A 71,670-nucleotide genomic window follows, 5' to 3' on the forward strand; every position below is an offset into this window, starting at 1 on the left:
GACTCATTACAAAGTAAGAATGATTTCCAGGCTGATTAATATTGGCTTGAGGATTTAGGCACTTGGATTTTGGCTTGCCCAAAGTGACATACCTCTGCCCAAAATGGCAGAGAATCTCTGGAGCAGAACTGGAGTGTCCCAAGCTAACAATTTTGTTGCCCAAAAGACCAAGTCATTTTCATGCTGTCTCCTGTGTGCACCAAACTTTTCACCAGGAGATTTTTAATTATATTTTTGTTTCTAAGTCTACATACATGAAGGGGTTAGATCTGAAGGAGAAAAAAAGAAAGGAAATTTTCTGTGTTAGAGCTGGTGAGTTCAGATTTCTGATGGACTTTGTAGCTGTGGAAACAGTTGCAAAACCAAAAAATTCTCCCAGAAGTCTCTCGCCCAAGAAAACTCTGCCTCTTCCACAGACTAACTTTCTCACCTTGACAAAAACTAGCATTTCAGGTGAAGGACTGAACTTGCCTGGCAGGCTGTCTGTGATGGAGTTACAGTCAGTGGTGTTATCTGCAGTGTCCAGACGTCTTTGACCATGCTTGTGCCACTCCCCAGGAAGCCAGTGAAGACTGCGCATGGTAAGTAGGAGGTACTGGTGGAGAAACCTGCTGGTACTGTTTTATTTCTTGTGGCAGATAGCAAAGCTCTGTGTAGCTGAAGTGGGACCACCTCCCACAAGATCAGGCAGCCAGAAGAAATGTTAAATGCTTATACTGGGCACATTTTTAATGGCTCTGGGACTACTCCGAGCCAACAGCACCAGATATGGTGGATTGCCCAAGGACTGAGAAGTTACACCACTGGGATTGGAAAGGGGGCCCACAGAAAGCATAGCAGGGGTGATTTTTTTTATTTCATCACTAATACCAATTTCACAGTATCATCAAAAAACAGAAGCCAGACTGTGCATGTGTGGTTCTCAAGTTGGGAATGATCTTTGGTATCCACAGGGGTGACCTTATTAGAGCAACATTAGAACTGATAGAACTTACAGCAAGGGCCAACCAGGCCTCAAATAGGAAATGCTGCAAAGTAGCTGCCATTGAGCTGAAACACAATAATCAGGTGGATACAGGGACCAGGGTCTCAGTGCCCTGTGGCAGGCACTGATGTGACCAGGCTTGCCTGTTGTATTTCTCTGGGGAATGTTTTTTCCCTCCCCAGAGACCCCTGGAGTCTGTAACCATGTAGTTTAATCCTTCCTCCCCTTTCTGACCCTATTGGCTGAGTTCCAACTATCTCTTCCTTAGCAGGAGCCTAGATAAGGCCCTGTTCTTCCTCATTCATTCTCTTTCCCCCCTGGAAACCATCAAGAATAAACATCTTGGACTACATCTGGGGGTTAGAGCCTCTTTTGGAATCTTTTGCCTTGTCCCTGAAATATTCCTCCAAAGTCCTCTAAGATCTGAGCTAGCCTAGGAACTCCGGGGGGCTGCAGGGGGAGTATTTCACTTGCCCAATAGGCTCCTACTGGGCACATCCCAGGTAGGAGCAGCTTAAGCCTTAGCTTCAGCTCTTCAGTCACTTCCCCTACTTCTTCCAGTTTTAACACCATATCCTCTTCCCATGTTTCAGATCTTATCCAAATTTATCCTGTCCTTTCCCTGTATTACTTTTACCTCTTTCTTTAGTCTTCTGTCTTTGCTCTTTTGTCTCTTTATCTTATTTTCTTTTCCTTTTTTTGAGTCAGTTTCTGTCTCAGACTCTCTCTTCGAAGCCTGTAATCTCTCTACTACTCAATAAATCTATTCTTTTCTGCTCCTTTCAGGTTACACTTTAATTATAAATTTGGCTTTCACCAAAATTCTTAATTTCTCTTTTTTGCATCCTCAGGTCACATTTTTTAAATTTTTAATCATCACGTTCTACCCAGTTCCAAATGTCACCTTCTTCTCTACCGTCATGGTATCTGTTCATCTGATGACACCTCACTCACAACCTGCACTGCTACTCCATCCCCTCAGGTCTTAAAGTAAAGGAAACAGCATACCATGATAAATTTCTGCAAAAAACTTCAAAGTTGTTATCAAATCCTCTGCAGTTTACTTCTGTATCTTTTCTGCATCAGGAAAATTTTATCCGTTGCCTATATTTTCTAACCTGCTGGTAAGCAAGAACTCTTATTGCTCGAGAAGTCTAAGACAAAGGCAATTTTGCCATGGAACTGGTCAGGAATCCTATCCATTTTCTATCTAGAATTGAAGGAGTTTGATTACCACAGGTATTTTCTGCTAGAAATGTTCTGGAATAGTCATTCTGTCGCAAAATTAACAGTAGATATAGAATGGAGAAATAAGGATATTATTCTCACCAGATTGTATAAACTTGGGAAAACAAAACTTTGAAGCATAAAGGTGCTTGCAAGAAATTATCTATGAACAAATTCCAAGTCTGCAGCTTTTCAATTGCATATTTTTCCATGGAGGATAAGAAAAACACCTGTTCATACACCTGGTGTTTTCGAGTCCGTCCTCAGAGATGCCATGTAAAGTGATTCTTATACTTCAGTCTATCTACTGGTAGCAACATGACATGAATGTGAACCCAGGGTCTCTATATGAGAGCTGGAACAGAGCAACGCACGATACAACCAATATGGTTAAAACATACGTTCTCCTCTTTATTCTCGAAATGGCTGGTTTTATACAGTGCAAAATAGTTTACAGTTCCAGGTGTCTTCTAATTGGCATTCAGCATGAGAAAGAACGCAAACAATCTTAGCTTAAGGCAGCTACCGTGATTCAACACTAACTGTCCTATCTAAAGCATGCACACACCTTAACTTAAATTCTAACTGCGCCACAGGTTTATCTACTTCTACACGGGCCCAAATCTGAGGCCTAGCAGGCCCAAATCTGAGGCCCAGTTTGGGATAGCTCAAACTTCATTCCATAACACATCCTGCTACATGAACGCATGAAAATATTGAAAGAAACCAAGTATTTGATGCCTTATCCTGATAGAATCTTGAGTGCAATCCTTGCTTTCTAAAAATCATTCAATAGATCAGATGTATTTGATGGTCTCCCACAAAACTCTTTAGGAATATGCTTTTTCAAGTCTTGTGGGTGAAAAATGTTTATCTACCTATGTCTTATTCAACCACAAAACCTTACCCTTTCTCTGCTCTGTCTCTCTGATATCAAATAATTACCTTGGGCTGCCACATATCTTCTCTAAAACTGGAAATAAGGAGAAAAATAACTCATCCTTCCTAGATTTCTTGCAATTTGATGAAATTCTTAGATGTGTAAGGAAGCCCTTGTTGAATTTTTTGTGAGAGAAAACTCCAGCAGAGTGTAATTTCTGCATTTCTCTCAGATCAAAGCCTGATCAAGAATGCAAATTCATATTTCTTTTTGAAAAGAGAAATGCTACTTTTGTGCATTCAGACTGCTTGTTAGAAATACAAGGACTAGGTTTGTCCAGATGGAAGATACACCTGCTTAAAGGGGAATGTGAATTTTATGTTTATTTATGTTGCATAAAAATGGCACAATTAGCAACATGAATATGAGTGATGCTTTTCTGTCTTAAATATATAGAAGGTAAAGTGAAAACTATATAGAAGATGAAAGTGTAATTGGATAATTGTTTCATAGTGACCATAAGGATGTTTTTTATCTTGAACTGCACCTCAGGAATAACTGCAGAAGGTGCTTACAGTATGAGGATAAAGAAAATGCTAGACTATCAAGAAGGTAGTTGCCTATTTGCACACCAAAAATCAGTCACAAGTTACAAATAACAGTTCTCTGCTTGTAAATGTCTATCTTCTCTTTCATTTCTATGCAACAGCAAGCAGAGTGTGCATAGGGAATAACAAGACTGAAATTTGAGGAAGAGTGGGGAGAGGCTAGTATTAGGTTGGGATGCATACCCAGGTCTTCTGCTGTTTGCCCGATGGATTTCTCAGGGTAGGTCCTTCCGCAGAGAGGAAGATTGGACTCAATGGCACAAACTTTGTTCCCTGCTCAAGAAGCCTGTACACACACTGTTACAGCAAATCCACCAGACTTGACATAAGCTGGTGAGGACTTGGACTAGCAACACAGAAATGATAGGCTCCATTGTCTATTCATGGCCTCATAAACTATTAACTCCCACTTGAATTGTTCCATTAGATTCCCACCGCAAAATCTTCAGCTTTCTTTTGGTCTTTTCCCTTCGCTTTATCCAATTGTTTGTGCAGGATAGCATTTTAGACATGTAGTATTTTAGGCTGGAAGGTCTCTTCCACTGGAAATTTAAATAGATTGTACCGCAGGAAAATATCTCACAGCAAGCAGGTGTTGCATGCTACAGGGAGTGCAGTGTTTGTCTGAGTCCAAATTATTACTAAAGATTTGTATGAACATTAAGTAACAGAAAAAATATTTAGGAAAATGTTGGAGTCTATGTTTCTATGGATCTTCTACAGAGAGTGAGAAGTGCAGGGATTGAATTAAAACGTAAAGTGCAGGGATTGAATTAAGATCTTTAGAAAAATTAGAATATATAAAGCTACATGCACATAAAGTAGAAATCTAAGCTTCAGTTTTAAGCTTCACATGCTCTAAGTGCTTAATTGTTAGTGTAGAAGTACAGAGCTTCAGGCCTAGTGATAGAGTTTAGACATAACAAAAATAGAGTACTGTTTATAATTTTTAGGATGAATTTTGCACAAATAAGATAAAGTTTTTTACGTATGTTGAGATAGAGTTTTTTACATAACAAGATAGAATTTTTACACACAATAAGATAGAATTTTTACGTTAGCAAGATGGAGTTTTTGCACTGATAGATATGCTATATGCATAGGTTTTTGATACTGCTTTTCGTAGTTTTTCATAGTTTTTACGAATTTAGAGAACTGCACCTAGATTGGGTAGTGTGTAGATAAAGATATGAATATGCATTTGTAACTTATGGATAAAAAGCTAATAGATAAAAAATATGGATAAAAAGCAGAGAGAGTGTCAACTCACTGGAACTACTAAATCATGGGGACACTAAAAACATTGCTTGTAGATCTCTGGTGTTGACTCAGTCAGTAGAAACTCATGAAGAGACTTACACAGACATAAAGCAGTCAACATCAGAGTCATTTCTTACGCTTTTAGATTGCCTAATAGATGTCATAGATACACAATGCAAGGATGACCCGGTATGTCTTTATATGAAAAATTTCTGTCCGGCATCTCTTCTGGGCTTCTTCAGTCCAGTTGCAGGGAAAACAGTCACCACCAAAGAGAACAACACCTAACTTGTAGTTTGATTCATACAGAAATACATTACAATATGAAGCACAATCACAATGGGGAGTAGAATAGAAATGGATTTTTAATTAATTTGTTATATATGTATGTTTAAGTTATATTTTAGTAATCTGTCAATATTAAGATAAACTCCTGTATGGTTAAGTATAGGTTAAGTATTGCTCAGTTAAATTATGTTTTGTTAAATTCGGTTAAGTTTAGGCTCTGTTAAGTTTAAGTTACTTTTAAGTTTTGGTAAGTTTAAGTTTTATAAAATTTAGATAATATTAAGTCTATATTCTATTAAGGTTTTTATCGCATATGAGTTTTGTTAAGATTTATTCATATTGAGTTTAAGTATTGTTTGATTTTAAGAAAATATGCTCATCTTATTTGTAAATTTAAATTAGTTCTAGAGATAAGATACTTCACGGGATCAGCAGTGATGAAACATTGGGGAACACCTATTAGTGGATGAAAGAAGATGGATTTTTCTATATCCTTGATTTCATGAAAGGTTTTATCAATAGCTGCAATTTCACAAATCCACGTTAGGGTTGTTGTTGGTTGTGAGCTGTTTTGGTGAAGTTCCTTTTTTGTAAATTGTACGTTATAGTTTAGAAAGGTGTCATTTCAAGTTTCTAAGATGATTAGTGTTGATATATTAATTATTTAATGTGAATTTGCTAACTTTGCTTATTTGCAGTAGATTTTTAATGTGCTTTAGTATCCTTCTTCTAAAGACACGTCATTTCAAGCTCTTTCCTTTATTTTTAATTGTTTAAGTATTTCATAACTGCTACTATTAAGATCTTTGTTTTAGGAATGTGTTAAAGGACCTCACTCCAGTTTAGAGCCTGAGCCCTGGCCAAGCCCTGACTCTATCTAGATGGATGTTCTGCCAAAAGCTCAGATGGTTTCTGCTTCAAAAAATAAATTCAAGCCATTTTGACTTGACAATTTGACCCTGTAAAATGACAGCTGAACCAATTTTCAGAGTGGACCCGAGCATCTTGCCTGGGAAAGGTGGTCTCAGTCCTCACTGAAAAAAGGTTCGAAAAGCTGTCTGCAGACTCTGAGATGATGGCACAATATTTTAGTAATTAATAATCATTTGATTATGTTACTATTGAAAAGTCATCAATTATGCCTGTTCTTAATTGTTGTACCTGAATTTTCCTGATTTCTGTCAGTTCTTAACAAAGTTATGCATTTGTTTAGAGTACATGTGCACTTATGTAATATTTGCATCAATCATAAATATTGCCCAGTCTACCAGCTGGTGCAACTCCCTGTATCTACAGGAGCTGTCAATTCATGAGAATTGAGAAGTACAAAATATCCATCAGTCAGTGGATGTTCTTTAAGTGCAATTTTACACCAGTACAAACAGGGAAAATGTTTTTTTAGTTTAGAAATCCAGAAACAGGACAAATTGAAGGTACACATCCTCAACCTGGGGCAAAGGGCTTGCTTGTGTGTCTGCAGATTTGGAGCCCAGGTGAATTCTACCAAAGAATGTGACAGAGACATCAAGCACAGAAACACGCTGACCACTCCAAGAACAGAGGAGCAAGCACACAGACGTGAACTGCGCAGAGATTCCAATTTGCACCTGTTATCCTGTGCTTCAGTCAAAAAGACTTTGGACTTTGGGGATTTTAATGTGGGAATCTGTAGTAATGTAGAATTTCTGTTAGTAGATGTAGGGAACAATTGTATATTATCCTTTTGCCCTTTCGCTTTGCTTGCTTTTAGTAGCACAGATTTACCAGTTAGCCAAACCTAAAACGAATATAGATGATTAATAAGGCTGTTGAGAAATTCTACATGAGTCAACAAGGAGGGGGAGATGCTGGAGTCCATGTTTCCATGGATCCTCCACAGAGAGTGAGAAGTGCAGGGATTGAATTAAAACCTTTAGAAAAATTAGAATATATAAAGCTACACACACACATAAAGTAGAAATCTAAGCCTCAGTTTTAAGCTTCACATGCTCTAAGTGCTTAATTGTTAGTGTAGAAGTACAGAGCTTCAGGCCTAGTGATAGAGTTTAGACATAACAAAAATAGAGTACTGTTTATAATTTTTGGTATGAATTTTGCACAAATAAGATAAAGCTGTTTACGTACGTTGAGATAAAGTTTTTCACATAACAAGATAGAATTTTTACGCACAATAAGATAGAACTTTTACGCTAGCAAGATAGAGTTTTTGCACTGATAGATATGCTATATGCGTAGGTTTTTGATACTGCTTTTCGTAGTTTTTTGTAGTTTTACGAACTTAGAAAATTGTACCTAGATTGAGTAGTGTGTAGATAAAGATATGAATATGCATTTGTAACTTATGGATAAAAAGCCTCTAAGTTGGAAGTGGAGGTATCGATTGATCAACTCGATCTATCGATCCAACCTCCACCTTCTGCAGCCTCGGGAACGAGCCCTGCCAGGGAGCCGAATGGGATTCTAAAGGGACCATCTATTGTAGTCTTTCTCGTTCGGGATCAGGGCCCTGCGGTCCCGTCCCTTCCCTTTCCCCCTTGCGGCGCTTGCCCCGGAACTCTGTTCGGGGCTGCCAGGGACTCTGCGAAGGTTCGGGACCCCAGGACCCCTTCCTGTCCCTGCGATCCCTGCGGCCAGGAACTCTGTGTGGGTTCTGAACCTCGGGACCCTTTTCTTGCATTGTGCCCCCTCGGCCGGGAACCCTGTCCGAGATTCGGGATCTCAGGACCCCCTTCCTGCCAATGCGACCCTGCGGCCAGGAACCCTGCTTGAGGTCTGGAATTGAAGGTTGTTTTATCCTAAGGCTGGAATGTTATGTTTAACTCCATGTTAAGACTACTGTTTATTCTGGTATCTTATTTCTAAGACTTTATGCTTATAACCGATTGTAAGACTGTAAGACTGCTCATTTAGAACTCTCGCACCTTCAGATACATGCTTTCATGTAATAAACAACTTCGTGTAAGACCTTAAAATGTTCTTGGACCTTTAAGATCTATTAACCTGTAGAAACGGCCTTGGCAGGAAAATATTTCTTAGTTTTTATAACATTGATTCTTTAGTAGGCAACTTTCTTGGTTTATGAAGCAATTTAGCAAGTGCTGTGTTGTAAATTACAAAGTACAGTGCATAACACTCAGGGTAAGGGCAGTTTTGTTATTATGACTACCCAAGATCTGATAAACTACTATATCTGACTTTATAAACACTTTATTTAATATCACACTATCCCAAACACAAGAATGTTGTATAAAAGCAACTTGAGCAATTCAACATCCACTTTTTGCCATAAAAAAGAAATATTCTTTTGATTAGTTTCTATGAAGCATAATATCTGTAAAATAAACAAGATAATCCTTGTGTAAACAGCATAGGGTACATAGAGCACAAAAATGGATAGAGGCACAAAGAACATTCTTGGCTCTAAGGCCTGAAAGCAAATTTCCGCTTCATTTAATCTAGTTTAATAATAGTTTTAATTGTAGTATTTTTAAGTCACTGCAAAAAACTTTTCTAACCTTTTTTTTTTTTAATCTAGGTTTGTTTTGGGTTTTTTAAATTGAATCGATCCTCCTAGGTAGCATCCCCATGACTGCAATGAATCTGTGTGTTCATGTGCTACTTGAGACTTATCTTTAGATTTCAACGGTGGAGTTTTGCCTGACAACTCTTTTTCTGTTCTTCATATATCAAGGAAACAATATGTGGATCACCTGTCCTCAGAGTAAGTGTCTAGCTTATACTCCACTGTCAACACTTCTTAGTCCAAACAAGAAAAGCAGACAGTGTCCATAGACATAAATACAAGAAATACATTTGTCTCATACTCAGCTGTTCCCCTTCCACAAGCATTTCCTTCAAGTCAGATATAGCATATGGATTTTACTTTTTTTTTCCCATTATTGTAATCGACAGTTTTGAAGGCATAAATCTTTTAGATTTCTACAGTGACTGATATCTGAAATACTCCATGCAAATGTTACTTAGTGAAACTCCATGTGGCCAGATGGAATGAAGACACTTGCCTCCACAAATGAAATAAATCCTCCTTTTTAACCTCTCCAAAGTTCCAAGCTAGCTCAGGCCTTAGAAGGCTTTGGAGGAATATTTCATAGACAGGATAAAGGACCCAAAAGAGGCTCTGACCCTCAGCTGCAGTATAGATGTTTATTCCAGGTGGTATCCAGAGGGAAAGAGGGCATGCACAGAGGAACAGGGTCTTTTCTCAGCTCTTGCCAGGGAGGAGCAGTTTGGGACACAGCCAATAGGGTCAGAAAGGGAAGGAAGGGTCAAACTACATGGTACAAGCTCTAGGGGTCCCTGAGGGGGGAGAAACCATTCCCACAGGGGAATGTAACACACAAAGACAATGATCCATGAGAATCCCAAGGAAGCAGCATCAGATGTTTATCAAGAGCTGTATGGTTTGCAAATATTGCTAATCCTGCCAGATCCTCACGTCTTTTGAACTAGAACACTGGTTAAGATGCAAATACTGAAAGGAAATGTCTAGATCCTGTTTTGTGGGGGTTTTTTCAGATTTCTACATATATGTATACATGTATGTGTTTGTGTGTTTATTGGCTTGTATAGGATATAAACAATATTAAAATTTAAAGTCCTGGTTTCTTCTTATAAATAAGTTCATAGCATCCACCCTGTAAATATCAGATTTCCTTCTGACATCAGTCATGGGAAGGTGTACTGACAGTCACAGAATCACAGAATTACTAGGTTGGAAGAGACCTTCAAGATCATTAAGTCCAACCCATGCCCTAACACCTCAACTAAACCATGGCACTGAGTGCCACATCCAGTCTTTTTTTAAACACATAAGACAGTCAGGATTTTAAGTGGCCTGGAGGTCTTCCAGACCACTGGCAGAGAACCTATCTCCATACTCTCTTACATACTATCCAAAGGAAGAACCAATTCTTCACAAGGCACAAAAGTATTTTAACTCTTTTTTAAAAGACAGATAGGCATTGAGGTATTTGGGGGTTTTTATTTAGTTTACACTAACAGATGTTTTTTCTAAGTCTCCACTTATACATGATTTCTGATACACCCAGATTTACTCAGTGGCAGATTTCTAAGGAATCTGAGTAAGAAAAGGACATTAACTGCAGTCATTCTGGGTAGCACCATGCACACTCCTTCATCACGCAATGCTTTCTTAGCCATGCACCACCTACATGCAGTTTAGGGAAATGTCCTCCCCTGGCTTATCTTCCATTTTTCTTTATTCCCATGTCAACAAAATCGATACTTCCCATTTGCAACCCCCTGTTCAGTGGTTATTCTCTATTTAGAGTCAGTCTGATTGGCAAAAGTGACAAAATATCTCATGGAAATACCACGGTACTCCACCTTTGATATTGGTTGCACTTATGTCATTAGCACAGCAATCAGTGTGCTGTGTGGCAGTCAATACACATCATTACTCATTCTTAAACAAGTGTGCCCAGTTCAGCTTCAGTGTAAGACAAGCTGACCCACATACCGCAAATATTCACAGTGATTTTTAAGGGGCTTGCAAAAGGGAGCAGCTTTCTCTCACGTGGCTTTGCAGAGGAATTTCCAACCCACGGTGCCTTTAATCAGGATTAGGCGATAGCATCTGAAACACAGGCAGCTGGGGCTCCATTCTCTGCTCTCCTCAGCTGCAAAACTGTGTCAGTGAACTGATAACAGACAAGCACTTAAAAACCTATTGCAGGCACAAACTTCTCTCTTCAGGAGCATTCTTGGCAAGATGGGGCTAAACCCTTGCCCAGTATGCATGGCAATAGGACTCCCATTACCTACAGAGGTATTAGAAAAGTGTTCCCAGATGAAAGCCTTTATTCAATTTCAATTGTCCACTGAACAACAACAACATGAAGAGCAACATTGGTCCATTTGCTTCTGGGTCAAACAATACGACAACTGTTTAGCATTACATTTTTTCCCTGAGTCGCTGAAACTACTGTGGGAGTAGAGAAGTATTTACATCCAGAAAATCTGCATTCCTCAAAGCAGATGTTTTTAATTTTAATAACATTGGCCTATAGAAATGAATATCTGAAATTTTCTGATCACTGAGTGCATGTTGCTGTTTAGGAGTAACTGTCCATCATAGTGGGTTTGCAGAAAACATCAGGAGCAACCAGGAGAAATAAACTTCTACTAACTGTGCAACCCAATTAAACAATTCTGCTTTTTTTTTTTCTTTGAAAGCCACTTAAAATGTCCTCCTGTGCAGAATGACACTTTCTGCACTGTAGATGTGCCATATTATAAACCTATAGACCCATACGTGGAAAATTGCACATGTAAAATTTTTTGTAGTGTGTGCCTTTACTTTTCCACACATGCAGCCCAGATGTGTGCATGCACATATCACACAAAATGGGCATGTACTGTTTTTACAAGCTAGGACATATCTTTATGAATAGCTCACAAATGGAGTGAGGGGAAGCCCTTTGTGGACTCCAGGGTATGCAGGGCAGCGTTCCTAGACTCCAGGTTAAAAAAAGGTGTATATGCATGTACAGTACTCACTTTTCCTACTACTCTGTCCATGTTGCACGCTGCAGGCTAGTGTAGCTGTCCTTGAAGCGACTGCAAATAAGTGCTTGCAGTCCTTTAGTGCAACAGAATGGAGCTCAGTCCAGGCAGCTTTTCTCAGTGAAAAACAGTAAAACCAGCCTGCAGTGTGGTCTGCCTCCCTGGGCAAGACTGGTAATGATAGATAAGCTAATTTGACTATGTACAATTTTTTTCCACCAACAGTAGGCACATGCAAAACTTCAACTCATACAAATAGGTGCCACTCTGATGAAAAGTTGGCTGAAGCTGAACAACTTGTGCTGATGAAGTTTGTATTTGTGAGTTTTTGTGATCTGTCCTTTTCCCATGGATGTCTTTTGTAGATGTTGTTCCATACATTATTTGGATTGACATATCTGAACTTATTGTTCTACAACCTTTCTTAATAAAATCAGGTCTCTGAATCCACTTGCCTGCTTTATTAAAAAAAAAAAAAAACAATGGACACAAGGAAAAAAGCAGTGTTTTTATTTAGCTGTATGTGAGAAAAAAAAAACAACAACTTAGAGGACTTATTTGGAAACAATATGTTTAACTGCATATGCTGCATCTGCATTCTGCTTTCATAGCTGTTAGGCTTCAAGTGACCAGTCTCTTAGAGTGCTATATTGTGTGCATGTGTGTGTGCTGAGATAGGAAAAGATTAGCACTGTGCAATATTTGAAGCAAGTGTTTTAAAATCTACACTTCCAAATCTCTGCAGACCATCAGCAGACCACTGGACCTGCCAGCTATTTCTTGATCTCTAGGTGACTTAACCAGGATCTAGGTGCTCAGGGTAAGCAATATCAGGACTTGGTCATAAGAAAGAATGAAAACAAGGCATGGAGACATTTAAAAAATATGCTTAGCACCTGAGATGCAAATACGTTTGCATTATACAAAACAGTTTGAGGATGTATGGATGTTTTGGGGTTTTTTTTACAGTGGAACATGACTGAAAAAACATATTGGGTTTAAATCCTTTAAGTGCAGAACTTGCAGTTACTTCAAGGAACATTAGACTCCTTACCACTTGGAAATCCTCCCCCTGAAGTATGTATCTTTATTTTCACATGCAAATCATTCCTAAAAATAAGACTCCCTTCAAAACTAAAGCTGTAGTTTAGCTTTAAGGATGCATCAATTATCTCAAACCTTAATAGTATTAGAGTAACTAGAAAGAAAACAACTTAATGTGCTCATTCTGAGATGGAAGGTGGAGCATTACTTCTGACTAAAAGTTTTGTGTATCAGCAAACTGTGAAAGAGTAATGCCAGTGGCACCATAAATAATCAAAGCATATCTGTGCAGTGGTCAGATGTAAACTCTTATGCCAGCATTGCTGCTGTGAAAATCTCAGGGAATTTTGTCATTGAACTGAGGGGCACAGGGTTGGATTTCTGTGTCTCAGGGAGGGCTGGGAGGGGGAATATGGGTTATTCTTTTCTGTGTATGTATCTTAAGATGTACCTGCAAAATAGATGAGTCATAAAACCGTTGAATCCTTGTGTTTTGCTGCTAAAGAGAATCCATAACAAGAGATTTATTGTCATATTTCCTTTTTGTGTTGCACTGTTCCCCTCCATCATAAAATATTCTTGTCGGTTTATAGCAAAGCAAATATAGCAGCTTGGTTCATAAACGCCAAATTCTTCTCTGTTACACTCCGGCTTTCAGACATAATCGAATTTGCTCTGATCTGTGCTGATGCCGCAGTAAGGAGACTTATCGAGACCTGGTGTGTGCAGAGGGGTCGTTGTGCAGTGACCGAGGTGGATCCTCACCAGCCCGCAAGGCTGCAGGAACCCGTCCAAGCAGTCCTAACTTTTATTCTTCCTGACGAAGATTTAAAGCAGCTCAGCACAGCAGTCAAACAAGAATAATCAGCTGTGGAAAGCATAACAAATCATAAGAGTAGCTTAACAGAGAGAGAGAGAGGGAGCGAGTGCCGCAGATCAAACCCACTGCTCGGAGTGCCCTGCCTGGGGACGGGCGGGCCGCCTGCCTGGTCCCTGACCCCGTGATGAGGGGGCAAGGCGGCGTCGGGGAAAATCCCTTCTGCTGAGGGGAAGCTCGTGGCTTCTGAAGTTTGTGGCTGCAGAACAGACGTTGAAAAAAAATTTTAAAAAATAAGCATTTAGCCGGGGAGATTCCGTGTAAATTTTTAGTTTTGACCGAAATCGTTTGCTCAGCGGCTCCCGCGGGCGGTCCCGCTCAATTCCCAGCGCAGGGAAAGGTGTCTGCGGGGCTGTACGGCGGAGGCGGGAAGGGAGGGGCGGACGGGGGGCTGGCAAGGGAAACTCGCCCCAGCGTGCAGGTAGCCACAAGCCAGGCTGTAATTACAAAGCAAACAAGGGTGAAATATTGAATTGGCCTCGCCCGTGACAAGATCTGCGCTTTTTGCCGCCAATTTGTTTGTGGAGCTTTATTTAAAGGCGCTTGATTGAGGAAACGTTGAAAATAGCAGTTAGGGTTTCCCTAATTATACCTCTAGAGGAAAGCAGTGGCATTCAGGGGGCTACAGCGAGAGGAGGGGAAGCTCTTAACCCTTTCCAGCCGCCCCCAGCCCGCTGGGGCCGCTCCCGTAGGGTGCGATGGGAGGGGGCCAGCCCTCCGCCCCGCGGCCTTTGGTGTTTCCAGCACCGGCGGGACGGGCGCCGGCGGCCCCGCCCGGGCAGTGCCGAGGCAGGCTGAGCATCCCCGGGGCTCCCGGAGGAGCATCCCACCGCCCCTTCGATGTACTGGGTCGGATCGCCGTGTGGCTACGGGCTGATGCTTCAACCCAGTATCCCAAGCTACGGGCTGGTGCTTCAACCCAGTATCCCAAAGGCGGGCCGGGAAAAAAAATTAAAAATGTCCCTTGGAAATCCCGAAGACAGGGAACGCATTGAACTAATAACGAGATACGTCACACCATCACGCATTCCGCGATGGCCTGTGACACTCCTTTCCTTCTATCCATGGCTCCCATTTCTGTTGCTGTGTGAGCCTGCCCCCACACTCATTCTCGCAACCTCGCACACGCTACGTGCTCAATTAGCCCCGGTCTGAGCCCCGTATTACACACGAACGGGATCCCCGGAAAAAATACGGATAATATTTTGAAAGGCGCTAATGCCTGTGAGGGAATGTGGATAGTAGTCCTCTCCTGCAGGCTGCTTTCTCGAAGTTCTAACACTTGAACGACATTGATATCTCCCCGTTCTCGATTTAATAGATCAACTTCAGCTCCGAACAATGGAGCTTTGCAATGAGTTGCCTGCAGCCTGTAGGGCCATGGGATCTTTCCTAGAGCATTTGATCGCCCCTCTTCCCGGTCACCGCACCAGCTTCTGCTCACACATGAACCTCAGCCTGTTGATTATATATATATGTGTGTGTGTGCGTGTATTTATATATGTGTATATATATACACACCTGGACAGGGATCAAAATAAATTTTTAGGGAATGCCTAATAAAAAGTGAGCATTGTCTCTCCCTAGAGGAAAGAAAAGGTGAACTGCAGAAAAACGAAAAACAAAGTGTTGACTTAGTAAAATAAGTTCTGCAGGGTGATATAAAGTATTTATTTTTGTTGTCACATTTACACCCACTCCTTTTGGCCGTGGCTCCATTTCCCTCCAGGTCTCGGGAGGTACATGACACTCACTTCTCCATTTTCTGTCTTCTTAACTTTCCTGAAAAGAAGAGTAAATATTTTTTTTCCATCTAAAGCGCATCAAATAAACATTTTGTATATCCACGGATGGGCTGTATCATCTGTATGAACAAATTACGGTACGCGGCCGTGCGTTTCTGGTAAAATCTCCTGTATTCTGTTTACATTATGCCATTTCTCTTTGTAATTATTTTATTTTAATTTTATGTCACTTTTAACACAAGCCAGACAGTTTTCCCTCCGTATTTTGTACACAATGCACTCTTTCTCGATAAGATGTTCTGTCCTATCTTTTCGCTTTTTTCTTTTTAAAAATGTTTATAGTTCCCCACGAGCAATTCTCCAATATTTCACTCTTGCATTTTAAGGACTTGTCCCTGTCTTGCTTTATTTGTTTGTGTGAAATTTAGTTTGAAAGGAGATCAGAGAGAGCAGGAAGAGTTTGTAATAAGAGAATGACCAAGTGACCTAAAGGCTGATTATATGTCATTAACTGGAGACTTGGTGTATCCAAATTACCAAAAAGACCTCACTCAGCCAGATCAATTACACCGAGATACACATATAGGAATTGCGGTACGGGCTGATGCTTGCAACAATTGTGCAGCCGACATTTGTAGGACTCAGCTGCTGCATTTTCGGACGAGCCCTGTGCCGCAGCCGATCCCGGGCAAGCGGGAGCGGGGTGCAGTGCAGCAGGTATACTGGGCAGGGGACACCGGCAGTTCGCTGCCGATATTTTGGGGTGTGTAGTTAGGGCCAAATTGCAGCTAATTTTCACTGCTCCAGAGGGATTTTCCTCTTAAGCCAAGCGAGGTTACCTTTGATCTATGAAGGCTTCTTAAACCCCAGCCTCGTTAAATGGAGACTTTCCATGAAGAATGACAATAGAAGTGTTGATTTTTGTTAACCTAAACACAAACGATGCCAGCCTAGCCTTCTTCTTCCTCCACCGTCTGAACTTCAGATGCTGGACAACAAAATATTCTTTAATGAAGGCAATTACATTCACGAGCTATTTCATCAGTCGAGCTCAAGAGCAATTTGAGATGTTCTTTCCCGGGTATACAAACAAATACTACATGTAAAAACAGCGTGTTTGTCTGTATGCATGTGCGTGTTTATACATGCGTGCGTGTAGAGGAGATGCATATAACAATTCCAATAAATAGAGACACGCTGCGTTCACTGCAGAATTTTGTAGGGTCTTTATTACCATTCTTCTGACAAAGAAGGGGTCTTGGTTGGAATCCTTTATGTTTTTCTTTTCTTTCCCTGATTCCTGTCCAGGGTCTAAATGCAACTCTGGATACTCAGTCACAAATACAAGCAATCCTCAAATAATTGCTTGCACATGCAGTGGTAAAACGCGTAGGGTCCCGCGCTTACTACCAATCGTTGCAATTTACAAAATGGTCAGTGTCTTGGGTTTTTCTCAAGCCTGAATGGTTTTTTTTTTCTTTTTTGTATACACAACAGCTGCAAGATTATCATGCCTGAAATATGTGGGCGTTCACTGCCGATAACAGTAACATAGACCAGGGTTCCTCCACCTCCAAGGGCAGCGATTAATTCGGGCCTGCTGGGCCTGATCCCGTCCTCTGCCCTGGGCGCTGAAATACAGGTTGCGTGAGGACAAGAGAGGGTGCAAGCCAGGCCCATTAGGCACAAGTCCTTTTCATTAACCCGCACTGACAGGTTGACCTCCAAATCATATTTCTCCGTGCCTCTTTTCAAAAAATCCCTTTTCTTGCATGTTTCTGTTCTTTCACAAACTCCTAAGCAATGCCCCAGATATATGATGCCTCGCATCCCTGGGACACGGGATTCTCCAGCATTCCCAAATCCATCCGAGAATGGTCCCCCTTTCTGATACGTTTGGTCCCGGGTCAATGACATCATGCACTCTATAAATTCAAACCCATCTCAGCTTTTCAAGCCGTGCACCGGGCGGTTCAGCGATGCGGTGGGCAACCGGAGAAAGGAGAAGGAATCGGCACCCCGGTACTTAGGGAGCTGTGGGAAGGAGAGACGCCGAGGCGGCTGCCTGGCCAGGGCAGCTCCTCAAAAGCAAAGGATGGGGTGCCCTTGGGGTCCTTTCGTGTGTCTGATTATTTCTTTGCTTTAATGAAAATTATGGAGGGAGATCCCGGTGCTGCTGCATGGAGCAGAGATGAGTACGACTGGCGTCGGTACCGGGCACCTCAGTGATGACTGCGGCTCCCCCCGCTGCCCTGTCCCCATAATCGTCCCACCGATTTTGGACTCCCCTCAAAAGAAAGATCTTGTAAAAAAGCAAATGATCGGGCTTGCTGCCCAGGCACCGGTGAGGCTCCTCTCTGCCCCTGGCTTGCTCCTTACAGGGCTTGGCCTGGTGTGGCCCCAGTGTTTCCAGTCAGCCAGCCCGGGAGTCCCCAGCAGATAGGGGTTTCCGACCACCCAGCGTCGGCATCTCTTCCCCGTTTCCATACGGTTTTCCCCGACTGATTCAGAGAAATTAGCTTAATTTGCAATTTAGCTTAATTCACAGAAGTCTGGGGGGGGGGGGATGGGTGAGCACAGCTCTATTGCTCTGTTTTCCCGACTCCCACCCTAGTCTTGGCCCGGAGGAGAGAAGTGACCTGGCGATAAGCGGCCCGGAGGCGACTGAGCGCCGGGCCAGGGCAGCGGGTGGTCCCAGCGGTGCTGAGCTCAGGGCCCCGCTCCCCGGGCAGCGGGGCACCCACCGGGGGGCAAGGGCAGCCCTTCCGCTCGGCCCTGCAGAGGGCTCCGGGGCTGGAGGGGCAACAATCGCAGGGCACAACCTAACCGCGCAGCCCCACATACCGACTCCTGAAAAAAATAAAATAAATTTTTAAAAGCGGGTAGAGGAAGAGAAAACCAGCCTCGGCACAGTGTCCACCAAAATTTCTTTATTATAGCAAGCTGGGAGAGTCCTGTTTGGCAGCAGAGCCCAGATAAATAGCCGCCTAACATGCAATTATTTTGGCAGGGAAATAAAGTGACATAAGACAAGGGTTTCTTTTTCTTTTCTTTTTTGTTGTTTTTTTTCCTTGGTTTTTTTTTTTCACCATATGATTTGTGCACAAAAAAAAATCTAATCAAATCAATAAGTGTAAGATTGGCAAAATGCTGGTGCTTCTTAGCGGACTTTGAGCATAGTATTGGGAAAGGTACTTTGAGCTGCAGCATTTTTTAACATGTGGAGCAAACAGAAAAGGCTACAACCCATGATCGGAAATCCTGAGTATTTAAAAGCTGAGGGAGGACAAGAGAGTTGCATTTGCTCTAAAACTCGCTTTATAAAACCCATAAATAACTGTCAGGATAAGAGGAAAACATACATATGTATAAGATCCTTCTGGGTGCTTTATCTAGAGATCCTCTTTCTCCAAAGTTAATTAGGAAGTCATGATGCTAGCTTTAGAGACTGGTGTTCTAATCGATATCTCCTGTATATTTTATTACTTTTTCTCTGTCTCATGTTTTCTGTTTCCTTCATCATTGGAGATGTTATCAGAGTGGCCATAGTGTCCTGTCGCAGAGACTGTCACAGTTGCAGTCTAACCTGCAGTGTATCGGAAAGCTCGTACACAAACAGGGAGAGTGTAAAGAAACACACTCCCATTTGCAAGCCAATATAACTTTCCGGCCTTGACAGTGTCCACTTCTTTTTCCCATCAAGAATAAATCGCAGCAAAACAAAGCTGCAGAACCACTGCAGAAACTGGGTGGATTTGCAGGCTGCGTCCTGCAGACATCTCATCCCAAGCTGCGGGGGCACGCTGCCTGGCCACTCCAGGGCTCTGCCTGCACTGCCTTCCTTACATTTAAAAATCCTCACTGCAAACACATTCTTTCCTTGGGATAGCACAATATATACAAATGTGCTTGTGCATATACAGATATAGATATCCATCAGCTGGTTACAAGCATGTGTGTGTACGTATAAGATATATGTGTATATACATCAATTCTACATCTGGACTAGTTTTTCACTTTCCTACTCAGTTTATACCCAGACGCTCACGCATATGTGTATATGTTTAGAAAAACTTAAACCTGCATGTCTGTGCTCCGTGCACATCTCTCTAGGTCCAACTCTGGCTAGCCGCCGGATACCGTCGGCAGCCCTCTCCACGTCGGGACCGCCCGAGCTCAGCCTGCCTCTTCTCCCCGGGCTTTGAGTTGATTTTCGCCCTCTTCCCAGCACCCAGCGCTTCCCCCGAGGTACTTCCCACCACCTCTGCAGAGGGGCCGGAGAGTGCATTAAGCTGCTGCAGTAATTGGACCACAGTTCTTGCTGCCTTCTTTCGCAGACTCCTCCATCTCTCTCTTTCTTTAATTTATGACCTCTCAGCTCCTGTTGACAGTTTTCCGCACTGCTTATATTGAAGAACTGCATTTCAATATACGCCAAATCAGTCTAGGCGTCAGCCAGCACAAATAAGGATGGGTATTTGGTATTTCGCAGCTATTTAGTAGTGCTCGGCTCCATTTGAGGATGACAACAAATGCACCTCACCTCCGAGTTATTAATGAATCACAGCTTGAGATACATTTTTCTTTTGTAATATCTTCAAGCTCACTAAAGCAAAGCACCTAAATAGCTACAGGAGATTTCCTCCTTGGCCTGGCCGTTAAGCAAATATTTAACTACTCCCTTTCGATAACTAAACCTGCTTTCCGCAGATACTGGTCGTTTTTTTATTGCAAAAGCAGGAATGCTGAGAAATATTTAAATATTTGTTAGTAAAAGCTAGAAAATTAGCTCGAAACACCCTGTAAAAAATATTCGGTTACTTACCGATCATACCAGTCCAAGAAGCATGAAACCGATTTCAGGCGCTTGAGTCACTCGGGTGAACGCTGGTGGAGGTGCATAGGCGCAGGCAGTAAGCTGGAAAAGAATCAGTTAGAGTCGGACTTATTTGTTAATGTCTCAAAACAATTCTTTCAAAACCATCCCAGTCCAAGCCTCGAGCGCTCCTCTCCCTCGGTCCGTCAGCGGGCACGCAGCCGGAGCCAGCTCATGCTACCCCAGGTGGCAAGCAGGGTGACAGGCAAGGCAGAGCAGCTTCGCCTCCCTCCTCACGGAAACTAGCGATCTTGTGGTGTGTATTAACCAGCAATAAGAGTATAAATCGGGGCTCTGCTGGGGCATGCCTGTCGCGATCAGGCACCGATGAAGCGCTCTACGAAGTGGTTTTGTTCCTCTACCGGACCGGCACAAAGTACTTTGCCAAAGCAACCTCAGAGCCTATCAAGCTCTTACATAGATTTTTTTTCCAAGAAACTTCTTGGATCCATACTGTACCTGGTTTGAGATTATCCGATATTTAAGTTTTAATGACTTTGGGGGGGGGGGTGTTGTTGTTTGGGTTTTTCAAAAAATTTTAATGCAGATTTTACTGTAAGGCATCTGCTAAACACTTGCATTAACCTCTGCCTCCATGATAATTTTCCCCCCCTTGTTTTAATTACATTAGGGATGCGGAGGGGCAGCCAATCCTAAAAGAGGAGCTCGGCAATTAGCACAGCGAACATCAAAAAGTTTTATTGCGGAGGGCGGCGGGCTCCGCCCCCGCCCTGGCCATTGGCGACCGCCGCTTCTGACGACATATATTAACCCAAGCGGCCCTAAACATGTATCTGTACGTGGAGATCGGGCCGGGAAGCCCTGACAGTGCCCCGCGCCGCGCCGAGCCCCGCTGCCGCCGCCGCCGCGCCCTCCCGAGCGGCGCGGATGCCACAGAGGCGCGCCGGGGCGGGCAGAGATGCGAGCGCCCGCCCAGCACTGACGGCCCCGCCGCCGCGCAGGGCAGAGCCAGGGCCGCCCGCCCCGAGCCGGGGGCGCATGAAGGGGGGCCGCGTGTAAGTACCAGCCGGCCGGGCCGCGGAGGACTTGGCGAGAGCGGAGGGAAGCAAGAAGCAAGGAAGATCCCAGGTTGGGAACCCAAGACATTTTGTTTTGGTCGACATCTCTTCATAGCTTGTTTTGTTTGTTTGTTTGTTTTCCTGTGCGCGCTTCCTCGAAGACCCGGCCCCGGGCGAGGAGGAGGAGGAGGTGGAGGTGGAGGCACAACGCATGAGCGGCGGGGGCGCCCGGGGAGGGGGGGTCGCTCGGGCACCCGCGGGGACTTTGCAGCAGCGCCCTATGGAGACGCAGCGGGCAGAGGGGCAGTGCTGAGGGGTGAACGGCGGGCAGCATCTCCCGCCGCTGCGACGGGGGGGGAGGGGAAACCTTTGTTTTGGGGCCCGGGGGGCGGGGTGGGGTGCTCTAGGGAGCGGGGATGAGTCTAGTGGGCGGCTTCCCCCACCACCCGGTGGTGCACCATGAGGGCTACCCTTTCGCTGCCGCCGCCGCTGCCGCCGCCGCCGCCGCCACACGCTGTGGCCACGAGGAGAACACCTACTTCCACGGCTGGCTCATCAGCAGCCACCCGGAGATGTCCCCCCCCGACTACAGCATGGCTCTGTCCTACAGCCCCGAGTACGCCAACGGGGCGCCGGGCATGGACCACTCCCATTACGGGGGGGTGCCGCCCGGGAACGGCCCGCCCGGGCTCGGGGGGCCCCGGCCGGTGAAACGCAGGGGCACGGCGAACCGCAAGGAGCGGCGCAGGACTCAGAGCATCAACAGCGCTTTCGCGGAGCTGAGGGAGTGCATTCCCAACGTGCCCGCCGACACCAAGCTCTCCAAGATCAAAACCCTTCGTCTGGCCACCAGCTACATCGCCTACCTCATGGACCTGCTGGCGAAGGACGACCAGAACGGGGAGGCGGAGGCTTTCAAGGCAGAGATCAAGAAGACAGACGTGAAGGAAGAGAAGCGGAAGAAAGAGCTGGTCAGTGCTACGGGATGGGGCGAGATGGGGCGGGGGAGCCGCGGAGGGGAGGCTGCTCGGATCGTGCGCTGGCGCCCCATCCGAGCGCACCCGGCTTCTCGCTGGGCAGAGTCGCCGGGGCATGGCCATGGGGGACACCTCGGTCCCACTGGTCCCTGGCCGTAGCTGAGGGCCAATAGCGGGACCGTGCATAGCCGCGAGCGGCCGTCGGCGTCCGGATCCGACCCGGCGGCTGAGAGCAGCCGCGGGGAAAAGGCTGCCGCATTAGGGCCCCCCGGGGAGGTTATTCCTGGGCTGCTGCTCGTCCCGTATCCCAAACCGTGATCTCGCAAGAGGCAAGCCTCTGCTCTCTTAAATGAAAATCTGGAGGCATGATTACCTGCTAAATCCAGCCCAGCTTTAAGCCCTCGGCAAGTACGAGGTTTGCCGCGAGAGGCTTTCCTGCCTCTGCACTCGGCGCTTCAACTTTTTTGATTTTTAATGCGAGAGTCGGTTTAGGCGAGGCAGCGCAAGCCGAATTTCGTGTAGGCCCCATGGCGTGCTCGCGTGTGATTGATCCCCGCACATGTTAGTGGCCGCAAGTCCGATGTTTTACCCCGCTACGTGCCAGTGCCTAGCTTCTCCCTGCAATCAGGGAGGGGATGGTTTAAGGGGGTCTTATCGTAATCCCCGTGGATGGCTGGCGCCTCTCAGCCTCCCAGCCCCGCGCTCTGGCCGCGACAGAGCAGCGGGGTGGCACGGAGCGGGAACCGCTCTCCGCCGGCGTCCACGGGAGGTCGCGCACGACGCGAGGCCGCTCCCACGGGCGGCGGCTTCGCCCGCGGCGAGATCCCGAGGAGGTCCCCGTTATGTCTCTTGAAGCCCGCAGGCCTCGATGAGCTGGGGTCTCCTCGTAGTTTTCGATCTCGAAGCAGAGCAGATGAGACCTAGAAAGGAGAGGAATATATCTAACCTTTTTTTTCTCTCTTCTCCCCTTTCTGTTTCTCCCTTCGCATCCTGTCTCCCAAGAACGAAATCTTGAAAAGCACAGTTAGCAGCAACGATAAGAAAACCAAAGGGAGGACTGGCTGGCCGCAACATGTCTGGGCTTTGGAGCTCAAGCAGTGAGCACGGCAGAACTGGAGGAGCCGTCCTCTTAGTCTCGGTAGTGAGCTCTCCTCTGAGGACTCTTTGTGTTTGGAATCATCCAGTTTATTTATGTGCAATTTCTCCCCCAACCCCCCAAAATGTGGATATTTGAAGGAGAGGGAAAAAACATTCCATATATGAAGAGGAAACTCCAGCTTGATAAGGGGTAATGTCTCTAAATGTTTTGTGAATGTTATTTGCTGTGTATAAAACACGTGGGGAAAACAGAACCATAGAGAAGGAAAAATCATCCCTCCTTGGCATTAGTGAGTATGTGAAGTGTATCTTTAATACTTGGCCTTTTGGATATAAATATTCATGGGATTATAAAGCTATATTTCAACAGAAGCAGCTGCACCAATTTTTCGATTGACTCGGTATTTAGTGTTGTAATTTTGTTGTGGTCGTTCGGTATTTGAAGATGTTTTCAACAGTTACTGGTTATGTGCACTTCCGTCCGTAAGGGAAAAAGTGAAATCTAATTAATATTGAAGGTGTAAACGTTGTAAGTACTCAATAAACCACTGTGTGTGTTTTTCACAAAACAAAAGGAAAAAAAAGGAAAAAAAAGAAAATCCAAATCTTTTTATGTTTTATACCTCAAAATGTTTTGAATAACAACGTTGTTTATGGCTTTTTTTTCATAATATTTAAAATATTCGGAAGTAAACTAAATTATAAAGACGGGTCCTAATTTTATTTTTAAACAAGTGACTGAATGAAAGGAGGGGTAGAGGGAGGGATCTCTCAGCCCCGTGAGTGTTGAACAGAAACCGGCAGTTCATCTGAATAGGAATTTCTTGTGGTGGTGTTCTCCATGCAGGAGACCTACTGCGAACGGGAAATGGACAAGGGTGCAAACCCCGGGCGGGTCAGGAGGAGCAGAGATGCGCGGTTTTAGTGCCGCCGGAGCCCGGGCGGCGGTGCCAGGCGCGGGCCCGCAGCGGGGCCGGAGGCAGGCGAGGGAGGCTGGTGGGCTTTGCTCGGAGTGATTGTGTAGCAGGTAATTTTACGTCAAGGAAGAAAGAGCGAACAAGGCAAAGGGATTTGCGGGGGTCGGGGGGGGGGGGGGGTGTGGGGGTGGAGGTTGTGCTGTAGGGAATATGTAAGAATTACAATGAGCTACGGTGAACTTAATATTAACTTTATGGTTCCTAAAACTCTCCTGGGTTGCACGTTTCCAGTACGCCACAACGAGTATAATTATTTTTAACCTTTCTTATCCAGCTGCAGACTGCAGCAGCCCATGCTCTGTCTCTTTAGTACGTTCATTGCTTCCCCAACAGGATCTCTCTTCCCTTAAATATTTCGCCCTGTGTATCGACTCCTTTACAAGGGTCCCGTTGCCAGTCTGATGATTTTTCTGCTCCCCAGTACCAGGGCGAGCTGCAGAGTCCAATGCTGGGAAATGCTTGACATCCTTCTGTATTGTAGTCAGGCAAGGAAAAAATTTATATTCACTAAAGGAAGCTGGTCTAGTTATTTTTTGTCCATTCCTGATTAAGGGCAAGGTTTTCCACCTTTTCCATAATAAAATTAGGGCTCGTGTTTTAAACTTTTATGTAAATCACCTCAAACCAAGCTGGCTCTATCTCCAGGTCCAGGGCTGCATACCTGCCGGCCTTCCCGTGCTACCGCGCCTCAGGAAGTGGTTCCCAACGAGACCCAGCAGTAAGCGTAGGTAGATGTGCAATTGCCCATAAAAAGATAAGGGAGCCCCTGCGCCGTTTCGCCGCCCCTGCTGACAGTGGGGAGGTTGCGGGGTTACAACAACCAGACTAAAGTGATGTGCCCTCCCTCCCGTCGGGTCAGGCAGCCCGGCTCTGCTCTCCGGCGTGAGTCTGTGTTTACAGATACTTGCCTCTGTTTATAACACTTGGAGAGAAGAATCTGCCCCCTTGTTTGCTTTTCCTTGCCTATTAGTTGCCCAGATGATGAACTGGAGCTTCACGCACTCTGCGTTCCCTGCTCAAACATTTTAATTTTTTTTTTTTATTTTTAGCGGCACAGGATAAAATAAAAGGGGTGAGGGTTGGCTGCGAATGCTGCGGTGGGGCACATCACGGGCAGCCTCTCTGCAGATACTGTGTCTTCCCTCGACCGAGTCAGCGGGTTGCAGCTCCTCCGGGGGATGGGCGGTAGGACCGGCGGGCGGCTTCGATATCCAATCTCCGAATCGCCTGTCTAATATTTCCCCATGAATAGTTTTCCGGTTTTGTAAAGTCAGTTTATCAGAACCGAGAGCCCCTCTGAATCCGCTAAGAAAGATCTCTTTTAATTGCTCACTAACGAGGATGTTGCTATTTTCTCGGGAGCAACCATTCCAGCAGCTAAATCACAGGACCCCCTAGACAGACCAGAGCCCACAAAAATGTAGGTTTTGAGGTTAAAAGCTAAATGGGGAAGCAGAAGGTAAATTGATGGTAGATGTGGATGTCAGTGCCCTGGCCTCAGCTCTCTGCCGGCGGAACCAAGGCCTGATAACAGCGGAGCGCTGCGCTCCACATCCTTCCCGCACCTGGGGGCATCGGCAGCCCGTCGATCTGTCCGGTAATTCCTCGAGGCCAAAACATTTTCGAGAGCTTTTACCGAGGTTAAAGGCACGTAAGAGGACGCATAACAGGCTTTCCCACTCTGCAACTTTTCTCTGTGGGTGCAGGAAGGAAGGGAGAAGGGAGGGCAGGGTGGAGAGCAGCCGGATGGCTGAAGCCCTGACCCTCAGATTGACTCACGGATCCGTGTTTTATGCTTGTAGCCTCGTTTCATGGCTAAGGGAGCGAGGCCCTCTGCTCTCTCTCAAGAGAACACAGCATTTTTAATTTTTTCTCCCCTTAAAAAGGAAGAGCAACAAAACTCCCCCGGGTGACGTCCCGCCTCCCCTTCCCTCCCAGGGAGCGGCCTCACGGTTCCCTGGGGTGCGGGCACGGCTGCACGCCTGAAACAGAGCGGTCGCTCCCTCGCACGGAGGCGAGGACCTCCCCAGCGGCTGCGTGTCCCCTGGGGGTCCCGAGGCAGACAGCAGCGTGGGTTTTTAGAGCTCGTCCGGATTTTGGAAAGCAGGGACGCAGCGAGGTGCCGGCTCTGTGCTCCGCTGCTTGGCAGCGTGCCTGTCAGCCGCTGGCAGTACTGAGTTTTGGGGGAGTCTGCAGCATGAGGGACCTCGCTGCTGTCGGATGTGTGTGCCATGCCTGCACTCCGGGAGGCAAAAGAGAAAAAAATGTGGCGGGGCTTTTTTTCCTTCGTTTTGCTTTGTGTTGTGGTCTGGGGATTTTATTTTTTCGCACATACTCCCCCTTTCCCTCGTGGTTCCCAGAAGCTCTTCTTTGCCTCAAAAGATTATTGCAATAATTATTTCTCGTTTGATATCTTTGTCGAAGAGGTGCAGCGGGGCCTCTTGGCCAAGCCAGACTCCCCCAGAACAAGCGCCGGGCCATATGCGGGATATAAACAGGACTAGGGGATGCCGTGGAGACAGCATGAATTTGAAAGGTGGGCAAGGAGGTGGAGAGAGAAGCTAAATAATAAAACCTCTCAGCAAAATATCCTCCTTTTTCGCTTGGAAGCCTAACCTTAATCCTCCTTTTTCACACGTACTCGCCCAGCGACTCACAAATACCCCCAGAAGAAATCTCCAAGTAGCGATGGGAAGGAAACGCATTCTGCATGCCTACATACATAATCCTCTCTGCTGTAACGAGGGGCTTATCAATGTTTTATATATTTTTAATTTGGGATTTTTTTTCTGCGGGCCATGAAATATGTGCCTTTGCAAACCAGTTCCGATCTTTTCTATTTCCAGTTGGCCAATTACTGTTCAGCTGTTTCAGCTTGTCACATACAATGGAGAGTAAAACAGAGTTGTTATCCGAATTATATATTCATATAAATTCTAGCAAAGCCACGTGATGCGCCAAGCTAAGGGATTTCTGAGGTTCCCTGCACCTCCCTCTTCCCCTTCCAAACCAGCCTGGTGTGTGTCTCCCTCTTCCTCAGTTTTCCCTCCCCCCAACCCCATTTTCCTCTAGAAATACCATTGCTTTGATGATGCGATTTTAGAGCATTGATTACAAATTTATTCTCAGACACTATATAAGTCTTTATATCTGCTATTAGAGACATCTGGGAATGATTAGAGCCGTCCCTCCCCCGGCTCTGCTCCCTCTATCTTGCAGCGAGGAGCTAGAGACATGTTGACGTCAGATCAGACGGCTCGGAGCCATCCTGCTCTCCACTTGGGTGTAATCACGGCGAAGCTTTCCAAGCCCCGGCCCGGCCGCGGCCGCCAGCTGGGATGCGGGTGCAGTGGAACTCGGCGCTCCAGCCCCGGGGCTCCTCGGTACAGCCCAGTTTTGAACCCTGAAGGCTCCAGCTCTTCTGAGTTTGCCGCCGAGGTTGTTTATTTGTCTGTTCGGGACTTCGAGAAAGCAGAAGCGGAGCATTCCGCGGGCGGGGTTACTCCCCCACCCCGCTCCCCCCAGCCCCCGGCCCAGCGCTTTATCTCAGCCCGATTTCTCCCGCCGCATTCGCTCACAGCGCTGTCTTCCAAAATAAATATCGAGCCAGGCAGATTTCCACCTTGTGTCTTGGCAGGGAGAAATTAGCCAAGCGAAGTACAACGCTTACGTGCGGGCAGTCGCAGGCGCGCCGACATCCCGTTACCCAAAGTGGTAGTCAAGCTTAGAAAGAGCCGGGAGAGTTGGAGGCTGCTGTAAAACAAGATCATTCCCTACCCGAACGGCAGTGCTGCTGGCAAGGGGATGGCTTTGCACCTGCCATTAAATCTTAATGAATCGCCTCTAATTGAGAGCGGGGGCTGGCTGACGGTAACGCTGAACAGCCAGCGTGGAAGCCTTGGCTCAGCGGGACCCAAGAACAGGTTTGATACGTTTCTTTTGACAAACTTTTTACTTTGCAATTTTTTAATGTTTCGTATCACTCTATTTTTTACCCCCAGGGAGATAAAAAAGTAATAATTGAATCAATACAGCTTAAGCCACCAGTGGCTGTTCTCAGTCTTGGACGGCTGACACTTGTCCAACTGTACATTACAATCAGTGCTACTACCAGGAAGGAGCGGCGGGGGGGCTGGATGAGAAAGCAGTTGATCTCGTCTCCAGAGGAAAAAGATAATGATGGACAAATTATCTGAAGGATTAAATTCTCGCGGTAAAATACGCTTGCCAGGAGGAGGGAGAAAAGAAAAACAAAGCCCTGTGTGACCCTAAAAATAAATTTAAAAATACTTCCATTTCTTTGTTCCAGCAGAATAAAATAAAACAAACCCCCTAAGATACCGCAATGCTCCTCTGTGTCTATCTGTAATCTCGAAAGGAAAAGGAACATTTCCTTTCTGAATCAGTGCAAACGGTATGCTGTGAGCTCGGCTTCCCACCACAGCCATCCAGCCAGGGAGTCGGGCGGGACTCAGTGAATTTTTAAAAAGCTGTTAAAGTAAAGGGAAAAAAAAACCACCAAAAAAACCCCCCACAAAACCCAAACATTTCTCCTTTTCTCCTATTTCTGTCCTTTATGGGAAACCTCTGACTGGTGGCGGCTCTGTGGCAGGGCCGAGGCTATCCCCCCTGCATGTCTCCCCGGGGTGTCTGTCGTCCTGGGGCTGGAGCCGCTCGGATCCCGGCGGAGAGCGGGCCGTGTCCTTGGGCCCGCCCGGGCAAGGCGCAGAGCTCTGCGAGCCCCGGGCTGCGGGCGAGGGACGGCTGCAGCCCGGGGCGGCCTTCTGGGAACAGCAGTGATTTGTTAGAGAAACAATGGAGATCAGCGGGCCCGCGTCTCAGAGCCCTTCATTTACTAACCGTGGAGGCTGTTCAAAGCAGAAACAAGCCCCTCCGTTGCCCAAAGGACTCGGGAGAAAAAAATGTACAATTCTATTTTAATGCAGAGCAGTAGAATCGCTTCGCCGGTCCCGTCTATTGAGCAAACACGGGTGATAGAGGCCGACTCTCCTATAGGGGTCTCTATTTGCATGCCGTATGTGGCCATAGGCTGCAACAGCTGCTTACAATGAACTTCTTAAAAAAGATAAATACGTATGCAAACCCAGAGAAGTTTTCTAAAACTGGCTTAAAAGATAATGAAATGTCCTGCCAGAAAATACAGGAGACAGAAGACATTAAAAATAATATTAGGTGATTCCCCCCCCCCAAGCCTCTAGCCTTCGCAGAGTAGCTGGCAGCTCTGCCCGAAGGAGTACCCCGGCAGCCGGGGGGTGCGGGAGGCCGGGGACACCCGGGGGTCGGGCGGCGACGGGGGAGGTGGTGTCTGGAGCCGTCTGGCAGGGGCGAGCCGCAGCACAGGGCTCGGCCTTGACTACCTCTCTCCTAAATCTGGTTTTCATAGAGCCGCGCAGTAATTACCTAAAGCCATAACTGTCTCCGAAATTATTCATTAAAGTCATTCCCGGGAATCTAGCGGCGCGAGAGTCTACATTTATGGCCTTTGCGCCCTCCGAGCGTGACATCGTCTCTCGCCTCGCGTCCTGGGAGGCCGAGCGTTCAGCATCGCGGAGAGGAAGGGGGACACGGGGTAGCTGTCTCTTGCCTTCCCCTCGGTGTATTTGTTCGCGGGGGCTCAGGTTGCTTTCTCCCTTTTGGCAAAGTAGCGCGATGCAACCCGGCAGATACCTTGGGAGCGAGGAGGGTATTTTGGGGAGTTGCAGTGTTGTGCGGAACATCATGTCTGTGCCCTGAGGTGCTGTCAGCAGTGACAGATCCCAGATGCAGTCGCTACTGTATGGCAGACTGAGTTTCTCAGCAGAAAACTCTCTCCCTCCCTCCCAAACATCTTCAAAAACCTTCTCCAGATACTGTGGGTCACTTCGGCTCAAACGGGGAGAGAAAGGGGAAAAAAAGGCTTTTCCTCTCTCCTCCCTCTCTCTTCCTCCGGCCGGATCTCTCCGGGGTGCCCGGAGGGCCATGACCGGGCCCTTGTGCACCGGGCGGTCGAGGCGTCCCCTCTCGCCCTCGTCCTGAGGAGAGCCCGTCGCCGAGCACGGGGACCGTCGTCCAGGTAAGCGGGGGGCGGCGGGGAGCGGGGCCGGTGGCCGAAGTGGCACCCGGAGCCGGTCCCTCCTCCCCCGGGCGGATCTCGCTGCCTGAAAGGAGTTGCCCGAAGCTGGGTGGCTGAGGTGTCCCCTTGTCCCAGATGTGGGGATGGGGTGGGAATGCGGAGACAAGGCAAGACCCTCGGCCGTGCCCCGTCCGCCGCCGCGGGAGGCAGCAGCCGGGACCCGGACCCACCCAAAGCCCCCGGCCCGGCGGGGGGGGGGCCTGCCGGGGTGGTAACAAAGCGGAGTGACTTTGGGGACTTTAAACGGGGGACTGGAGGAAGAGCGGGAAGAGTAGGGGAGGCTGGCCGGTGGGCGCTGGGAGCACTGGGAGCACACCCGACCGGCTTTCCAGGAGCCAGGAGGACGGCCCAACTGCGAATCCACAGGGGCCGGCAGCCGCTGTCCCTGTAAGCGGCGGAGGTCAGGACATCCCCCCCTCTTCCCTCCTCCCAGCTTTTTTTCACCTCTTCACGTAAATGCAAGAGGCTCGTGTTTTTCACAGCCCTGTCTCTCCGAGATTTATAATTAGTTTCAACATTCCTGTCCTCCCACCTCCATAAAATATTGATGCCCCCCGAGTGCCCAAATCAGAGGCCAAGCGGCTGTCTGTTCTCCTGGAGTTCTTGTCCCCCTCCGTGCAAATGGGTCAATGCTTGAGGGCTCGTTGTGGACCGTGGTTGTGTAGCTCTCTCCTCCCTACCTTAGAGGAGCAATGCCCGTGCAATGTATGGCACCACGGAGGACTCCCGTCCGCAGATGAGCCCTCGAAACACTTCGCAGGATCGCAGGGAAGGCCCCCTGCTCCCTATGGGCGATTTGGTGCGGCAGCCCTGGGGTTGAAGTAACCCCTTGCGAAGCGTCCCGGATCTCATTTCCCCTAATTTCCCTCTGGATGGATGCAATATCATTTTGTTCATGCTTGTTGGAAACGGTTTCAACCAACCCCGCTCTCGGTCTTTCCTTCCCCAAACGAATTGAAAGGCTTTAATTCAACCGCTAGCACACCCCCTCCTCCCCTTTCCTTTTGTCTTTTTTTTTTTTTTTTTTTTTTTTTTTTTTTTTTTTTTTTTTTTTGAGACAACTCTTGCCTTTAGCAGAAGTATAATTGTGACCCTGCCTGATCCACAGAGCCTCCTGTTGGGAGCAGTTAGCTGTGGTTCCATTAGGCCAAAGGACCTCCCAAGTGGCAGTGGCCTGGGTGTCACAGGCAGGGACTCTGCACATTGTCCATTCTTTCTCATCAAAGTCCCAGGCACCGTGGGGCCAACAGTTTGGTGAAGAAGGAAAATAGTAAAAAAGCCTTTCCCTTCCCAATCCAGCAGCCCCGAGATCTTCCTGGGACGTGGAAAAGGGAACAAACTTTTTCATAAGTTCAGCTCTACGGTGTGATTTACATTTCCGGCTGCTCTGTCAGAGTGGCAGTAATTTACAGCCTGATAAAAAACACTTCTACAACACCAGAACATGTTCAAGTGGTGGCTTACTATGCTTTTTTTTTTTTTTTAATAGGACACAGGCAAGAAAAAAAGTTCGGTTTCCTTTTTCCACCATGGCATTTTGAAGAGTCGAATGGATTGAAGTTGTAGTATAGGCAGAACGAAAAAAAAAAAAAAAAAAAGAAGTAGGAGTAGGCTGAAGAAAACAGGCATGAACTAAATCCTGGGGTTTTGTTTATATGCTGTGTATTATACGTCCACGTCTCTCCTATTTCTCTAAGATTTTCGTTTAACGGATACTTCTATTATTGTGCTCTCTGGCCAAACCCTGCTAGTCTTGCCGCAGGGATTGCTTGCATTTAGCCAAGTAGCTATTGTGTTTAAACAATTTCTTTCCTTTAATAATTCATTTCTTCTCCGGAGTCTAAAATCGAGTAGGTCTGGTAGCGTTTATGAAAGGGGAAGCATCTTTTATTCAGTTCTAAAACGGGAATAATAGCGTTATCCCTTCTTGAGGAGCATCCAGCCAGGCTTCTTCATCGGGGCAGGGCAGGACGGGTCTGGAAACTAATGTACAACATCCCTATCCTGGTAGGAACGATAAAGTTTAGTAAATTACAAATATTTGAATTTGGCAGACAGTTAGGGATGAAAATGATCAAACGATTAAAAAAAAAAAAAAGGCAAGCGAGGAATAAACCACATATAGCAGTTGCCGCTTTCATGACTTCGGTAATTATTTACACCTGAATCATAGTTTACTCCAGCCACGGTTTCAAAAGCAAACCTTTAAAGAATTGAATTATTTCCAGTTTTCGGCAATAGAGATGAAAAAAAAAAAAAAAGAAAGAAAAAAGAAGAAGAAAAAGGAAAGTAAGTTAGTGTGCAACTGCTGTCTCCCGAGCTCTCATAAAAGGCTTTATGTGCGTTTCCATCCCAAAGACACAAGCAGCCCTTCTGTGTCCTCTCCTCCCATCCATACAAGAGCACTCAGTTATCTGTGCACGTATTTACGGCCTAATGAGGGAGTCCTGAGGGTCACATGGGACGGTGCAGATATGTGTGTGTGTATATATATATATACATTTATCTATGTGTGTGCTTTCAGTCGAGGCACAGTATTGAAGCACGTGTGGGTGAACTCCCTGGCTCCTTCCTTCAGCTCTATAATAGCTCTGTTATTTTTACTAAACGATCAGGATGGTTCTACTTGACCCTTAGTCATTTAAAACCATTTTCTATCATTGCACGTGTGCCGGGGGGAGGGGGGGGGTAAGGGGATGGATGGGGAGGGGGAGTAATAGACAAGTCATTGAGAACAACAGGGAAAGCCTGTGATGTATAGCACGTTTTATCTTTATTTAGGCAACACGTCGTTCGCAGGATGGCCTGAGTTTCCATGCGCGACAAGGGCATGAAGCACATCCCATCCTCGGGGAGGTGCAAGCAGGCTCGGGGAGCTGCTGTGGCAGGGGGACGGCTGGGCTAGCCCAAGGGCAAGGAACACTCTCGTTCCCCTGCTGCTGTTTCCTGAGTTTGAATTCCGCACTTTCTGGGGAAATTTCAAACAAAGGAAAAAAAAAAAAAAAAGCTATTCTCCGCTGTCGGAGCTCCTCTGCCACGCTGGCTGGGACGTGTACGGTGGGCGCGGACAGCAACCCAGGGGCTGGGACTCTGTCTCCGCCGAAGCCCCTCTTGCCATGGCTACTGCGGTGAGCTGCCAGCTGCGAGTACATTCAGTATTCCACAGCTCTCCCCCCTTGAATATGCTGCACTTCCCGGGTCAGGGCTGCCTTGGCATCCTTCGTGCATCATCCTCGTGTGCGCTGTATCCCGAGGCCGCGCTGGGATTTAAAGGGCTCTGAAGAGGGCTGTTTGCTTTTAGGAAATCGGTTATGGCTTGATTCTGGTGGGAGTCCCGGGGGTAAAAGGGAGGGAAGTCAAACCCGTGGTTTGGAGTTCAGGCTTCTGCAGGCGGGGGTGTGCCCCTTCCGTGCGCACCCCGGCCGGGCAGGGAGTGCCGGACAGTGTCCTGGTGGGAGTTCCTCGGGCACATCCCACGCACATCAGCCGACGGGAGCAGGCGGTGGCCGGGGATCCCGGGACTGCCGCTTCCGAGCCCCTTCCCTCTGCCCTGCCCGTACCTGGTGCGGCGGGCGTCTGCACTCGCCGAGTGGGGGATGCTAAAGGAATGGAAAAAATATCCCCACACGCAGTTTTTAAACTTTCTGGAGTTTCCCCAAAACAAGCGGCAACTTCAGATCACTAGATCTTGTGAGGATTTTATACACATTCCCTCCCTCAGAGTAAGACGCTGCTGGTACATTAAGCACCAGCTGTAGGAGAATGTGGACATAAACATGTATGTGGGGGCATGGATTAAAAAGGTGTGCATCACCTTGGGTTAAGGGCTCACTTCTTAGGATTCTTTTGGTCACTGGCTCTTCCTCTGTAAAACGGCTGTTAGAAATTGTGTTCCCCGAAGGACAACGAGTTCGGGTTTTTTGTTTTTATTTATTTATTTATTTATTTATTTATTTATTTATTTATTTATTTCCCTGCTTTTGGCTGAGAGAAGGTAATACCCTGCTGGATATAGGGAGGCGAGAAGGGACAGTAACTAACTGTAACATTTTCTAGAGAAAGCACATGCTTTCTCTCAAAGCATGGGCTTCATCATACTTCTTTATTTGTGATGGCCGATCATTGTAATATATGTCCATAGTCTTACGTCATTTGCAATGCCATTACTCGCGTCTTTCTTGTTTTTGAAAACAAAGGTATTTTTCACTTGTCCAACCCTAAGAAGACGTACCCAAACATAAGATTAAAAGTGTACATCTTATTAAAGATCGGCAGCGATGCTTCCTACTACACCATGTCATTAAATCGACAAGAAAATAGAGATTGAAACATGATAAAATCATATATTTCTAGTGTAAGATGTATTAGAAGGTGTTTAAAAAGGTAACATTTTTCTTTTGCTTTTTTTGGTTTGGTTTTGTTTGTTTTTGTTTTTTTTCTTTCTTTAAAGTAAATTGGTCATTTTATTTAATGGTCTACACACACACAAGTGTGTGTATATATATAGAGAGAGATGTATAAATATATGTATGTATACATTTCCTTCTCCTCGAAGAGAGCTCTGACACCTGTTGCAAGTCCCCAAACAGAAGATCACGCTGTAAATTCTTCCTGTGATTTTTTTTAAATTAATGATAAGCACTCTTCTGGGACAAAATAGCTAAGGGAAAACTTCACTAAGTAAACGCCTACGAAAATATCTTCGAGGCTGAAATAATTTTATGTTATGATGAAAAATGTACCGGTTCGGCCTGTGTTTCCCAAGCAGGACACTTCCGAGGAGATCCCTGGTAACCTTTTCGCTATTTTATTAAATTGTATGGAAACTAGATGTTGAATATGATTTTTATGTTGACTTGCTGAGCAATAGGACGAAAAGCACGGTAAAATTAAAAAAAGCTTGCGAGGAGAGTCAGAAAAAGTACCATTTTCTCTTTCAACTCGTTGGGGGCTCTTCCCTAGGGTTATCTGCACCCAGAGCACCGAGTGGTCCCCTGCTGCTCTGCGGGGCTGCCGCGGCACCCGGGGGTGCAGCGGCGGGCCGGGTGCCCACGGAGCCCCGGCTCACCTCCAGCGCAGGGGGCGGCGCGGCCCCTGCCCCCCGCCGGCGGCACGCAGCCAAGGGGGCGAAGCCGCCGAAATTATTTTTCCCCCAGATGTTGTCCTGGCATTTAAAGGGCTAAATCCCAACTCCCAGGCACACAGCTGGGGTATGTTGTATCCTATCGATTCATAACAAGGAGGCATTTTGGAAAGACTCGTAAGGATATTTATTTTAAAATGTGTGCTGAAAAGATGCATGCTGGGGGGAGGAGGGACAGGGTTGGGCGTCTCGAGTTTTGTTTCTAAGCCAAAACGGCACAGCTCGAACTGTAAACAAATGGTTTCCAGAGAATAGTTCTTTTCTCTTGCTTTTTCCTGCAAGAAGTTTGTTTGAATTTTCCGTAGTTTTTAATGTTAAATAATATTAATACCAAAATGAATACTTCGGGGCTTCTTGTTTTAATTTTGAAAAGCTGGCATGTATGAGTCTCTTTCTTTCTTTCTTTCTTTCTTTCTTTCTTTCTTTCTTTCTTTCTTTCTTTCTTTCTTTCTTTCTTTCTTTCTTTCTTTCTTTCTTTCTTTCTTTCTTTCTTTCTTTCTTTCTTTCTTTCTTTCTTTCTTTCTTTCTTTCTTTCTTTCTTTCTTTCTTTCATCTCTACCAGGGTGTTAAAACTATTGCGAAAATAGCGAGGGATCGCGTCAGCTCTTCGTGAAGGCTGAACGCTGCCTGATCACCTCCGACTCGGGCGGGCGTTGTCCGGCGGCTCCCGCCGTCCTCCCCTTGGCTGCTGCCTGGGTGGGCAGCGGCGGAGCCGGGGGCCGCTGTCCGCCGGGAGCCCCTGTGATCCCGGGCCGGAGCCCTTAGCGCGAGGCCAGCGTGCGAACAACGCCATCCTGCTGCCTCTAGGCGCATTCTTCTTCAGAAACGGAGAGGAAAATAAAGGAGTGTTGGTAGAGGATTGTAGAGAGTCAAAGTCAGAAGACGGTTTGCTCCTCTGCAGACCCTGGGAGGGGTGTCATTCCGGCCGCGGGGAGCCATCCCCGGCCGGGAGCACAGCGGATCTGCCTGCCCGGAGAGGGCCGGAGGAAGGGGGTGACAGCCGCGCTGGGAGAGGTCCCTCCCCGGCTAGCGAGAGCCCTTCGCTCTTCTAATCGCTTGCATGTGCCTGCGCCCTGAGCAGCCCCGCTCCGAGCAGCGGCAAATACCTAACAACTCGCGTGTCGTAAATCACAGAGACCTCACCCTGGAAGGGAGATGCCGGGGGGCGTCCGGTTTGTCTGCAGCTCTGGAAGGCACGGGAGGAACCGGCCTTGCTGCTTCCCTCACTTCCCTTTTCCCTCTCTCCCTCTCAGCCGACTCCTTCACAGATTATGATACCGCAATGACTCACTAGCACGTTTCGGTGTAAGGGAGACTTTTGGTCTCTCACCCCCACCCGCCCTTTTTTTTTTTTCTTTTTTTTTTTCTTTTTTTTTTCTTTTTTTTTTCTTCTTAGTTGTTAACTCCCGTTTATGATCTAAATGTTACTCTCTGCGTTTTGTTTCGTTCTGGCTGCCATTGGTTGGCCTGGGTTTAATCAGAAGGAAAAAATGCTCGCCACAAATGTAGCTACTGTTTGGCGGGAGAGACGGGGGCCGGGCGAGAAAAGCAAAGAGGACGGGAGAGCGTGAATGACAGTGACAGTGGGACCAGCCATCCGCCTCACGGAATCCTGCTCCTGTGCTCAGCCCTTCCGAAAACAGAGCTCCCCTCTCCCAACCTGCCCGCAGCAGTATGCAGGGGAGCCTGGACATGTTATCTCAGGAACATAATGCTAATAAATGTGCTCAGATGTTGGACATTCCCCTTGCCTGTTTTATAGGGTTTCGCCGGTGGTGCTTAATGGGCTGGGTCACCAGGACTGATGCTAGCAAGGTTATTAGGATTAAGTAACCTAATGAATTGTATGGCCATTAGCGGGCTTTGAAAGAAGGTAGTTTTCCCTGTAACCTGGTCTCCTGTTTCTTAACAGGGGAAATTATTTTTAATTGTCTCTCAATCACAGGTCGGAGGGGGGGGGTTTTCTTTTTTTTTCTTTTTTTTCTTTTTTTTTTTTGTTTTAGTTTTAGTTTATTTGTTTAAAACCTCTCTCTGACGCTTAGAAATTGATTTCTCTACAGAAGGAGCCTGTCATTTTATCTCGGGGTTTCCCGGAACCGCTGAGCGAGCCAGACGTTGTGGCCGCTCCTGCCCTGCTCGGCGGAGCAGCCCAGCCTGTGCCTTTCCCCTCCGCTGGCCAAGTGCATCGCTCGGGATGCGGCTCTGGGAGCGCTCGAGGAGGATTTTATTTTTCCCAGAGAAGGGTTTTTCTTTCAGTGTCTCTTGCCTAAGCCAGGTAAGTGATGAGACGCTCGGTTCCCCCTCCAGCGGCTCGCCCCGCGCCGCTCCCTCCCAGGGAGCCCTTGAAGGTTCCTTGCTGGCGGCTGTTTCCCCGCCCTGCACTCGGGTACCTCCACCGGGACCTGCTGTCCCCCGAGCCGAGGGGCGACGCTGGGTGAGCAAGGAGGCCGGGCGGCGACAGAGGCAGCCGGCAGCATCGGACCCTGCAGCTGCCTCGTCTCCCTGGGGCAGCCATGGAAAAGGCAAGCCCAGGTTATCAGAAGCTAACTCTTGGCCATCCGCTGTCTTCTATGGCGAGGACAAACCAACCATTATTATTATTGTTATTATTATTATCATAATCATCATCAATATTATTATAATAATCATTCTCACAATCATCGTTGTTATTATATTTTGGCCCTGGGTTTAAGAATTTTTTTTTCAAACTTCGATGTTTCCCCCCCCCCCCCCACCTACTCCCCGCGAGAAGGCAGAGTTTGAATGTGGACACAGGTTACATATCGTAATGCTCCTTCGGGAAGGCCGGGCCAGAGGTCTGAATATCCGCTTTAATCAGAATTAGTGATAACGGCTGATTCAATTTGATCAGGTCTGAAATATTTATACCCTGGTCATTTCCCGGACCATTCACAGTTAAACACCCCCCCCCCCCCAAAAAAAAAAAAAAAAAAACAACAAAAAAAACGCCCTGATGTACTGATGAAAAATTTAGAAAGGGAGAGAAAACCGACAAGAAGTTGTCGGGAGAACAGTCCTTTTGTCCGGGTGCCTCTGCGAGCCCGGCGGTGCCTGCGCCGCTGAGCCGCTTGCGGGGGGCTGGGATGAAAGAACGCAGGGGTGTGGAGTGGCTGGAGGCAGAGCAGCGCCCAGCCTCTGCTCCCGGGGCAAAAGAAGACGGGAAGACCTTGCCTGGTGAGGCCAGGGCCTCTTCTGAAGAGTTACCACAGGGCGGCATCTCCTGCGCCCAGCGACATGGCGCTGGCAGGGTGACAGGGGTGAGCAGGCTGGTGGCAAGAGGCAATGCCGTGTTTTCCACCTAAAAAAGTTCACGGTCAATCTGCGAGGGGCATCGCACCTGCCGGGCTGTCTGGCTCACAGCCGCCGGGAAGGGGCTGTTCCTCGGGGGGCCCTGCGGCAGGAGCAGCGCAAGGTGTCCGCCAGTAGAGCAGAGGAAAGTTCCAGCCCGGCTGACTTGGAAAGAATCCACTTTCCCACAGCTTTTTCAATCTCCAATACTTTTCACACCCTGTTAGGAGTTAATACCGCCGAAACCGCTAAACGCTTCCATGCCTAAAGGTACGCCTCGCCAGGGGCTGCACCTGGCCGCCCCTAGCCCTCGGGCAGGACGGGCCGCAGTGCGGGAAGCGTCGCCAGCCCGCGGAAAGGGCTCGTTTCCCCGGTGGAAATTCCTCGGATGCTTCGTACTTAGGCTAACACATCGGGCTGACTTTCTTTGAAAGAGCTTCGGCGGGCAAGGGAGGGGAAGGATTCCCCTGATACCTTTTGGGGAAGAGCGGGGCCATACCGCCGGAGCCGCTCCAGCTCCCTGGGTAATATTTCAAATGCCAGTCTCTCGGCTTGGAGATCTAACTGGGAGACAGCTATGCGGCCTGGGCTCTGCAATCAGCACCTCCGGGCGGCAGGGAAGTCACACGGGGCTGAGGAGGGTGTGTGTGTGTAACGAAACCAGAATGGATCTTACCTGTAGCTGACGGGGTATATTTATTTATTTATTTATTTATTTGTGCATTTGTTTATTTGTTTTTAACAGGGGTTATTTTGGGGGTTTGGTTTAGCCTCTCACCTTTCATTTGCCGCCTGTCTCCGTCGCCGGCAGCCGGTACCGCCCCGGCCCGGCCCAGCGGCGGGCGGTGTCCCCGAGGGGGGCCGAGGACAGCAGCAGCTCCGCTCCGCTCCGCTCCGCGCCGGCGGTAGCTGACCTCGCCCCAGCGCCTCCACTCACCCCGCGAGGCCAAGGGCAGGGAGAGGGCCTCTTTTTCCCTGAGCTCACAGGGATGATGAGATAACCGAACGCCCGCCGCAGGAAAGAGCTGATCGGGGGAACATTTCCCGTCCTGTTTTCCCACCGAAGTAATCGCTGGAAAATGCCGGATGAGATTTCTTGCCACTCCTTTCCAAACCTGCAAACACAGTCCCCAGGAAAACCGCTCAGCTGGGGTCACCCCAGCTCGCAGCAAGAGCGCTTGTCTCCGAGAAGCATAAAATTCACCCAGAAAACCTAACTGCAATGTTCGGCGGTCAGGACAGCTGTGCCCAGCCTTCCAAGCAGTGGGACATGTAGGCTGTCATTCAGAGTCTGAAGGGATTTGTCTGGCGTGTCTATCTTCACAAAACAAAGGACTTGGCCCCGGCGTAAAGTGAGCGTATCTCTGGAGTCCAGAGTTGCCGTGCTCCTCTCCAGCCCTCCAGGCAAAGGGATGTGCCTCTCCTTGTACCTCTCAGCTCATAATCAGCCTTTAATTTGCAGTAATGCTGGGGAAGGTTGGGACACCAGGTCGGTGGGCACCACGTGTGAAGGATGTACCTCTAACTATATCCTCCCCAGCCCCCGGCGAACACTCTCAGCCTTGTAAGCTTAGCAGCATCCCTCAGCTTCGCATTTGCTCGCCGTTCAAAACCCGTTAAAATCTGGTGGCGGGAAAGGGAAATCCATTGGTAATGTGCACTTGGCAGGACACTCCACAACTCTGATTAGGCTTTTCCCCTCACCGTCGGAAAATGCCCTGCAGGCTGGCTGCGGAGTGTTCCGCACGGGGAGAAACTGCGGGTGCGGTGCCAGGACAGCTCCCGAGGTACAGGCTCATTCCCAGGTGGGAATGAAAGGCTGATTCCTAGGCGAGCGACGCTATTTCCCCGGCTGCCCTGTCCCTGCCCGGGACACACACAACCCTCCCAGGCAGGTCCTGGCCGGCTGCAGCCTCTCTGTGTCGTTCCTGGGGCCGACGGGGCCCCATCCGGGTTACATCTCTAGGGCTGTGCTCGCAGAGTGGCACCTGTCCTGCCTCTTCCTGCTTTCTCCCATCACCCGCTGGTCTCCACCTCACGGTGCTTCCCCGAGTCCATCCAGCCCGATCCAAACACCCCAAGCTCTCTGCCATCTCAGCAGGGCAGATGGACATATAGGATAGGGCCACCTCCTCCCTCACGTTCCTCAGGCCTCGGCAGGCCTCTAAGTCCTGTCAGGACGGAGGGACTTGCGCTGGGGGGAGCTGCACAAGCCATGCAGACACCCTCGCTGCTCGGGTGTAAGTACCAAGGGTCCCTCCTCCGGGCCTGCGGCTGGCTGGAGCCCTGGGATAGGTGCAAACCGCACCCACCCGACGAGTGCCTTGCATCTCGGTGGGTACCATTTATTCAAATAGCACGTGGAGTCCCAAGGCAAGAGCTGGGAGCACCTTCAGGGAAAAGATGCTCTTTGCAGACGAGGCTGGGAGCATTAGGCCCCGAGCACAACAGGGGCGGACACGGCAGCCAGGCGGCCAGGGCAGGCCTTCCCAGCAGCTGTGACCCGCGGGGAGCTGTCACCGCTGGCTGCCCGCGGCTGCCAGCTCCCCGCCGAACGCGGGGCAGTGGCGGGCGGCACCGGCGGGAGGCAGGCTCTCCTATGCCCTGTGAGCCCCCACAGCAGGGCCGCCCCCGCCCACAGGGCACATTGGCTTTCCTGTTCCCCTTCTCCGGAGCGGGGAGGGCAGTGTGCTGCCGCCCACATTGCAGAGGGGCAGGCAGGATGGGAAGGGACCGAGCTTGTGTTTAAAGCCGGATATCGCACACATCCGAGCAGCAGCGGTGGGATCGAACACATCCCTCTTCCCACCCTCTGCCCCAGGTGCTTCCCAGGGCAGCGCGGCTCCTCACCGCGTGTACACGCACATGTACGGTTAATTCATGATAAATTATTACGGTCAAATATGTATTAGACTGTTTTAGTTATCTTTTTAAAGAATAGTGAGCTAGTCCCTCCATTTCCCTTCATTTGTTTCATACGCTTGCAGACCTACAAGCAGCACAAAGTGATTTATTTAATCATTTATTTAAATACACATTTTACATATTAAAATTATGAAATCATACACAAATATACGATATATATGTAACCACATATCAACATGTATGCATAAATGCAGGTGAGAACTTTACCGAAATGCTCTGGTTTGCTAATACGGGATCCAGGATGGGACATGGGATGAGGTGGGTGTGATGGGGTGTGATAAGTGTGTCCTTTGGATGGGGAGCTGGCGGAGGGGTCTGCCAGGCTCCCCCTCCCAGGACTGAGCTGTGGCACCGCCCCCTGCCCCTGACCCCGTGGGAAAGGGACAGGATTTCCCTGACGCTGCCCCGTGCTCGGGCGAGGTGGGTCAGTGAGACACAAGCGCCTGGTTTGAGAGACAGCACGGTGTCACCTCTGGCGCTTCCCGGCACAAAGCTATCTCATTTATCAGAGGATGCAAGAGGTGCCTGGAGTTACAAGCAGATACCAAACCCCCCTTCAGACTCCAAGAAAAAAAAATAAAGAAAAAAAAAATTCTAAGGAGAGAGCTCCCAGCTAACAGTAGGCAAACAGGATGAGATCTCTGTGCACTGAGTAGAGGAGAGGCTGGTTTTCCTTTGTGTTCTTTTTGCTAAACTTACTCAAGTGCCTTTAATTTGTTTCCAAAAATTCACGTGGCACAGTCCACAGCTTTCAAAATCCTCCTTATAAAGGAACAGGCATTAACTGATTTTTTTTTCTTTTCTCCTATAACTGTATGTTGCAGTGTACAAAAATCATGGATAAATGCATACCTCCACCCCTCCTTTAATAATCTTCTATGAAGTCACCATGTAACATATCAGAACAATGATTTCAGACCTGACTTATTCACAGTATCACAGTATCACAAGGTTGGAAGAGACTTTCAAGATCATCTAGTCCAACCTGTTCCCCGACCTCGACTAAACTATGGCACTGAGTGCCACATCCAATCTTTTTTTAAACACATCCAGGGATGGTGACTCCACCACCTCCCCAGGCAGACAATTCCAGTACTTTATCACTCTTTCCGTGAAAAACTTTTTTCTAATGTCCAACCTATATTTTCCTTGATGCAGCTTGAGACTGTGTCCTCTCGTTCTGTCAGTTGCTGCCTAGTGAAGGCCAACCCCCACTTGGCTACAACCACCCTTCAGGAAGTTGTAGAGAGTGATAAGGTCACCTCTGAGTCTCCTTTTTTCCAGGCTGAACAACCCCAGCTCCCTCAGCCGTTCCTTGTAGGACTTGTGTTCCAAGCCCCTCACCAGCCTCCTTGCCCTCCTCAATGTCTTTCCGAAAGTGAGAGGCCCAGAACTGGACACAATACTCAAGGTGCGGCCTCACAAGTGCTGAGTACAGGGGGAGTATGACCTCCCTGCTCCTGCTGGCTATGCTATTCCTGATACAGGCCAGGATGCCATTGGCCTTCTTGGCCACCAGAGCACACTGCTGGCTCATATCCAACCGGCTGTCGACCAGCACCCCCAGGTCCCTTTCTGCCTGGGCACTGTCCAGCCACACCATTCCCAGCCTGTAACATTGCAGGGGGTTATTGTGGCCAACACTTAACTTTAACTTAGTTAAAGGAGAGGGCAGGGGAGGGCAGGGGAGGGCAGGGGAGGGGAGGAAGCCCCATATTTTTGATTATTAATGTTTTCCCATCAGTGTCTTGCATCAAGAGACGAGAGCAAGGCAGAGGGAGCTGCCGAGCCCCTACAGCCAGGGAGCTGGAAGCTCAGAGCTGTTGAGCAGAGCTTCCTTCCCGCAGGAAGGTGGGGATTGTTTTTCATGCCAGGCAGTGGCCAGGCTGGCTTCCCACCGGGCACATCCCTGGGGCAGTGCCCGGGGCACCATCTGACCTGCCCCTACTGTAAAAATAAAAGAGAAAAAAAGGAGTGAGAAAAAGGGTAAGAAAAAGGGGAAAAAAACCCAAAAAACATGAAAGGCTGCCTGGTGTGCTGGGTTGAATCCTCACCTGTGGTTGTACAGTATCGTCTGTCAGTGCCGTGGGTGTGAGGGGCTGGCACCGCCCGTCCCGGGATGAGGCTCTGGCCTCATGCCTTCCCATGAGCCAAACCCGACATCAAAGGGCACGCGATAGACAATGTGGAGCGCACACGGGAGGCTCACAAGACTTTCCTGTCAAAACGTGTTTCCTGGTGTTTTTCTGCCCTATCAGACTTGGCTCCCCAGCACCCTCACGGGACCATAGAGAAGCAGCAGGGTCCTATAGAGGTGAGCAGTGAATACATACAGCATATGTACAGGTTCTCAAAGTGGGCCCTGGGAGCTGCCAGGTTCCTTTTTTTTCCTCCATGGGGATACAGTGACTTGCAGCAAATTAGTAGCCGTTGTCATTCAGGGATGGTTTTAATTATCTTTTTGGGCCTCTGCAGATTTAACTCATCTCCTGCTACTTTCTTGTACAAATTAGGTGTCAACCCAAAGTCCACTTCCAAACTCATCCCTTGCCATCAATACCTCACCTTTGCATCTACATCCCTGCAGCCAACATCTAGTTCAGCCAAACACAGCAAATATCTCTCCCTCAAGTCTGAGAACCTGATGGTTATTCCTTTACCCCTGTTGAACGACTGCATGTGACCTGTCATATGATCTGCCAAGGTCTGGAGTCATAGACATAGAGTCATCTGACATCAGTTGTAATGGGAAATGGAGAAGGATTTTATGGCTTTAGACTGTTGGAGAGCAGATAGGAGATGGTAAATGGAATTAAGACCATTTGGTTCTGCATGAAGATTCAAAAAAATCTTATAAATGTTTTAGGTAACAATTTAAATCAAGTTCTGATTTAGGAGGAAACTGGGAATTTGCAACACATTTTAATGACTATTAGATTCTATATATTTTTTAAATTTTTCATTCATTCCCACACCCTGCTATATTGAAAGGTTACAAAAAAAAAAAAGCAATTGCTTGTGAGCATGAATAAACATACTGCAGTACACTACAATAAATGCTACATATGTATATGTATATGTATATGTATATGTATATGTATATGTATATGTATATGTATATGTATATGTATACTCATTTCTCATTGCCATAACAAATCTAGAGTAAAACTTTAAGTTTTTGCAGACATTCCAAGACACAGCATTTAGAAAGAAGCACTGTAATCCTTCATACCGTCTACACCTAGGAAGCTCCTATTACTTAACTGGGACACAAGCCCAGCTCACAAACAGAACAACACTGGGGATTGGGTGGAAATCTGGTGTTTAAATTTAGACTATCTTTTTCATATCATCATGTCTTTGCCCAGTAACTCCCCCGGCACCAGGGAAGCCACTAAGATGCCTGAAGTTCTGCTCCACACATGCACTGAAGCCTTTTGGTCTTGACAGGGCTAAGTGCGTATCTCGCACCTAATCCCATCAGGATTCACAAACAGGGTGCGTCTCCTCCCTGAAGGAGCCTGTTCTGGCAGTACACGTCATCCATGCTCACACAAACAGGGATCTGCATGAAACACAGTGGCACCAGCAGCCCCATTTCTCAGAGCTAGTTGTTAGGCATGCAGGTATTGAAGCAGGTAGCAAAGTCCATGTTTTTCACCTCTCTGCTTTAGGGAATTCACAGACACATTTCCCGTAACCATGGTGTGTAGTTTACAGAATATAAGACATCTAAAAAACAGGGATAAGAAATAGTCTCCTTTTTCTTGACACTGCACCAATCTCCATAACATGATTGATGATTAAGTCCCTCGTCCCTTCTCCTGTGGCAACACCAGAACAGCTTCTACCCAGACATCAGTACACTGTTAGAGAGAGTGAGAAGTAGGAGTTTAAGCCTCCTAAAGAACTGAATAAGGTTCCCAGAGCCTCACATTTATATATTAAAAAAGTATATTTCAGTTTCTGATTAAAAATATTTATTTTCCACCCCCTCAATGCAAGAAAAGACTAAAAGCCATTGATCTGGGCAGACATTCCTGACCCTCCTAGGCAATGCTGAGAAGTTTGCAGGAAAGTGATGGAAGATTTTGTTCCCAAGGGAAAAAAGAAGGGAGGGTTTTTAAGCCTCTGATATGTCAGTCTGAAGCAGTCAATGCTTTGGAAAAGGGACAAACTGGACTTCTTTCTTTGGCTTGCAAAAAGTGGTCATGGACTTTTCAGTCCTGGGTAAGGACAGTGCATAGTGGCTGGAAGTGCATGCCCTCAAAAGCACCAGAGCAGGATGCCACTTACGGAGGCATTGTTGGCATGAGCTAACTGCAGCTGGAGCACCCAGGGAGTGCACACACATCAGACACCTGTTCTGGAGGACAAATCCTGCAGGCTCTGTGTAGCCACCTCCTCTGCCACCCACAGATGTCCTCATGCTCCCTAGGTTCCTTCTTCAGAGCTCATGTTGCCCTTAACATTTGAATAAAAAAAAAGACCTTGTAGTTTAGTCTGGCCTCACAGTCTTTGTGGAGCCAGGACAAACTCAGCACAGGTGAGGGGGCCTTTGAATGTGCATCTGCATTGTTTAAAATGAAGGAACTCAAACCCATGCACCTAATATCTGCTGAGGCTGCTTGAATAGGGAGTACAGCATAAGGTGCAAAGAGCACGACTTTTGAGACCTTTGAACCAATCAAATTGAAACCAAATCTTCCTTCTGAACCAAATCCCACCTTCTGTCACTAAAGCCTGTCAAAGACACTTATTTCAATAAATATTTTAAGAACTCAGGGTTGGTGCTAAAACAAAACTTAATACCTTACTTGGCAATCAAAACTAGAATTCACATAGTTGATAATAAGAGGAGATTTTGGGAAGTACAATTTGTGCTAAGGAGAGGAAGTGGGGGAAGTATGGTTCATGTGCCCAAGGCCTTAATCACCCCCTACCCCACCCCCATAAAAATAACCACATAATTTATAATCATTCATAGCAGTTGGAATTGTCCTGACTTTTAAAAGACTTTTTTCATAAGACAATCCTTTATTCCTTGTAAAGCATATTATTGATCTTAATATGCAGAAAATGCCATAGCTAGCAACTCAGAATGTCAGTGCCATTTTTGCTAAACAATGAGAATTGATGAGGTTTGGCAAGACATTAAAATATTTAGCACTCTAATTTTGAGGAGTCTTTTATGTGTTTGTACTAATAGGAAAAATTTTTAACAGGAAAAATGTTTATCTCTTCTCCACTAAAACCTCCAGTGAGGGCTGATTCTGTTTGCATTAAACCCAATGGGAGGCTCGTTAATACTTCAAAGTCAGTTCCAAGAGGAATTCCAGTTTGGAAAATCATGTCCAGAAAAAAAAAAAAAAACAACTTTTAGTTACATGACTTGTGCCATTTAAATTAGCACTTAATTACGTGCCCTAACACTTCAGAGTGTCTGGGGACACAGTGCATTTGATCTAACCCAGAAAAATTGCACATTACCAGCCTGAATATAGTGGATATCCCAGCTCTTACAGCATCATGTCATCTGAGGCATGGGACTGGGATCAGGTGTGGTGCCCAGTGAAGTCACAGGCCTGTATCACTTACCACTAAGAATGTGCATTTGCAACACATTTTTCTTTTTTAAAATTATTTTAACTGCCCAGATCTTTTTCTTATAGAAACCTGGTTTGCACAGTTCTGGTACCATGGCTGATTTGCTGTCTTCACAGATTTATGTGTAGAGTGCAGGGTTTGGGTGAAGTAGAAGAGGAGGCATCAGGGTCCTTTTATTTAAGACAGAGGAGTAGAATTATTTGGGCTAACTAGTCAGTCTAAGTAAAAATTGTGATGAAAAGGAGGTTGTAAACTTCATGCCTATCTTCACCTTTTGTCGGAGTCCAGGACATCCCTCTGGTCGCCTTGAAGGGTCTGAGACCTGGGCAGGAGGGTTTGGAGACTGGACAGGGGGATCTGGGATCTGTACAAGGGGGTCAGACAGCCTCACACAGAGCTCAGGAGGACACTGCTTTTGATCCCTGTCCATGGGAGAGAATGCCCACATTGTACTAAAAATTACAAGTCAAGAGAGTTTGAAATAAGTAGCAGTTAGTTTATCACAGAGTGTAAATGTAGAATCTAGGATTTTTAGTATATGAGCTTGAAGAGGCAAGATGAAGGAATTGGAGAGTGGTCCTGTCCTCCTTGTTCTTGTTCTCATCTCCCATTTTCTGCTGAGTTGGATCACAAGGATTGGTTTAGAGTAGAAATGACATGTTAACATAGATAGTAAGTATTGGTAAAATTTTGTAAATAAAAAATACGTTGTGGACAGTGGTTGGATCAGGGAAACGTACAAAGGGTCCAAGACCCTCTGATCCCCCCAGTCTGCCGCATGTCCTGCTCTGCTGGGGACACCTTGCAGAGCTGAGAAAAAACTAAGAGATAATGAAAGAATAAACAACCTTGGAAACACAAACTGGCAGACTCTGTTTGTCTTCTCTGACTCCGGCACTGGACCTTTTGGGCAAGGAAAGCTCGAAAACCCTACATACCTCAGCGAACAGCAACCCCGAGGTGAATCTCAGGGAAAAGCAGCCCTGAGAACCTTTCAGTACTGAGCTTGTGTGAGGGTGTTTTGGGCTGCAATGCAAGATGTAACCAAATGTAAGTATTCCATTGTCATCTGTTGAAACCAGTTGGGGAGGTGTTTTCTTTATCTCTTCTGTGACCCATCCCTCATACCTATGGGGAGGATATCTTCTGTTAATGGGCCAGCTGTTAAAATCAGGTGGGGCAGTGTTCTTTATCTCTTTCAGGACCCATCCTCCCTCTGGGGGATATCTTCTGTTAATGGGCCATTAAGGCTCACCAATGACATGACACATTACATCATCCCATTGTGAGATGTTGGTATTCTGATCTAGAAGACAAGAATTGTTCTTTCCTTTAAAAGCTCTATGAACAGAGCTCAGGGTCCTCTTGAGGCCTCTTAGACATTTTAAAAAACGCTGATACACAATACTTAATTTTAACAATGGAGCTCATCACCAAGTTTTCCTGAGGTGGGCAATTAAATTATGCACATCGTGATATTTGCAAAGATCAGAATTACTTTTGTTCATCTGCAATCTTTCCTTTTACCCCAAAAGGCAGCACCTCTTGTAAATGCCATTAGGAAAAGAACAAAATGTAAAATTGGTATCCTGTAATCCTATTTATTCCTATACACAACAAGCTAAAATGCTGGGATCTTTTAATAGCTTTTTCCATATTGGACTCTTTGTTTGGATGTGGTTTTCCTGATGTATCCTAGTAACATGTTTAGTTAACTTATATTGTGTGTATGTGTAGACGGATATACACACATCCATATGTATGCACACACATAGTCCTGATTAAGTGTGTTAAACCTCCCACAGCAGAGTTGGGTTTGGAGGGCAATAGGGCTGAAAACTGCGAGTCTGCTCCGTCTGCAGAGGAGTACCACAGAGCCTGCTCCAAGGAGGCACACACAGCCCCTGTGGGGATCTGTAGCCCCCGTGCCTCTGCTGTGAAGCTTGCTCTGGCTTGTGCACCCCCAGCAAGATTGAAATCCTTATTTCTCACTGGGAGCAGAGCTCCATGCTTAAAAGCTCTCCTGGGAGGGTGGGTGCATCATCCCCCCTATGTCTCACTTGCACATGCAGAGACTGGAGCACTTGGCCAGTCCCTTGGTAGCAGAGGGATGGTTGCACTTACACTGGTGGTGTGAGGACTTGATCCTTAAATTGTCAGAGTATCTGAGCTGTTGCAAAACAAACTCCAAATGCAGAAACATTTGGCAGATGATGAAGAAAAGAGAGATTCCATATATTGCACGGTAAAACACAAATATAACCTATTTATCTGGTGTTAGAAGACTCATTCTTCAAGGATTCAATCCTGGCCATATCTGCCTTTACTAAAAGAAGCAAGTGTTGGTTCCAAGGCTTACAATGTGCACTCTTGGAAAAGCCACACACTCCTTATTATCTTTTTTTTTTTTCTTTTTTTTTCCTTTTTTTTTCCCCAGGCTTACAAGTGGATCAAACCAGTCCTGAACTGTTGTATTTAGTCTATAGCAAAACTCCCTCGGAGGAAGATTCTTCAGACTTAACAACTGAGGAGTTAGGACTAGGAGCTAAGGAAAGGACATGAATGAATAATTTCCTTCATAGCTGGTTTTAAAAACCCAACTGCTTTCTACAGTCAAGCCAAAACTAAGGGGAAGTGGTCTAAGGTTGAGAAATATGCAGGATAATTTTCACACCAAATGTGAAAAATGAGAATTTATTTTAAGATATCGTAACTTGTAATAAAAATACATGTTCCTTTCCAGCTTTAAAAGAAGATTTTATAAACTTTACTGTCTTTGTTAAGGCAATTTTATATTGATTTTTAAATTCATATGTTCTTAAGAAAGCATAATGAAACACTTGATATTTCTATTATCTTGATTGTGCTTCATTATATAAAAATTTGGTTATTGAAACATACACTAAACATTGCACTGTAAATTGTGTTGTAACTTATTGAATACCTTTTGGAATTAATAGAAAAAAACCACCATTGCAAAAATGGTATTTAATTTTTAATTTTATTTAGTTTAATAAAAAACTCACTTAATAAGTTACTGAGAAAAATAAACCAGTTTGCACTTTGATTTCTATCACTCCTGGTGAGTGATTCTTCTGGAATAAACATAGCTCTAACACATGTAAACAACACAGGAAATTACTAACAAAATTCTTTGGATTTCTTTCAGATGCCACATACTTTATGTAAATATATGTAGCTTTCAATTTCAATTATTTTCCAGTAAGCAATAAACTTTGTTCATTAAGCACTCTCTTAAACTAAACATTTATTACTTTATAAATGTTATTTCAACTAAATCAAGTGGATCTCCATGGCAAATTGATGCAACAGATTTGTTCAATCATAGAAGCCAGACGGCTTCTTTTGAGTTTGGAAAACTCTGAGTTCCTATTTAAACTTCAAGGGAATGAGATGTGGTATAATATGTTGATTTTTAATATGAAAAAATGTTGATATCTTTTAAAAATTAATCTACTTTTACCTCATAATCTCTGTGGAAAAACACAGGGAAAATCCCATCAATTGTATAAAGTTATATATCTGCTCCATGACTCTTGGCTTAGTAGTTTTGCACAGAACTGGGTTGGTGGGTTTTTTCACTCCCAACTGTGATTAGTCATTATTTTCCTGGAGAGATGAGTCAGGTATCTTTTCTGAAAAAACAGCTCTTTTAAGTGTAAAATTTTAAGGTCATACAGACAAAAAAATTTATGTTTTATGTAACAACAGAAAAAAAACCATATTAAGAAATACTCTCATGATTGTCATGATATGTGTTTGAATTCTAAAGAAGTTGTTGGCACTGGTCTTTGTGGACACTTTGCACACTTAGAAAACCCACTCCCAGGAGTCTGGGTGTGCAGCTCCTGATGTAGAAAAACCCTACCACAATAAAAAGGTTTGGTATGGGATGCAACAGCATTTTCATTGCCCTTCCTTACTTGAGGAATTTGAGAAGACTCCTTGGGGGCTCAGCCAGGGGTAACGTGGGAAGCAGCCTGTTCTCAACCCAAGCTTCTTGTGTGTTGGGGCTGGATTTGGAGAAGCCCCCTGTGCCACTGCTGAGAGCCCTCTGCTCACATGGGCACTTGGCTGAGCCGGCTCCTTTTCCAGCAGGAGCTGGGAGGAGGTGGGCAGTGCCTGACACAGGCCCCTCTGCCCCATGAGTCACCAGCACACAGGGGCTGCGTCTCTGGGGCTGTGGGAGAGATTTCCTTGTTCTGCCTGTGTCAGATACCAGCACACAGCCTTGTATTTAATATGAGTACTAGGCTTCTGGACTTTATCTCTTAATGAGGCACAGGCTAGCCTTGAGGGACACTGAATCATCACGTTTCCTGAGTGTTTGCTTGCAACCAGCAGCACTTAGTATTGGGAACGCATTGGCCAGGAGTCTGCATGAGATGGCACTAGCTCTGGCCACAGCAATCAAACACTAAAATGTCAGATACAACAGGTTTAGATTTCTTTTGGTTCTGCTTGGTTGGACTGTATTTGGTTCAGATGTGATTCACTGCCACCTCCTGCATCTCCATGATGGTTCCTTCAGCTGTGGAGCATGGCTTGCACCTACTTCAAGCATAATGCAAAATCTCAAGCACGTTTTTCATACTGAGGCTTCATCTGAATTAAATTGGCAGGCCAGAGGGTATGCAGTAGACATCCTTGTTTCTCTTAGTAGACTGAAAAAAGAACTACAAAGAAAAAAAAAAGGGGGGGGGGGGGTGAGGGGAAAGGAAAAAAAAAGAGAGAAAAAAATTTTAAAACCCACTGAATATATAAAGGAAGAAGTCAAATTCCAAAACCTCACAGGAAGCCAAATTTTCCAGGCACAAGAGAAGTGGCATTATCCAAACAAAACTCTAATACAGCATGGAAATGCGATGAAGAGTAAGGCTAGTACTTTCAGTAAAGCTATAGACATATATGTAAATACAATCAAATTTGGAACACATTCTAGGGATTCAAGAGATCTGTGTAGCGCTAAAAGAAAGGAGCAGCAGATGTAACCGCTAACAACAAAAGAAGGGATTTCTGGCCAAAGTTCAGGATTTTCTTGCACCCAAGCCCATTGTTCCAAATGAATCTGGACACAGTAAATAATTTGTAATGACTTGTAGATTCAACTTCTTTTTTGTTGTTATTCATGAACTAGCTGCCATGTACCAACATGCTGACTTTTTATAAATGAGCTTCTTCAGAGCTGTTCAGTAAACACAGATGGATTCCTATCCAGGCAATGTCACTGCTCCCTTAAATCGAGCTGCTTCAGTGGCTGTGAGATGGGCAGTGACCAACAAGCACTGATGACCAAAGATGAGCAAAATTATCTATGTCCTGAAAAGCAGATTACCAGCAGGAGAGAGGCATGAACTCCCCTGAAGCTGATGTTCAACCTTTAAAGAGGTTCCAGACATCATCATTCATAGGCTTCTCTTCATGAAGGAGGGAGGTACATGATGGGAAGGAACACTTAGTGGAGCAATGGTGTGGGAAACAAGACCTTTCAGGATAATCCAAACCTGATTTCAACTTCTTGGTGTCTGTAGTGAGAGGTCTCTGGACATCTTAACAGTAGGTATTAAGCAAGCTATTAAAATTGGATTGTATAATTAGGAGGTTTTGCCAGGTCAAGATAGGCACTAAATAAATCACCTCAATTTTCACATAATTGAGAGCATCCTGAACACCAGAAGAGTGCTCAGACAAAGTTAAACTGGAAATAAAACCCACCTTGACAAGCCTCTTACTTCTACTGGTCACCTGAAAAATATCAACAGTATAATATTATTAATTTAACACCCCTGTCTGTGTGTTGTGCAGACCTGAAGCCTTATGGGTTAGGGAAGCCCAGAGAAATGTTGTATTCAGTGCCCACATATGCTTCCCAGGTTTTGACAGCAAAGGTTGCAGTTTGACAACTTAAAAGTAGATAAAAATTAGAAAAGTGAATGCAGATGACAGGGTCTTACTGCCTGCAACATGGGGATCTTTGTCTCTGTACTGGTTTGAAAGCAAAATCAGTGAGACTCCAAGTCAGAAATACAATTTAATAGAGAGAGAACAAACAACAAGAAAGGTAAAAATAAAGTAAAGTAAAGTAAAGTATAACATAACATAATGTCATGGGTTGGCACTGGCCAGATGCTAGTGCACCCATGAGTATATATTTTTCTTATCAACTACTGTGGGATGTGATCAAGAGCAGAGCAGAGCAGGCACAAAACTTAAAAAAAAAAAATAGAAAAAACCCCACATTATTAAACTACATAAGAACAGAAATAGAAAAGAAAAAAAAAAAAAAACAAAACCTAAACACACAAAAGCAGAAATGAAAACTTCCCAGAACATTTCTTCTCCTCCCCCAATTTCCACCCTTCCATGCTCAAACCAAACCCTAGGTTCTCAATCAAAACAATCACCACTCAGACAAAACTAATCTTCAATTCAACAAGGGAGAGAGGAGTCTCTTTCCCACCATAGACTGCCCCCCAGGAAACACAGGTCCACCCTTCCGTGTTTCCATGTCATCCATGGCACCACCTGGAGAAGTCTGCCGTGGTGACACCCTCTTTTCCATGTCCAGTGCTCTCACTACTGTCCATGGGCCAAAGCTGCATATAGGGTTCTTTTAAGGATGCTTGGCCAAGTCTCATTTCAGGACAGCAGTCCCCCCCCCATCTTTCCCCTGGGGCCAAGGGTTCCAAGAACAGAGATCTTCCCTGAAGACAGAAGGCACCACCACACCCTTTTCTTCTCTTCTCTGTTCGCTCCACTCCTACAGTGCCCGTCACTGCAGCAAAGTTGAGCCGACTGCATCCACCCAAATACAGTCTGTGTTCAAGAGGACTCAGGTTCAGTCTATGGCTAACATTATGCAAGAACAGTCCAGCCCAAAAAGCCACTCCTCTTCAACTCTGCCCATCTGGGATTCTTTTCATCTTCCTTTGACATCTCAGTCCCAGGCTGTCTCTCTCTCTTCTCTCAAACTACCAGCCACGAGAATCAATGTCTGGAAAAAGTTTTCTTCTGCCAAGAAAGAGTTAAAACTCTCTGGCTCCTGGCAGGGCCACAGGCTTGGCACTCCCCTACGCAGCCGGGCACCTTTTTTTCCCCCCCGCTCCTTCTCCACTGCCGGCTGCTGCCAATATAAATTCCGAAGCTCTGAAGTGGCAATCTCTCCCTGGGGCGGGGAGGGAGGGGAGAGGAGAATGGGGATGGAAGGCACCTCTACAGTTTTCCACCCTTCCATCTTGAAGAGGCTCCGCATGGCTTTTCCCCTTCCCTCCCCCACCCAGCCCCGCGAGCTGTGGGGAAGGGGAGAGATGTGTGCTCACCTTAACCGGAACCCAAAGAGAGGACAATGCCTCTGAAGTCCTTGCTTTAAACTCCTTGTGTTCTCAGAGGCGTGTCCAACCTCTCAGTGGCTACTCCAGGTGCCAGCATAAAACCTGACCACTGACTGATTTGCCCACAACTTCCTGGAAAACTCACTTCCCCCTCAAAACAGGACACGTAAGGTAAGGTAAGGTAAGGTAAGGTAAGGTAAGGTAAGGTAAGGTAAGGTAAGGTAAGGTAACGTAACGTAACGTAACGTAACGTAACGTAACTAACATAGTACAAAGGACCACTGACAGAGTCAGAATGCAAACCTGACACCCTGTTGGTCAGGGTGTTGGAAGCAGCCCGAAGTAAGTCCTCCCAGAGTGACAGTTGTGCCTCCACTGAAGTAGAGATGATCCTCAAGAAAGGGTATGGTCGTCCTCTGGGAATCCAGTGGAAACAGGCTATCTTGGTGTTTGGGATTGCTGGTTTCATCCTGGTGGAAAGGCTTTGGCTCCTCCCACTGGGTGGAGCATCTCACAATGGAATGAGGTAATGTTATCAGTCATGTGAGAGGCCTTAAATGGCCCATTCACAGGTGATGTCCCTTGGAGGAGGATGGGTGGAGGAAGAGATAAGAAGGCACTGCCATATCTGGTGTTATCAGGTGTCTCATTAACAGAAGGCATCCACCCTCTTTCCACCCCTAGAGTTACAAGAGATAAAGAACAATATCTCCCAACCGACTTCAAGAGATGAAAATAGAATACACATTTTTGGTTACATTTCTCAACCCAAGACAGTCTCATATTATTCCGTGATAATTCTGTCTTTCAGGACAGAAGGGCTACCATATGGTTCCAGCTGGAGACAAAGAATCAAGTGTCTTCTGACCATTATTATTTTTAAGGGACTGGCAGCAGCAGATCTTCTAGATCTGGGAGGAAAGGAACTAAGGGGTGGTGACAAAGTGAGATTTTTCTGGTTCCCAGGATGTTCCATGCTGATGACACAACCGAGCAAACCCTGTGCAGGGCCTGCCCTGTGCTGGATGTCACTCTGGCAGCCTGGCCACTCGGTGCTGTCCCAGCCGTACGAGATCACCACCACGGGGACCTGGGTCTGCCAACCCACAGCTACCATCCCATGGCATTGGACAACCACTCTGCTCTCCCTTGCTTGCTGTAAGCCACTCTGCCATCTTGGAATGAGCCTACAACGCAAGCCCAAGCTCTCATCATCTTTACACTGGGTATGGCAGTAGATTAAACAATGAAAAAGTAAGACCAATTTTTTTATTTATTGTTCAGACTGAATAATAACTTGACACACAATACCTTTATTTTTGCAAGATCCTGTTCTGTCAAACAAAATTTGAGCAGATAAAATAATTTTATATATATAAATTTGCACAATTTGCACTGTTTTTTTTTTTTAGGTCCCAAAGTCTGCATTCAAGCATTGCTATTGATGATCCAGCATGCTAAACACTTTTTAATATCTTATTACAAAAGCTTTTCAGCTTGCTTAAAAAAATTAATCTGGTTTAATATAAGAAGCCTGTAAAATTGCCAACTATAAAAGAACATCATACTCTTTCTTTATTTTTTTAAATTATTTTAAATGCTTCAGAATTACCAACATACATATTCAGATCCAAGGTTATGATCTAAGAGAAAAGATATGTTCATTTAATTAAAGTAGCCTTTTACATTTTTAAAAAAGTTACTTTTGAACATTCAAATTGCCATTTATGAGCTTTGGGAGTACCAGAGGCTCCGGGGAGTGCTAATGACATACAGATAGCCATGTGTTGCTCTCACCTCTGCTGTTTCCCTGGGACTGATTCTTCTCTGCTTGTGCCATGTGCAAAATAATAATAATCTATGTCTGTTTTATGAAGCTTTTCAATTTTTGATTGCAAAACATGTAATGTTATGTTGCAGATAGGAAATGGAGGCACAAAAGATGAGCTGATTCATCCTGTGGGTCGAACTGCAGAGTAGTGGCAAAGCTTGGCTTGAGCACTACCTTCTCAAATGAGCTGTGCTGGATGTAAAAGCCAACCATCCGAAATTGCTGACTCCTCCACAACCCACTGCTGCTGCAAATGCAAAAGATGAAATGGGGAAACGCGTTCATTGGGTTCAGTGATTTATACCGCACCAAAAAGAAAGCCACCCCCAGTGCATAGTCACCATAATTAAAAGAGAGCAATAAGAGACTAACCTGTATTTAGTAAGACATCAGATTGGCAGTTTCTTCTCAGCTTCAAATAGACAAGAGTCTTCAGAGCTGCTCTGGTCACTCTTAGGGAACTGTAAAAATGTGGCCACAGCATGCCAGCCGGCCATCCAGCCCCATCAGCACTGAGTACTCTTCCCTGGAATTGCATTTTATACCTACTACATCGTCAGAGTAAATGGAAAGCTGAATACAAAATCCTAAACTGCACAACAAAATGAAGAAATTCATACAAAGGGACCTCTGGCTCTCACCAGACAAATGGGTGAAACAGTTTGATTTTTTTCTCTGCCTCAAAAGTTAAACTATGCTGACCTCCCTCAGTCACAGATGTACTTGCGAAGTCAAGCTCCGTGCCTAATTGCCAGAATGCTGCCTATGATGGAGCCTATTTTTAAATAACTTGCCTTCCATCTTTGAAATCAAAGAGGCAGTATGTGATGTAAAGAACAGCCTAGGTTCAGATAAAGTTTTAAAACTTATAGGAAGGAAGTAAAGCACAAGTAAAGAAAGAGAAGGATGGTCTAGCAGCCAAGATAAGGCTCATGAATTCTCCAGGCTTAAGGGCAAAGGAGTTTTCAGAGTGTCATTCTTGCTCCTACTCTGGGTCACTAAATTTTGCCCCGTCAGGCTGCACTGAACTCAGACTGACTATGGCAAAATTGGGATTGATCCCCATTTTATTTTGTCTCAGCCTCAGCGAAAAACTAGACAAATCCTCATTGTGTTGAAAGAAAATTTTCAGGAATGGGGGTGGAAATACAGTGAAAGTTAACAAAAAAAGCTTTCACTGGAACTGTCTGCAATGAGAAACACGTCAGGGTCAAAGTTGGAAGATCAAAGATTGTGTCAAACTAGAGGCTTGACCCACACAGTGGTGTGACGTCTGGAGCAAACACATCCTCCCTACCTGTGCAGGGAGACTGGCACACCTGGGCCATGCAGGCAGCATGGATGCAGTGAATGCAGGCTCCCTATGCCAGGGGACCAAGGTGCAGGCTGTGGGCAGTGCATGCACAACCACAGGCACAGAGCTGCCTTTGCTTCTCGCACCTGAACTGCGTCACCACCCCCAGGAAGTGTCACTCCTCTCAAAAGGCTGGCTTTGTAGAAGAATAATCTTTTTGTCCATGGGGCACCCCACATTTCACATCTTCAAATGCCAGGAGTTCTCTTTGTGCTTTCATGCTGTGCTAAGACACAGTGGTGGGAAGAAAAGCAAAACCAAGGCAGAAGCTTTCCTCAACCCATTATTCCTCTCTGTGACTGTTACAGTTGCAACAGTTAGCAGGAAAAAGCAAGGAATGTTTCAGATGGAGGCTGAACATCGAGGTTAGACTGAAAACTTAGACACTCTTTGACTATAAACTGGTTTGCTTTCTCTCTACAGGCTCTCTCCTTTTATTCTAAATACAGCACCTGATGCAAGCCTGGTGTGCAGATGGCCCTGCCACGGTGCACACAGTGTGCAGCCCTCCCAATCTGGCAGGCAGCTGTTTCACTTTCTTTTTGCCAGGCAGCTGGTTCAGGATTGTTTTTACTTTTCTTTCCCCTTCTCTCCTCCCTCTGTACTCAGCCTTACCCTCCTCAACATAAATTGGAAGAGCAGATGTATAATCTGGGAAATTTTCCACATCCATCTTTTAAATAGGAAGGTGGATAAGCTAACTCAGCTCTTTAAGGCTCCATTTCGGAAAAAGCACTTTAGGCACATGCTTAAGTCCTGTTGATATAGGAAAGGCAGAAAAGGCTGGTGATTTCATAGGTCTTAAACACATGCTTATGTGTCCTTCTTGAAGAGCAATATCCACCTGAGCAGTGGCCCAATTATGCCAGTGCAGAAGGCACAAAAACAAGTGTTCACTGTAAAATACGCAAGCCAAGTAGTGTCCTAGTTTCTGTCTTTACAATGGTAATGGTTTCATTGATTTTTTTGAGGTCAAAGAAATGTGCTGACTCTAGAGTCTTGTTAGTTTTGAGGAGCTCAAAGTCAAAAGAAAGTGTTTAAATCCTGGTCACTCCCAAATCCTTCAAACCTCTCCTATGCCAATAAACTCTTGCCGCCCTTACCCCTCAGTAAAACTTTGACAGCATTACTAGACCAGACACATTCAGTTTTTAGGAAGGAGAAAATGAAAGTAGCTAAAGATTCCTCACTAGGGATGCTTTCCACCAGATGCTGCAATACCACAGAGATCTGTGGTACAGCACAGGCAATTTCACTGGTCAGTCAAGAGGACTTGGAAATGAACAGCAGATTGGTGTGAGCTGCTCCCTGGGGGGACTGAGTCAGCTGCATGCAAAGCAATGGCTGTCCTCTCCCACATGCATTTTTGCACATCTCTCCCTCCCTCCCAACCCCTGCATACAGCCTTGCAATCTGCCCCACAGCATGGCCGTTCTCATTGTTCCTCTGCATTGACAGAGGAGGAGATCCTTTTTCTCTGGGGGGCACCCTGAGAGGGTGGGCTCGCCTTTCTGCCCCCTGCTATCTGTGCTCACAGCTTCTCATCCTGTTATCAATGCCTAAGAGCACCTTGCAGGCTGCCCTGTCTGGAAACACGCTTCAGTGCCACACTGTGAATGAAAGGTGGGGAAACTGCCCCAGCCCAAGGCCCTTTCACCAGGTCTCCCACAGCCCCTCACTGGCTGTCTCCTTTGGTGTGTTGCCCACTGAGCTCCAAGGTCGAGGCTCTGGTAGCACAGTGTGAGCCCCTTGTGTGCACCAGCTGCCCTTAACTAAACAGGCAGAAATCTCACCTGGATATTCCTGATGTGGGTCTCTCCAAATGCCTGGCAAACAAAGCAAAGAAGTGAAGCACAGCCGGCTCCAGTGAAGCAGAGCCAGCTCCTGTGAAGCAGAGCTAGCTCCTGGGCAATCACCGCTGCCATTTTCAGGGTCCTCTCTCCAGGGAAGCAGACTTCCAGCCTTCATGAGTGTTGTGGCACAGATCAATAAGCACAGAGATATAAGTAAAGAGATTTGGCTTTTGTCAGAAGCCTGTTGGCTTATGATTTCTGCCAAGAGGTTGCTGTGCAGGTCTCTGACTTTTGCTTGTTTTATACTGTCTTTCAGGAAGATCTGAGGAGAGCAGAGAGCCAAGGCTCTTCTGCACAGTCCTGGTGCAATGAACCCAGGTATCAATAGGCACAACTCAAACCAAGGTAGGAAGAAGAAATTTGGTGGGAGAAGTTAACTCAAAGCCAGTTTTACTTTGCTTTTTCCCTTAATCATAGCCTGTGGCAGATTAGAGATCAGCTTTCACTGCAGCTGCCTATACTGTATTTGACCTATGCAGTAAGAATTTGGTCCCGAAGCCTGGAAGTCAGGCACCCTTGCCTAGCTCTGATTTCTCTTAAACAATTTTAATTAAACAAGGAAAGAAAAAAAGTGAACTGACAGTTAAGAATAATGAAGTGGAAATGGGTTATGAATACAATGAGAACTAATTAAACAGTGAGGGTAGAAACATGCTGATTTTTTTTGTCAGACTTTTAAATGAAATATGAAAAGAACAGGGCATATGCCTTTATTAATATTCAGCTCTTTATTAAAGTGATCAGCTATTTATTAAAGTCATCAGCAGGATTGCAGAGTCCAACCGGAGTTTTTCACGCTGCTGTGGTGATCCAAGGGAGCAGGTACTGTTGCAGATCTTCACTCAGCTGCCCCCAGTAGGTGGCGAGTCCTTGTCTCCACGGGAACAGCTAGAAGCTCTCACTGGTGAACCATCAGAAGGCAGAGCGGTGAGGGGTCTGTCACTGGAGTGCAGAGTCAGCTCTTTACCCTTGGGGAAAAACCTCGAGATCTTCCCATTGTCTGTCTCTGTTGCTTAAGCTGGCCGGTTCCCATTCCATTCAGACTCCTCATAGGTCATGGTCAATCTTCAAACCAGGCTAGGGAGTGCGTCCACTCCTTCCTTGGCCAGGGCACCCTCTAATTCTTCTCTGATGCATCTAGTTTTTCATCTTGGGGTGCAGTTCCTCTAAAAAAATCTTCCAGGATTCACCAGGTTGGTTTTATTTGCATATACAAATGTATATGCATTTGTCCCGGTCACAGCATACGGTGTCCCTGCTGAAAAAGGTAGTTACAGGAACAATGACCGGGCAATCTAGACAGGAGCTGCTCCTTTTCACATTTTAATGAGGTAGGAGAATGTCACAGGGCAGCTTCCCTTCATCCTCAAACTTGCTGGGGTGTGGGGGGTACCTCTAGCCTAGCCTGGGAGGGGGTCAGCGGCTTTTGAGGGACAGCAGCATCACCCCAGCTATGGGTTTCTCTGCAAAAGAGAAAAACCCCCATTTTCCTAAAAGGCAGGGTGACGGCACAAATTGGGAGGAGGGGGAGTTGCATTCTGAGTGCTCAGAGCTCTTTTAATATGCTAATGGGTGCTCTGCATTTTCCTCTGGGGGGATGGTGCGGCTGTCTTGGCTGTCTGCTATGGGGCTAGGACAGGGATGGCACAACCCCTCCCGACCGGGAAACACTGGGGGCTCCAGTGCTCCCCCCCCACCCACTCTGCCCAGAGCCGGACATGGCTCCTGCCAGCAGCGGCTGCGCCCGTCAGGGCCAGACAGCAAGGCCATGGCTGCCTGGCGGCTGGTGCTCCAGAGACACAGCTCTGCCCCCCTCCCAGGGTCACAGCAGCAAACACTGGCAGCTTTTTTTGAGCCCTCATACCCACTGGGAATTCATTCATAACAAAATATATATGCATTAAGGAGGGATTTAAATCTCCTACACACACTTTCCTTTACAGCACAACTCATGACAGCTTCAGACACCAGTGAATGGTGCAGGATAGGAACCTGTATGGGATGCCATAGGAAATTATGCTGGAGAAGTACATTTTACCTTCTGTTAGAGATGTGGTTGCACACATGTACACTGAACCTGTGGTACAGCAAGTACCACAAAGCCAAATCATTCCGAAATGCTAAGATGCTTTAGCCTGTTCTAATAAAAATATCCATATTTCCCTAGCATGTTACTACTGAAGATGTGCAAATAACAATAGCAATATATTGCACCACAACAAAAATGAAATCACCAGCAAGGGACCATCCCACAGACCACCTGCAGATTATATATAATTTCTTTTCATAAAAGTTAGAGCAGAGGGGAAAGGGGATTATTTTATTCCACAGAAACTGATGGCAGCAAGCTGAAAATGATACAGGCAATATTCATCCCTCATCCCTAAAGGGAGGAGCAAGGGCCAGCTCAGAAAATTAAAAGGCTTTACTGAAGATTTTCCTGGAAGAATTCCTCCACAGGCTCTTTAGTGCTGGTTTTGAGGCAAAGAACGGTAGGAGCACTGAAAGAAGTGACTGAGCCAGTAGCTGACCAAGCAGCCTCTGCCTCCACTTACCCAGCACTGTGAATTCTGTCCTGTGTGAATCTGCACTTGTTGACTCCCACTCACATGTACATGGATGTCTGAGCATCACCCAAATGTTACTCCAAGCTTGAGGCTGACTCCAGACTTCCCAGATCCTTCAAAGCATCCCTCCAATTGCCTCACCCTGTGCTTGCTCCTTGTCCACGCTGTGTTGGAGTTTATCAGCTCCAGCAGAAAACGTCACTGAGCTAGAAGGTCTGGTAACACCCAAAAACCCCATCTTTTTCCAATTGTCTTATGGAACGGAGGGTGTGATGTGGTTGCTGTGCAGACTGTCAGAGGTGCAGCAGTATATCTGAGAACAAATCATTTCATATAATCCTCATTCCTTACACATTTCCCCAAATAAGCGCCAAGGACATGGAGGCAGAGGTAGGCGGATCTGTGACCTGAGCCAGCACAATGAAAGCCATGGGCTACATCTGATCCGTGGCAAGTGCCTTTGAGCCTGTGCCCCAATCTTCTCCCCATACCTTTGCTCAGAGGGACTCATATCCAAGAAGAAAACTTGGAAGGCCCTTTGATAACCTGAATTCAGAGTGCCACAAAATAATTTGGCCCATCTATGCAAAAAAGTCTTTCCTTAAAATGGAAGGGCTGTATTTTCATGGAGCTCACTTGTGCACAGAAAGTCTCATTTATGAATCTACTAGATGCGGTGAAAATGTGCCCTTTTTGTGAATAAAGCTCCAACTGTCTGCTAACAGTGCTAACACACTGACATCATTCTGCAAACATTTTCATGTAATACAGTCTCTGACAAGCTTTGTTTCCACTCGAGTCAAATTACTTGGAAAAATCACACTTTTCCCATTAAAGAATCATTTTCTCTTTAAGCAGTCTCAAGTGTACTCCACCCCACCAACTTCCACTTGGAGCTGGTTCACTTTTCTTGGCCTGGTCCAATGGCCAGAGCCCACGCAGTTTTCAGTGCCAGGTCCTGTGGGAGCCAGGCAGATGCGCTCATTTCAAATATTAATCAAGATTACAATTGCTTAAGCAATTTCAACTCTGACCACAGTCTGCAGCCAGCAGAGGTTAGAAAGCTCAGCACCTCGGTGAACAAATAATTTGTGGAGACTTACAAAGCAACACTTTTACTCTCTACATGTACCCAGAGATTTAAAGTCAGGTGAGTCTTTCATAAGGGTTATCTGAGCAAGTAAAAACATCCTAAGCTATCAAGTAAGGTCCATCTTTGCTGGTACACTCTTGGTACTTCATATTTTCTAACAGCACAAACCCAGTTCACAGATACCAGTTTGTAACACAAAGAAACAGAGAGGAACAATTTTGCCTACAGTAGAAAGTTGTTACAAATATAAGTGGACTAGCAGTGGAGGCTTGGGTGCTTTGAAGATGAAGAGTGAAACAAACTTGTTGCCATGTAAATTATCCATTCGCATATTTTCAGAAAGTGAATGCTCTTTTTTGTGGCTGTGTGTTGAACTGCACACTAGGCTGCAAAATGGAGCTACAAGAACAAATCAGCTTATTTCTGTATATGTATACTTGAGAGTAGCTGGAAATTCAGAGCTGGAAATCAAGTTCAATTCTAATTTTGACCACGTCTGCCCAAATCTGGGGAAGGTAACTTAACCCAAAACATCTCTGCTCAAAAAAAATCTGTGGGTAAGAAATTAGTTCTTGTATATTATCTTCTCTGTAGGAAAAAACTCCATTTCAAGAATTTTGTCTTGATTACTTTTGGTATGGCTAATGATCTCTGCTTCACTTCTATGAAATTTTCACTCTGACACCTTTATACTTGATTCACTTCCTGAATTACTGAATAATGCTGAAGCCTTTTGTAAGTGAAAAGGCAAAGTTCGAGCACCATCCACATGCAAACTTGTGTCTTTCAAAAAGCTGTAAACATGGACTCATCAGTCTCACAAAGATGTATTTTGCTTCTAGAAATAATTTGCTTCTATCAGCTGTTATAATCTGAAAGATTTTTTTTTAAACACCAAAATGCAATACATGTTTCCATGGGGTATTTGCCAGCTTTAATTTTTTAAAATTTTTATTGCTTTTGTAGAAAGCAGGTAATTTTGTTATCACCACTGTACAGATGGGAAAATGCAACACAGATACTGTGAAGTGGTGATGCACTGGACTGATGGTGAGGCAGGGAGAGAACTTATGCCTTCAGAAGCTCAGTACAATGCTTCAACATAAACTGAGCAAAGTTGTTCTGCCTAATATTTTTATAGGTCTGATGACAATGTGAATGGAGCTGAGATCCCTTATAAAGTAATTTCTGTAGTCCATGCATCCTGTGAAGTGGGAAGAAACATCTACTCAGTATAAAATTCTTCAAGCAAGAAAAACAGCACTGTAGGAAGAGCTGTACACAATTCAAACAACTGATTTTTTTTAAAAACTTTGTCTCCATTCCTTTCTGCACATTATTTGTATTTGCATTGCTACTTGTATATAATTCTTCTAAATATCCTCTTGGGGGATAGGCATTTACTTTCTCTGTTTCTTTTTACGTTACCAATATTTAGAAGGTAGAATGTGCTCCTTTACCTGAAAAAATTATTATTGTAGGGTTGCTTCTATGCTAAGGTTGTTACTATGCTAAAACGTGTTTTATTTCAATAAAAATTGTTTATGAAGGTGGGTGCAATGGTTGCTGCATAGACACATAGCTTGCTTCCCTTAAGGAAAAACAGAAGTCATACAGCAGGGATGAATGACATAGAAACTGCACAGAAGCACAGGGGAAAGAACCAGAACCATCCTTTATTTACTTGTAATGAAAAAATAAATGCATTTTTAAAAATTACTTGGGTTACATAGAGGCAGACAGGTGGGAAGACAAAAAAAGAGGTGGGAGAGAAGGAGAGGGGAAAGTGGGAAGGGAGGAAAGAAGGAAGGAAGGAAAAGGGAGGGAGGAAGGGAAGGAAGGAGTAGTTTAAAGCTAGCCAGCTGGCTTTCTAGGATCCACAGCAGAGATTTAAGGAGACCTGAGGAATGTGACTTTGCTGTGGTGTTAAATGACTTCCAGAACTGAGCCTTGTCAAGCAACTACAAGTATGGGCAGAGTAGGCATGCCTGCACACATCTATGGAAAGAGGCCTGTCCTGGGGTGACAGGACATTTTCATGCTTTGTATCCCAAATCGTGTTTGTTTTTTTTTTCCTATTCCCATGTTCCCAGTTTGTTTTGTCTATAGCTGAGCCCCTCCCCCGGCTGCTTGCTTTTGGCTTGCTTGCTGCTAGCTTTAGGCTGCTTTGCTAGCTTTGCTCTCTTGCTTTCTGCTTTTTGCTTGCTTTTTGCCATCTTTTTCTGCTTTTGTGTTTCCCCTTCTTTCCTTCCTCCCTTCCCTGAAGACATCGGACCTGCTTCAGGCCCTGATTCGGGAACATCAAGGGAAAACCCCCCAGAGTCTGCACCTGAAAGAAGCTTTGGCACCCTCCCCAGCAGAGACTGCTCACCCTCTCTTGGACTGGTGAAAACATTTGTTGTCATCTCGGACTGTTTTTCTTGTGTTGGGGAGTGGTTTTTAGTTGTTTCTCAATAAACAAGTTTTTTCCACTTTTCCTCTGAGGAAATTCCTCCCGAACCCAGTGGTGGGGGAGGGAGTTGTGGGGATTTTCCCCTAAATTTGTCCTAAACTAGGACAAGGCCCTAAGAAGTCTATGGTTGAGGTGAAAAGATTAGGGAAAAGCTCCTTTGGGCTGTCTAGCTGACTTGTCATTGATGGGCATTTGATCTTGCATTTTCAGCCTATATCCAGATTTTCACTGAATAATCACATTTCTCTACAGACAATCACAGATATGCACATGGTGCTTTGCTAGCACACATTGGGAAGTCTTTAGCTAAAGCAGCCCTGTTCAGACTGAGCAGCTGTTTCAGGATTCAATTCCCCATGGATTCCATGCCCCTCAGTGTTACATAAGGGTTTATGTTCAGCACAGCAAGTCAGAAAAAAAACCAAAAAAAACCCACATATACACATATAAGATAATCAATTAAGGGTCCTTCCTCTTTTGATGCAAATCTGTGCCATCCACTTGTTTGGATCCTTTTGAGAGAAATTAACCACTCCTTAAAAGCGCTTATTTCTTTAAAATTTCTGTAAAGTAACTCTAAAAGGATAATTCAGGTTTAGAAATTTACATTATAGATGTCAATAACTTAATCAGAGTTTTAACAGAGGTAGTAAAGGTTGTGCTGATAATAACCTTTCTTGACTAAGCTGTGGGGATGTTAGTTAATGTCGTGAAGGTCCTGGCTCTTTAAGCTTACCCTCAGCATACTTACCATCCCCTGGCAGCAGCGAGTTCAGCTCAGAAACTCAGAAGTGTTTGCAGCAGCTTGTTTTCTCCTAATGTCCTGCTCAGAGCACAGGGTCTGGAACTGGGTGATACAGTGTCTGGTCTACCTGTAGCCTGACAGGGTCCACCCTCTTACAAGGATCCCCAAAACAGCAGGCTAATGGGACACTCACCCAGCCCTCAGCAAAAACCCGGCTGTTCTGCAGTTTGAGACACCAAACTTCTGCCCAAATTGACAGGAGTGTGCTGGCATCATGAGTCTGGTGGCAACCAAGGGGAAAGTCAGGTTCCTATCTAATGTAAAATAAATCCATATACACCATCAGGGCAAAGGAAAAGGTTTCCAACCAACTCACAGATGGACTGAAAAACTAAGCTGCCATTTGCCTTTTCTCCCCATTCCTCCTTGATGTGCTTGACATGCTTGGCTGCCCTACCTTCTCTGGCTTGAGCTCCTTGCCCAAAGGTAGGATGGGCATTGGGGCATGTCGTTATGATTTTTGGATGGCATGGAAATAATGACATGTCTCTCCATATGATGTAGAAAATGAGAGCAATCTTTATTCTTCTAAATTCTCTTTCATAGAGTACTTCAGTACAGTGAATATGATTGGTCCTTAGAGCCTACACCCTTTTGTAAACATCTTTTGCCAGTAAACATGTTGAAAAAACACCTGCTGATGGTTTTCACTTCCCAAGGATTGTTATGGTTCCTCCTTTATTTTTCCCAGGCCACTTTCTCAGGCCTGTGTGTTGGGAAGGATGAAGTAGAAAGGCCTTGTAAATATGATGGTCTAGATTCTGGGAGTATGAGATCAACAGGCAAGATAGAAATAAAAGCAAGCTTTGAGATTTAGGGTGTGGGGTACAGGGCCATCAGCTAGTGAACAACGATGTGCCAAGCTGAGGGCCATCTCCCTTGATTAAACAATACCCTTCTGCTTGCCAAAGGTAATGGGACAGTTCTATTGGCTGTATGTAAATGTTGTGAGATTCGTATTTTGTATTCGATTGGTTGGTCCAACACAGACTATTCAGCTTGGAAAGATATTTATTGTACGGTATTCAGAACCTCCTCCTCTTTTCCTGCTCTCCTGGCCTGCTTTAGCTGTGCCTAGCAGCTACAAGCAAGGTCCTCACAATAAACCATGTGCTACTACAGTTACTTTGCTTATAGAGATACTTTGTCGCTGACTCTGCCGTCACGGAGAAACTCTTACACCTGTGTGAAGGTATTATGTGAATGACTTCACACAGACACTGCTGCTGCCTGATGCCTAAATTCAGACCAATTGTCAGCACCCATAGGGGCACACAGCAGCAGTGACTGGGATGGCTCCTCCTCCCTGCCTGCCTGAGCCCCACGGCAGGGTGAGAATCCGTGGCTATAATAGGAGTCCTAGCCTGGGCCGTTTTCTGAGCCAAAAGCAAGCCAACACAAAAAAATCTCTGTGACATATATTTCCACGTGCTCCTGTCACCCCTAGAGGATTTGAACCCCAGAGATGCAGCAAAGCTCCAAGAGCCACAGCCTGTCCTTTGGCTGGCTGGGCTTGGCAGCAGTCCTGTAGGGCCACACTTGCCAGTCACAGCACAAGTACCCTACCGAGCCCCAGAAATATTTGGTTAGCTCAGTACCCTGCCAACTTTTGCTTTCAGACCCAGCTCCATCTTCCAGTAGAGACATGTACAGCACCCTTTGTGCTCTCACATGACATAACATATTGGTGCTCTTGTGTATCACCCTTCCTATCTGCTGTTGTGGGTATCAAAAACCTGTTCTTAGCCCTAAGCAAAATCTCCTGGCAATGCTCACAGGCTGGCTGGTGCATTTGGGTCACAGACATTTTTTACCTACGTCACTGCAGGACACACCACAAAGTCCCCTGGGATGTGTCAGGCTCAGGTGGTCTGCTTCTAGTGAGGCTACATCCCAAATTCACTCAGTTCAGTCAGCCTCAGATTGTACTGTGCTCAGGAAAATGAGTCTTGCCTGAGTGTGCCCTCACTAGACACCAGAGTTAAAGGCATCCTCTCACCTCTCTACCACAACCCTTCCATTCTTTTAAGAAGAAACAGAAATCCTTTCTCAGTAAGGAGCCCCAAAAAGGTGTGCAACGTGATACAGTCCCACAGGAGCAGGATTTCCTGCCTGACATCTGAACATTGCTTAAGAATTATTTAGACTATTTTTCCTTCTAGCATGTAACATGAAGTTTTCCATTTGTTACTACTTACAAACAAGTATCATGACTAATTTGACAAATAACTCCAGATTGAATACCTCTGCTGGAATTTTTTTTTAAAGACTACATCATTCTCATCATGCTGGACTAGTTTTTGGAGGAGAAAAAACCTCCTTGACAACAGATAGACAGGAGGTCTTAGTTCTCATTAGGAATTAGATTTCTTTTATACCTGTATCATGGTTTAATCCTCGCTGGCAACACAGCCACTTGCCCACTTGCCCCTGCAGGAATGGGGGAGAGGTGAGAAGGATAAAAGTGAGAAAACTTGTCCGTTGAGATAAAGACAGTTTAATAAATAAAGCAAAAGCTGTGCAGACAAGCAAAGCCAAACAAGGAATTTATTCACTCCTTCCCATGGGCAGGCAGGTGTTCAGCCCTCTCCAGCAAAGCCGGGCCCCATCACATGTAACACTGATTTGGGAAGACAAATATCATCACTGCAAATGTCCCTCCCTTCCTCCTTCTTCCCACAGCTTTATCTGCTGAGACACCATGTGGTCTGGAATATCCTTTGGTCAGTGGGGGTCAGTGCTCCTGGCTGTGTACCCTCCCAAGTCCTTGTGCACCCCCAACCTCCTCACTGTCACAGTGGGCCAAGGAGCAGAAAAGGCCTTGACTGTGCACGTCATGATCAACAATAACTAAAACATTGCTGTGTTATCAACCCTCTTTGCAGGAAAAATCCAAAACATAACCCTATGAAGAAAATTAACTCTGTCCCAGCCAAAACCAGCACAACTTGTGCCTCCAAAATTGGTTATACACATGGATGAAATTTTGTCCCCATAGATCACAGAGATCAGTGGGAACTCCAGTTGCCAATGAAAGGGTTGAGAATCAACCCAAGGTGAAAATTATGGTTTTCCAGGGGAATTATAAATTATCAATGGAAGAAAGCAAGCCTGAGGTTTTTTTTTTTTAACAGAGACTTTCCTGAAGACAATTCTCTTAATTTTCCTTTAACTATGTATATCAGTAATGAATACAAGACTAGCAGTCTAGTCCCATGATAGTGAATAAGTACTACCCACTGGATCATAAATCAAGTGTTTGCATTATTTGGCTATTTACAAATCAAGTCTCAGTCCAGAAACCACTTTTTCCCAATGCAGTCATTGTAGTTAAGCGAATACTTGGAAAACACACAAGATCTCATCTATTTATCAGTTTCTTTTCAAATGGCTGTTCATATCTGTAGTAAAAGGGAAGATGCAAAATGTTCTTGGACTGTATTCAAAAAATGAAAATTATCATAGCAACAGTGGGAACAACAAAAACCTTATGAAGGGGATCCAGCTTTCCTTTCACTGTCTCTCAGGACACAGATGCCATTGAAACAGTCTCCCAGGAGGATGCTTTGGTAGCATAAAGCCAGAGCACCTTTTCCTGGCCAAGGGATTGCTGCATATGGAGCAGCCAGCACATCTGATGGCTCGTGCCCAGCTCTGTCCTTACCTCCAAAAAACAGTCCTGCAAGTTGCTCTCCACTTCTGGAAGGGCACTAGTAACATATGCTGCTTCCCTCAAATGCTAGTTTAATGAAGGATTTTGCTGCTAGAAAAGTGTGCTGAGAAATTTGTGGAAAGTTGGGCCAGGACTTACTCCAAAGCCAGCACTGACCCAAATTCCCCGAAATGTACCTGTCAGAGGACAGGGGGTGACTGGAGAGTTTCTGTCTTTCCTTACACTCAGCACAGGAGCTTCACTCTGCTCAGATAACCATTATGGGTCAGAGTCTGCTCAGAGTGGGCATGCACCCCACAGCCAGTGTTGCAGTGTGCTGCTTTTCCACTCCTGGCAGGGTAAGGACCGAAGCAAAGAGTCAGCTTGCTTGGAAGCCATGCCTCTGACCTCATTCGAAACAGATACGTAGAACCATAATATTGTACTTAGAAATACATTTGAGTTTCCTTGGTCATTTTTAGATGCAATAAACTAATGAGAGCTGTGAAAGCTGGAATTGGCCACTGTTCTCATTTCCAAGATAAACATCTTAAAATACATTATGAACAAAATAAAGCAGACCAAGCTGCTAATAAGGTTTCCAAGTGTAGGTGGCTTGTTTTGATGTTCCATTAATGTTTTTAAATTTGTTTTGGTGCCAGCCTGCAAAGCAAAAATATTCTAACAGATAACATAAAGGTACATAGTCAAAGGAAGAATAAACCCATTATTCATCTACTGCAAGGCATTTGGCCGCAATGAAGTAAGAGATGGAGAATGGAAAGTTGTTGACGTGTCCGGAAGATGGAGATTATTTTGTGGAATGTAGCACAAAGTTTAGTGCTATCTATAAAAAAAAGGAGAAAAGATTGCTGGGTTGTGGGAGAAGGAAACCAGCTATCCAGAAGACAGAAGAAGCCCCGCAGTCACAGCAATGTCATCCTGGGTTAATTTATCCAAGTTAACCAGTGTTCAGCCATGCCCTTGGGCAGGATGCAGAAGATATTTACTCCTCATACCTGCAAACCTCTTCCCTTCTCCTCTGGAATAACCATAAAATCCCCAGTTAAAAAGAACACCTACACCTATAAGATACTAGAGGATGAGAATTTTTTTTTTTTTAATTGCCAGCAGGTAATCTTCAACTTCCAGAGCAGCCTAGGAAGTGACCCACAACTTGCACTAAC

At 45.8% G+C, this 71,670-nt stretch overlaps 1 protein-coding gene and 1 long non-coding RNA gene across 2 annotated transcripts; one reads left to right on the top strand and one right to left on the bottom strand.

The window, feature by feature from the left end:
• Positions 1–15,366: 15,366 nt before the first annotated feature.
• Positions 15,367–21,425, bottom strand: LOC134564961 (uncharacterized). The gene is made up of 3 exons (XR_010083720.1): positions 20,796–21,425; positions 20,286–20,378; positions 15,367–15,497 (listed from the first exon to the last, which is right to left on the bottom strand). It is a non-coding gene; the product is annotated as an uncharacterized LOC134564961 (long non-coding RNA).
• A 299-nt stretch (positions 21,426–21,724) lies between these two features.
• HAND2 (heart and neural crest derivatives expressed 2) lies at positions 21,725–24,136 on the top strand. Its single transcript, XM_063424273.1, has 2 exons — positions 21,725–22,326; positions 23,335–24,136. The coding sequence occupies exons 1-2, from the start codon at positions 21,772–21,774 to the stop codon at positions 23,431–23,433; spliced, it is 654 nt and encodes a 217-aa protein (XP_063280343.1). The 5' UTR covers positions 21,725–21,771; the 3' UTR covers positions 23,434–24,136.
• The last annotated feature ends 47,534 nt before the right edge of the window (positions 24,137–71,670 follow it).

Source organism: Prinia subflava, assembly GCF_021018805.1.
Source record: "Prinia subflava isolate CZ2003 ecotype Zambia chromosome W unlocalized genomic scaffold, Cam_Psub_1.2 scaffold_2cwr_NEW, whole genome shotgun sequence".
Taxonomy (NCBI): domain Eukaryota; kingdom Metazoa; phylum Chordata; class Aves; order Passeriformes; family Cisticolidae; genus Prinia; species Prinia subflava.

What these genes read in the sequence shown, in the direction of transcription:
- HAND2 (XM_063424273.1), top strand. Translation starts at nt 21,772, where the DNA reads ATGAGTCTAGTGGGCGGCTTCCCCCACCACCCGGTGGTGCACCATGAG. An exon ending in AGAAGCGGAAGAAAGAGCTG is followed by an intron (nt 22,327 to 23,334) that starts GTCAGTGCTACG and finishes CTGTCTCCCAAG; the next exon opens with AACGAAATCTTGAAAAGCAC.